We start from the raw sequence: 72089 nt of genomic DNA on the forward strand, positions 1-72089 counted from the left end.
GAGGCCATGCATCATTTATTTATATCTTGCATGGAGATTATATTACCTCAAGAACCAATGACTTTATTAGATGTACATATATATTCTTACATCAATGGTACTACATGAAACCTCTTCTTTCTTTCTTTTTTTTTTTTATGTTTTTTTTTTTTTAAAGAAAAACTATAAAAAGTACTTGAAGGAGAAAGAAAAGTTAGATTTTTTTTATATATATTTTGGAAAATGAATGTTTTGCATGTTAATTTCATTTGTGTAATCTTAAGTACATGAACATGGGTTGATCCTACAGGACTTTTCACAAATTCTACTTAAGATATTTTTTTTTTCAAAACTTTTTGTTGTTTCCAAATTCAATTGTTCTTTATATATATTTACTATACATATCTGATTTCGTACTTAATTTGAATGCAAAATATATAATTTATTTGCTATTTAGATTCGATTTCAAATGCTTATGCTCATGTTGATTTCATGTCTCTTTAGTAATTTTAATTTTGTATGTAGGAATATTTTCAATAAGTATGGTGATGAAGATTGTAGATATTAATTTCATTTTGATGATATATTAAGAGAAAGCGGACCATTATTGCTAAAAAGTTTGAACTTAACCATGATCTAATACTTTGATCAACTAACACAACATTCAATGATTTCTCTCAGACTTGATATTACTACATATTTATTAAGAAAATTATCATGATCTTTTGATTTATTTCTAAAAAACAAAATAAATAACAAATGAACTAGAAATAATAGCATAAGAAATAATTATATTTTTAATCTATAAAACAATAGTATATAATTTTTGCCTCAGCTTTTGATCCAGAGAGACGCTAGAGAGTTTCTGTTTTTGTTTTTTTCACTATAAAAGAGGAAAGTAGCTCAATGCTTTTGTTTTACCTTTTTTTCATTAATTATGGTGTATTCTAATTTTTCAAATTGCAAAAAAGATAAGACAAGAGTAATGAATATTAATAGTTTGTTTGGCTAGATTTTTAAAATTAATTTATTTTGAAATTATGTTTTTTTTTTAAAGTGCTTTTGGTGAGAAGCAGTTTGTGTTTGGTCAAAAAAATTAGAAAACACTGAGCAACAATTATTGCTTGACCAAACTTTTTAAAGTGTTTTTAAGAGTATTTTTAAAAAAAAAATCTTAAATAAATGCTTTTAGGAATAAGTCATTTTTTTAGCTTATGAAAAGCTATTTTTCCTACTCTGCAAAAATATTTATTTTCTTTCAAAAATTTGGCCAAACACTTCATTTTTCTTAAAAAAAAAATACTTTTAGAAAAAATATAAACTTGATCAAATAGGCTATAGATCAAGTGAAATTTAATTAAAAAAAATCATTAGAAACATATAATAATACTAAATTGTGTATAATTTGATATAGCAAAATAAGAAATAAATAAGTAATGTCGAGTCAGGTGAATGTAAGATTGAGCACACAATAATCTTAAAGAATGTGTATTTCACTTTAAAAATATTACAAATAAAAAAAACATGAAAATTTATATTTATCACATTTAATTTGTTACTTGAAATCGTAAAAATGAAAAAGAAATGGATAATTCTACTAATATATTATCAAAATGAAGCAATAGATAATTTTTTTAATCATTTTGTAAGTTTATTTATATATGATAGTTTTTCATATATGTAGACACTAAAACAACTTCTACTGTAACAAATTTTTTTGATTTGTGCATAAATAAGATGAAACATCTTAGAGTCAGTGATATATAAATAAACTTTTTGAATAGTAAGAAAAAATCAATTATAAGATTCTTATGTCTTTACTATTTTTATGCATAGTATTTTCTATTTAATTTTAGTATCATTCTCGCATTGTTCTATTGTGATATTCTATCATGCTCCTGAAATATAAAAAAGGTAGCTTATTTGAATAAATGAACAGTAGTACAACAATACCAACATAGATACAATACTAGATGTTACTCATAAGAATCAAAAAGTTGAAAATAATATCTCAAATATGTCACAAATGGTTAAAATAAATATATTTCTGTTATTTCTCTTCGCTCTTTTGTTTTGAAAGATAATTCGTGCATTGCGCGGGAATAAATACTAGTAAAATAAAAGTAAAAGTACTGTTTTTCATTTTTAAAATTAAAAAAGTATAAAATAAATAAGGATGTTTTACATAAATCCCGACTAATTTATCCATAATTACATCCAATCACAACTTTTTTTAAAATTTCGTAAAATCTAGTTTAGTTTTTCGGATATATAATATAAAAGAGATACATGAATGATGTTACATCTTAAGAAATAATTAATTCGCTGTGATTATGAAAAGTAACGATAATTAACTCATTTAAGGAGTAATTTACTCAGCAAATCTTCTAATTAACATTAAATATTCAAAAAAGGACATTTAGTTAATAATGCAATTTTTTTGAAATATTCTTCTCTATATTATTCTCCATATTCAACTTTTAGATTCATTTTCTTTAGCTTTTCTCTTTTTTTCTTGGTGTTATTTTCTTTTTCAACTCTTTGCAATGAATTTCAAACCCTGAAGAAAGAGATACAAATATTGGTTAAAAACATATCATGGTAAGACATGATGTATCTATATAAAAAATGAGATTTGAAATACGAAGATATAAGAGATACACAATATAAAAAAAATGTATCAGGTGCAGAGATACATATTTTAAAAGAGATACATATAAAAACTTTCTAACTATATACATGTATATGAAAGAGATACATATCAAAAAAATGTATCAGGCATACAGATACAAGTATATGCACCTGAAACATGCATGTAAAACTAAGCTAAATTATTTATCTTCTGCTAATAAAAAATTTATATCAAATTAAAATGTTCAGATACAAAAATTTTTAAACCTTTGATAGGATGTCTCTCGTTATGTCTTCAACATATTTTCTTTTCGAAACAACACCTTTTCGTCTAGAAGTGTCAGATTCTCTAATCTTCGATGGAATAGTTTAACGGAGTTCACAGAGTTTCATTCTCAGCTGCTTATTGAATCGTTGTTTGCTGGTTTAATGATTGACGATGATCGGAGACACCGTATACTGCCGTCATTTCTTGTTTCTCCGATGAATACTCTGTAAAATCATCGTTTCTTGTTTCTTCGATGGATGCGCCGTTGTTGTCTTGATCGGAATGGGTTAATGTATTGTTGTTTGTTGGGATAGGGTGTTAATATTATTAAATTGGTGAAGAGAAGATACTAAGACAAACTTTTAAGGGCAATAAATATATCCTAATTTTTAGGGTAAAAGTTATGTATTGGAGATTTAAAGACAGAAAATATAAATAAGAGATATTTATAACTTTTATTAAGTGAAAGGGGTTTTAGTAATTTAAATATATTAAATTTAATTTTGTGAAATTTTTTCAATAAATAAAGTTATTTTCTAAACCAACCTCCACCCTCAACCTACCCAATCCCTCATTCCCCAAAAATTTCACCGCCATATTCATTACTACTCCTTCATCAACAACCATCACGTCTACTCAGTCTACTTATCGCTCTCTCTCTTTTTTTTTAATTGTAATAAGTTTCACGGGCAGAATTTAAGAACAAAAAACTACAAACTACATTATGCATCAAAAACGCTAATAGTTGTTAACCAAAAAAGTTGCAATGAAAAAAAGATAAATGAATGGGTAAAAATCTGAAAATAGGGACTAAAATAGTGGATGTTTATTTTGCAAATGAAATAGACTATTAGATTAATAAATGGAAAAAGGGTCAATATGTTCTTAAATTTTACAAAAAATCTAGATATACCCTCTATTTCAAGTTTAGCTCACCAATATTCCTGTCTTTCAAGTTTCGGCTCATATATACTCTTGTTGTCAAATTTTGGTCCATATACACCCTTATCGTCGTTAATTGTTTTGCTGAAATTTTTCAATCCTTTTTTTTTTAAGAAATTATATTTATCACATCACTTTTTCATTGTCACATCACATATAATTAAGCTACCCCTTTTTCTACACATTAAACATCCATCAAATGTTTTCATCTACTTCACAATCTCTTTGGATTTTCTCTAATTTGCCGAAACCCCCTTGCTATATTTTCATATTTTTGCATAACCCTAAGAATCATCAAGTAAAAATTTTAAAAAGGTCAAGAACACCCCATAAAAACTTAATGCACAATCACGACAAAAATTAAGAATTGAAATATTTACCAACTGGAAATTATTCTGAGTATCATCAATCGACTCCATCTTTCGCACTACCGTCAATTCCAACAATAAGAATTAGACTACATTTATTTTTATTAAGATTTAGACGTCTAAATCTTAATGTATATCTGAATGATTAAGATGTTGTCTTCAGATTTGAAAATTGAATTATTAGGACTATTTGTTTTTCAATATCTGAATATGCAGATTTATTTATTTGCATATATAATAAAAAATATAATTTAAATAAAAAATAATTATATATTAAAAAAATATTTGATTTAATGCAATAAAATTATTATTTGATTGAAAAATATTTATATTTGTTAGTAAAATGGAGATGGTATGTAATGATGATGATGGTGGTAATGATTGATGTTAGTGATTAGTAATAATGTTGATGGTGATAGTTGTGATGGTAGCGATATTTGGTATTGTAGTGATTGTTATGATGGTGATGATTGGTAGTGGTGGTGATAGTGATGTGAAGTTGGTTGATGTTAGTAGTTGGAGGTGTTGATTGTAATAGCTTAAAAATGAATGCATGATGGTTGACGATGTGTTGGTGGTAGTTGAAGATGTTAGATGTGATGGTGGAGATTATTATTAGTATAGATATAGAATAGCAATGATGGTGGTTGAAGCGGTGGCTACACTAATGACAATGGTGGTTGTGGTGGTGACCGAAGAATGTGTGGATGTTGATGATGTGTTAGAAATAGTTAGCGATGACGCTAATTGTGATAAATGAGTTGGTGGGTAGTTTGGTCGATAGTGGTTGATGCTGGTGGTATTGGAATTGGCGTTGGCGTTGGTGTTGACGGTGGTGATAGCGGCGGATATAATTAAATAATAAATTTGGTAGGTATGATAGCGGGTGAAAATAGTGGTTAGTAGCAATTATGATTGTGAATGATGGTTGTGACGGTGAAGGTGATTGGTGGTGGTGGTGGTTGACAATGGTGGTGGTGACATAGGTGGTTAGTGGTGGTGACTGATGATTATGAATAGAGTGACGGTAAATATTATCCAACACAGAATCTCTCTTAATGATTAAGACTTAGTTCTAGACCTGAATAATTAAACCTATTCAGAATCATTAAGAGCCAAAATTTTAATGAAAAACAAATACACTTAATGGTCTGAAATCTAAATCATTCAGATTATGCAAACAAATGAGGCCTAAGATAGAATAAGGAAAATTCAAGTGAGAAATTGAGATATAAATGTGTAAAAGAGGCAGTCCATATAGAAATAGTAAAAACAAGTTGTCAATTAAGAGGATATCGTTTGTATGCATGTATGTATGTATGAGAGCACAACGATTACGCAAGAATCTAAAAATACAGCAAAGGAATTTTGGTAAATTAGAGAAAATCTAAAGAGATTGTGAGATAGATGAGAGTATTTGACAAATATTTAATATGTAGAAGAAGGGGTGAGTTTAATTATACGTGATGTGGCAATTAAAAAGTGACGTGGAAAATATAATCTATATCTATAATCTATAATATATTAAAAGTGTGAAGAGTGATTTGAACTTTTTACCCTTCATTAAAAACTGTTCTTTAGACAAAACTATCTTTTTACTTTGTTTTAAATTTATTATTTAATTATTTTTTATTATATCAACTAGACTTCCTAAAATATATGAGACTCATAAAATATATGGTAGGAGAATTAATTAATAGTTTCCTTTCTAATAGACTTCCTAAAATATATTGGACTGCTAAAATATATGGTAGGAGAATTAATTAATATTTTTTTCTTTCTACTGTTTAATTAGAAAAATACTTCTAAAATAAGACCCTATTAAGGAAATACTTCTATAAATATTGAGATGTACGTTAAACTAGAGAACAAATCGATCTACATATTGGGAGAATATGATTGATGCTCATCTAACTTGATTCGATTACATGTCTAGATGGTGGATGCTTGATTTTCTAACCCTCAACTTCTTCACTGTTTTTGTTAGCATAATAGAATTTAACATGTGTGTATATATATATATCTTCTTTATTTTCATTCAAAATCATTCTTTAGGGTCAAAATTTTCGTCCAGATAAAAATTAGTTGGATCAAAATCGAAGTTTTATGGTTACTATTATATTTTTTTTTATAATTTACATATCGTAAATGAATGTCGGTTGACTTTGAAAAATTTCTTGTGTAAAGGTTAGGTTTAATTGTATTGTTTTGATATCTTTATTATCTTATTGTTTTATTTTAATTTACAGATGCTAGATGAATGTGGGTCGACTTTGAAAATTTTTTTTAGGTAAAGGTTAGGTTTAATTGTATTATAGTAATATCTCTATTAGTTTGTTATTTTGTGGTAGTTTACAGTTCGTAGATGAATCTCGATCGGCTTTGAGAAATTTTTGCGTGTAAAATTTAAGTTTAATTGTATTATTTTCACTTTTATCGTATTATTTTGTTGCAGTTTACAAGTGATAGATAAATGTTGGTCGGCTTTGAGAAAATTTTTTATGTAAAGGTTAGGTTTAGTTGTATTATTTTGATATCTCTATTATCGTATTATTTTGTTATTATTTACAGGTGTTAGGTGAGTGTCAAACGACTTTGAAAAAATTTGTGTAAAGATTAGATTTAATTATATTATTTTGATATCTCTATCATTGTATTGTTTTGTTGCAATTTACAAATGGTGGATGAATGTCGATAGACTTTTAAAAATATTTTTGGTAAAAATTAAGTTTAATAAATAAATTTTTCATCTTTAAATACTCAAAATATATTAAATTTAATTATTATATTCATCTTTATTATTTAAAGAAATATCCTATTTAGTGTAATGTTTGAACTCATTAAAGTGAGGTATACGCATAAGGTGCGTACATCTAAATTAGTTTCTTAAAAAAAGGGAAAAGCAGGTTGAAAAAATTCAGCAAAACAATTAACGACAACGGGGATATATATGGACCAAAACTTTGTAACAAGGGTATATATGGGGCAAAACTTGAACGACAAGAGCATTGGTGAGCTAAACTTGAAACGAAGGATATATCTATCTATTTTCAAAAAGTTTAAGAGCATATTTGATCCTTTTACGTTAATAAATTCATATAATTGCCTTAAAATGGAGTGTTAGTCGAAAATATTTTGAAATCCAGATCTGATTTCTTTTCTTGTTGAAGTTCTTTTTTTTTTTTTTTTTTTTTTTTTATTCTATCATTTTTTATTAATAGAAGAGATCTACAATTATACTGATATAGTAATATGAGACAATCTTGAATGAAGAACGAAGTTTCACATGAATTTTTTTCAATTGATTTTTGTTAAGAAGTTAAAATTCGTTTTTGACGTTAATTTTATACAAATAGAACATGTTCTTAGATAATTATTGCGGTCTTCGTTTTTTTCCATGAATAAGATAACAATGGTGGAAGATATTAATGGTAGAATATTAAATGGAGAAGAAAGAGAAAAAGAATAAAGAAGGAAATAAAAAAAAAATTAAAAATAAGTTTTTTGGCTCTTCTCGCACCTATCATAAAGTGAAATTCACATAAGTTCCCAATTCAACGAAAAGGATCCAATCTAACTTTATTTTAGGTGTTCAAAATGTACAAGACTTATTTAAGGTGACTAAGTAAAAAATCATGCTAACTTTAAAGATTGGCCTATGTGTTTTGTATTTTTATTTCTAAAAATTACATAAATACACAACTTATATTTTTAATATTATAAAAAATCCTAACTTATACATAAAATGTTATGTATATATCGGTTATGTTATGTATATTAATTGGGAGAGAGAGTAAATTAGTTAAAAAATAGGAGAGAATGTAATTAGATGTTATGTATATTAATAGGGAAAGAGAGTAAAGTAATTATGGGAGAGAGTAATTACTTCTAAACGAATTGATATTTATGTTATTTATACTTTTGTTTTAATTGTGTTTATGTGAATAGACACTGCTAGGAGTGGGCATATTTTGGTTTAAACCGAAAAAATCGAAAAATCAAACCAAAATTTAATTTTGGTTTCGGATTTTTGGATCAAATTCGGTTAGTAATTTTAAAATTTTGATTTTTCGGTTCGCTTTTTGATTTAAAAAAAAATCGGTTAAACTGAAAAACCCAAATTTTATAAATAAATAATATATATATTTTATTAGATAAATATATAATATAATATTATTATATTTATATATATAATATTTAGTAATTCACATTCACAATTAACATTAACAGCAAATTCGCATACGCTGCAGACTGTTTATGGATTGTTTTAGCGACTCAAATATTTTATGGACTATTTTGGTGACTTTGGATTGTTTTATGGACTATTTATGCAAGGTTATATTATATGTAATGATTAATGACGTTATGTATTATGTTAAGCTTATGATTATTTCATTTCGTTTCATCCATGTTAAGTTATTTATAATTATTTATATTTGGGAATGAAAAACAGATTTGAAAAAAATATTTTTTCTAAAAAAAACTATCAATTTTAAATGCTCATTTATGAAAAAAAAAAAAAAAAAAAAGGCTAACTACTTTAATATTTCAAATCGAAATAAAGATCTGAAATAACCGAACCAAATTTATAAAAACCGAACCAAACCGAATTTATTTCGATTTGGTTACGGATGTCACTTTTGTCAATCCGAAAACCAATAAACCAAACTGATATTAAAAAATCAGATCGAACTGACCGAACGCCCACCCCTAGACACTGCCTTGTAGCCTTTTTCGCCAAGCGTTTGTGAATGCCGCGAGCCCACAACCTAGGCAGAGATGGTCCAATTAACCTACAAGGACAAAACAATATGCTTTTCATACTAGATCGATAGATAAGACGTTATCTATTACTTTCTTCGTTTCATTTTATAAGGCATAGTATTTGAGGGGAAAAAATGATCTAAAACAATTTTGTTATAAATATATTACCATATATATAGTCACTGTCTACTTCACCATATATAGTGTATGTCTATTTTACCATATATATTTATGGAAAAGTTAGAAACCCAAGATTAGTTTTTCCCTATAAATAAAGGGTTTTCTTCATTGTATTAACCCTCAAGAATCTCTCAAGAGAAATAAAGAAGTCTCTTTTTTTTCTCTTTCTATTTTCGCTGCTCTTTCTTTTTATTCTTTCTTTTTTTATAACACGTTATCAAAACGACGCTTTAACCAACTGTGTATTGGATAACAATGTATAGTTGCCCAATATTTTATTGATCCAATAACAAGAGTTTTTAATCTAGGTAACATGTTCCATGTACTGTTCTTTTTTCTTTGTTTTGATGGATAGGTCAGAATTATAAAAATTACCAAAAAAAAAGGAAAGAACAATACAAAAACTTTCAACAGCTTTGCTGCCACCTACCAAGTTAATCACATATATAATAAAAAAAAATGTGAATTCCTTTATATAGAGAGTGGATCAATTATTAATGGTCATAGTTATATTATTTCCTTTGATTATTGTACTCCGTGATTCTTTGTGTGTACCTTATTCTTTTATTTATATTTCACTATCATAGTCCATAAGTTGCAGTTGATTGAAATTTAAAAGTATGCATTCGGTTAATTCTATTTGAGGGCTAAAAGTATATTTTTTATTTCTTATCATTGGTGTGGATAATTATGCACATCCTGAATGTTTTCTTTTTGGTCATTGCTCTTTCTAAATGGGATTTGAGTTATTTATGGACTATATTATAATATTTGTAAGGACATGAATTGAAGTCCTATTGTATTTTAAACTATAAGTTGATTAAGGGTAAGACATCAGGTTAGAGTCCCGATGCACCATGATAAAGATGTTGGGTTCAAAGTCTCATAGATTTATGCCTTAGACACATTTATATGGGTAAGACGTTGAGTTTGAATCTCAATGCACCATATTGATGATATATGATGGCTAAGGCAAAATAATGTGTATTTGGTGAAAAGTAATGACACTTGTCCCATTAAATATGCTTCATTCCATGAATTGAATGCGGTAGCAATATGACAAGTCTGAAAGATGAAAATTTGCTCCATTCTTGAAGTGAATTTTGTAGCAATATATGATATACTTTGAAAGAAATGTATGCCTTGATGTACTCCTGAAGTAGCAATATCATGAAAGAGGTTATAAGCTATCATAATTTGATAGGCTTAAGGCATGACTATGTTTCATCTATGAGGAATGAGAATTTCCTCACCTCTGAAAGAGGTAGAATAACTAAGAACAGTTATTTTGAAATCTACTTCTGAAGTAGTGAATTCGAAAATTTATTCATATAATAGTAAATCTGAAATTTACTAAAGTAAAAAGTACATGTCGTGGTAACCTTGGAGTTTATTAGAATGAAAGTTCATAAATTGACATGAACGATTGCGACATCCCAAAGATGTTCATAGTGAGTATTAAACATATATTGAAGAATTAAGAAAATTCTTCATGAACTTTAATGTTGCTTGTTCTCATGATACGTTGGTTGGACCAACTAGTATTGTGATTGTATCCCTTAAAATCAGAAAAGTATAAAAAGTGAATAAGGGCCCGTTCACCTATCATGTGATATGTTGAAAAGATGCATCAATAAGATGATCACATGTACATTCATTGTCAACCTACGTTTGACATTCATAAAGTTGCTTGTTCGATAAAATTGAATTAAGAGCATAACTTTCAGACTGTAATCAAGACAATTCATCTTGATGATGATGGTTTGGCATTGAATGCCTTCGATAAATAGCTAAACCATTACTGATAAGAACAAAGCCTCATGTGTTGGTTTGAAATATGATATGTTGCATACAATATCACTTGTATGCATTAGACCAATAAATTATGATTATTTCTTTCCTCTCAATTGGTTCAAGGTCAGGAACCAACTATTCCATCTAATAGTTTTGATGTGCGGTATATGATTAATGAATATACCATGATGCACAAAGATGATTCATGAAAAAAATGGAGGATGTATATTAGTTTTCCTAAAATAAGGGGGAGATTATAAGAAGATATGAAATGTGTTAGGAATTATCACCAGATCCTCATTCAAAAGATAATTCAAATCAAATATTGAAAGCATGTCATATCTAAGCTGCAAGTGCTCCTATTTTGTGTTCATAAAAGACAAAGTCTATGCATGCACGAAGTGTGGTAGAATAATCGGTTCCAAATGAAATAATCCTTAAAAAAATAAGGATAAAATAATCATAATAAGAAGGCAATGTACTCTTGAATAACCTACGACATAACACTTCATGAAACCTTATGAGAGGTTCAGATACCTGAAAATAATGAAGTGATGAGATCTCAAAATATTATGTCATACTGTGAACCGATACAAAATGATATATCATTAATGATTTCTTTGATACAATATTGACGCAATATTGTAAAAGATTATGAGGATCTGAATTCTACGTTTATTTAAGCATGCTGACGTAGAAACATTTATCAAGTGTCCTAAAAGGATGCATTTTGGTAAGCGTGAAACTTATTTGATTTGCAGTCCACACACTTGAAGATGTCACACTTGACATGTTGGATATTGTCACTTAACAAAAATCCATATGAAAATCTCTAAAGGATTCAAAATTGCTGAAGCATATAAAGTTTTTGAGAAACTTTTTACTATCCTCATAAGAGATAATTTGATGATTTGAGTATCATTGAAACTCTTGGAGAGTTTTCAAAAGCAATAGAATATTTGCTTAAATAAGAAACATGCAAAATTGAATAAGGATCTATTCCAACCTCAAGAAAAGAATGAGGAACTCCTTAGTTATGAAGTATCATATCTTAGTGCAATTGATGCACTAATGTGTCTTGCAAATATTACAAAGTCTGATATAGCCTTTTTCAGTTAATTTGTTAACAAGTTTGCAGTCCCGATCTTATTGGTTATGTTGATGATGAGTACTTATCCGACCCGCATAAATCTCGATCTCAAACACGCAATGTGTTCACATGTGAGGATACTGTTATATCTTGGAGATATACAAAGCAGTCTATCTAGCCACTTCATTGGACCATGCTAAGATAATCGCTATTCATGAAACAAGTCGAGAATATGTATGGTTGAGGTCCACGATACATCTCATTCGAGAATAATGTGGTTTGAAATGTGACAATGTGCCCAAAATTTTATATAGAGATAATGCAACATGCATAACATATCTTAATGGAGGATTCAAAAAAGTAGATAGAACGAAGCACACTTCATCAAAGCTTTTCTACATACATGAGCTACAAAAGAATAGTGATATTAACGTGCAACAAATTCGTTCAAATGACAATGTGGATGATTTATTCACCAAGTTTCTTCCAATTGCAACTTTAAAAAAGATGGTGCACAAGATCGGAATACAAAGGTTCAAGGATGCTCTTATTTGAGGGAGTTAATACGCGTTGTACTCTTTTTTTCTTACGAGGTTTTGTCCCACTGAATTTTTCTTGTAAGTTTTTTAATGAGGCAACCTATATGTGTATTGTTAGAGATGTGTACTTTTTTTCCTTCACTAGATTTTTTTGCCTACTTAGGGGTCGTTTGGTAGAGTGTATAAGAATAATGCAAAATATGATGTATTAGTAATGCTTGTATTAGTAACGCATGTGTTAGTTATACTTGCATTAGTTATGCTTGTATTTTTCTTATGCAGTGTTTGGTGTAATATATTAAAAAAAACATGAATTACATAATTTTTTAAAAATACCTTCAATATATATGTTGGAAAGGATGCAGAAAATTTTTTGAGGGGTAATAAGATCTTTAAGCATGTTAATGGATGCATTAGATTCATTGCATTACTAATGCCATGGATTTTGAGGTATTAATAATACACACCTCAATACACAATAGAGTGTATAACTAATGCTTGCATTAGTTTTACATAGGATAAAAAGGTATACCAAACAAGGTACTACTAATACACATTAAACTAATGCATACATTAATATTTTAATACACTTTACCAAACAACCCCTTAGTTTTTTCTAGTAAGGTTTTAACGAGGCACATTATCTATCAATTAGACATTCAAGGGGAAGTTTTATAAATATATTACCATATATATAGTGAATGCCTACTTTACCATATATAGTGGATGTCTATTTTACCATATATATTTATGAAAAAGTTAGAAACCCTAAAATTAGTTTTCTCCTATAAATAAAGGGTTTTCTTTCATTGTAATTAATCCATCAAGAAATTTCTCAAGAGTAATAACAATTACTCTCTCTATTCTCTCTACTCTTCTTCTTTGTTCTTTATTGTTTTATAACAAATTTACAGATTAATGTGTGACTGTAAATTATTTTATTAGTGGTAAAAGAAAAATTTTAAAGTTAAATTATTTCTAATTATAGTAATATGACATATTTTTTGAAACTTACTAAAAACAAAAGGATATCACATGAATGGAGGGAGTAGTTGATTGTAAGTCATCAATGCAGAGTAAGTAGGACGTAAAACTCAAATATCTTTAAATTAGTTTTTACATATGTGGAAACCATAAGTACCTGCAGTTACATTCATTATAAATTTTTTTAAGCGTATGGGTTCCTGGTCAGGTTATTTCATTTCTTATCAGTTTTCCGGAAAAGTGAAAACCATGTGCGACGGCTCAAGGCACGGTGAAAACTCGCAAAATGGCTGATCATTTGAACTTTGGAATTAATGTACAATTATTTGCCGTCCATGTCGATCTATTTGAGCTCATCTCAATCCAATACTATATAAAGCTGCAAAAATCCTCAAGACACTTGCTAAGGTAGAAACACTTGGCACGATAGATCTTGAAATTTAATCATTAAAAAATTTGTAGCATTACAACTAGTTGACTAAAGGAGCACAAGTTTCCAAAAGCAATGTGAACGCAGTAACAAATCCTAAGAAGAAGAGAGAGAATAAAAAATCTAGACTATGAGAGATCATAACTGAGAGCTTTAGGATCTGAGGAGCTGATATCAACTCCAGATAGATCAATTGTCCTGCCTCGCCAGACAAGGCAAAACTGGAAAGCGAATTCTTATGATCTTGACTGAGATGCTTTAGCAATCTTCGATTCCTGTAATCAAAGTTGGACTTGGAGCTTTGGATCTATTCTAACACTCCCCACATGCACATAAAGCGACAGACCCCAAAATGATAAAGCTGGAAGCATACTGATTATCCTTGGAAATAGCATGGTAGCAATTGGATACTTTGTTACTGTTCCAGAGGTAACAAGCAAAACAGAAGAGTAACTGGTGCTTGCAAAAGGATCCCAACTTAACTGATCAACTTAGACTGCTCAAATCAAAGGAACTTAGAACTTGGACCAATCTCAATGATCTACCATGAGGTATGAATTACTACGGTTGGTAGCTCTTTCTGACTCCCAAAGGCACCTGCATTCAGGCAGAGGATTCGAATAGATAGACCCTTTTCTGGTGGACTTCTTAACTCTAGGTACCATTATGCCCTTCCTATCACTTTCGGCCAGCATTGATCCCATTTGATGCTTGAAATCAATCCAACTGTTTAGCAGTTCCAGGAAAACAAAAAAAAAAAAGACAATTATAAAAAGGGAAAAATAAAAAGAAATTTTGATATTGTGGAATAAGATGATTGAATAATTTCATTCACACTTTTCTATGTCATATACATGGCTTTTATATACATAGGAGATTGTCGAGTAGAATCATCTAAATCCCATGAAATCTGGAATTGTGCAGAATCAGATATTCTACATAAAGAGAGAATCATAGATAGGATATTCTAGATTACAACAATTATCCTAAGATATCTTATGATATCCTAAGATCTTAGAGGATCAAATCTTGATATGACGAGCATCTTCCTTGAAATCCTCTAGCAGTCAACACTCCCCCTCAAGCAGGTGAATGGATATTTTCCATTCCTAGGTTGCTTATTAGATCTTGAAACATATTGTTTGGCAATCCTATTGTCAAAACATCGGCTACCTGATCTTTTGTAGATACAAATGGCGTACAAATGAGTCCACTATCTAATTTCTCCTTAATGAAATGTCTATCCACCTCAATGTGCTTAGTGCGATCATGTGGTACAGGATTATGAGCTATATTTATTGCTGATTTATTGTCACAATATAGTCTCATTGGTCCTTCCCAGCCTATCTTCAAATCATCAAGGATTATCTTTAATCATAACAGTTCACAAACTCCCATAGCCATAGATCTAAATTCAGATTTTGCACTTGATCTGGCTACTACATTTTGTTTTTTACTCCTCCAAGTCACCAGATTTCCTCCTGAGAAAGTGCAATATCCAGAAAATGACCTTCGATCCAGTAATGAACCAGCATAGTCTACATCAATATAAGCCTCTAAAACTATGTCTCCTCCTCATTTGAATAGTATTCCTTTTACTCGAGTTCCCTTTAAGATATTGTAGAATCTTGTTGACAACTTGAAGATGTGTTTCTCTAGGATCATGCATAAATTGGCTTACAACACTCACAGCAAAGGCAATGTCCGACCTTGTATGGGACAAGTAGATCAATTTCCCTACAAGCCTTTGATACAAACTTTTATCTACCATAGAATCTTCTGGAGCATTGCACAATCTATGATTATATTCAATTAGTGTCGCCACTGGTTTACACCTTAATTACACATACTTTTGTAGGGAAATAAAGATTCCCTATTTTGAGTGTGCCACTTCGATTCCCAGAAAATACTTTAATTTCTCAAGCTCTTTGATGTCAAATTCCTGACAAAACACTTCCTTAGATTTTGTACCTCTTCTGAATCAGCACCTATTACTATGATGTCATCTACATAAACTAATAATGTTGTTACCTTTCCTGTTTCTGAGTGTCTTATGAGCAAGGTGTGGTCTCCTTGACTTTGTCGGTACCCTAGCTTGATCATGACCTTTGTAAATCTTCCAAACCATGCACGAGGTGATTGCTTTAATCCATAAAATGCCTTCTTCGGTCTACACACCATTCCTTTCTTGTTTGCAAAACCAAGAGGCACCTCTATATAGATCTCCTCATCTAAATCTCGATGTAGTAATGCATTTTTCACATCAAATTGTGGTAGGTTCCAATTAAAAATCGCAGCCAATGATAATAAGATTCTTACTGTATTCATTTTTTCCACTAGAGCAAAAGTCTCCAAATAATCAACTTTATAGGTCTGTGTATAACTCTTTGCTACTAATCGTTCTTTAAATCTTTCTGTGGACCCATTTGACTTATATTTCATAGCAAAAACCCATCTACACCGCACCGACTTTTTCCTTTTTGGTAATTCTACAATTTCCCAAGTTCTGTTTTTTTCAAACGCTTCCATTTCTACCTTTATAGCTTTCTCCCACTTTTTGTTCCCTAAAGCTTCAGACAAGGGATAGGAATTGTGTGGATGTTCCAGAGAAAAGCTTTACGACTTGGGGATAGGTTTTGATATGTCACATAAAGGCTTAAAGGGTGTTGTATGCAGGTTCTGGTTCCTTTTTTGAGTGCAATGGGAAGGTCAAGGACATTAGCTTGGTTAGACTCTTCTTCATGATCAGTTTGGTTTGGTATTTTTGATGGTTCAACGGGTTCAGGATGGGCAGTAGGAGCAATAACCCGAGTAGATGATTGCCTTTGAGTAGTTTGATCTATTAGCCTCTTTCTTCTGGAATAAACCTGTAATGGTAGAGTATTTTCTAGAATTCCATTATCCATATCCAGATTAGGAGACTTGGTGGGTTCATTTGGATTAGAGACTTGGGTAACCGAAGAAATGGTGACTCGGACAAGAATTTGGCACGACTAGAAATAGACAAATCAAATAGTAATGTCTAGAGGTCCCCCTCTCTTCAGTGAGTCTCTATGATTGTAAGAATGGCTAAAAATGATTCACTCTCATCAAATGTGATATCAGCTGAAACAAAGAATTTTTTTGATGATGGTTGATAACACTTATAACCTTTTTTAGTAGGAGAATATCCTAAGGAAACACACTTAAGATCACGTGGATCTAATTTGCCTCTATTATGAGAATGAATATGAACATAGGCAACACTGCCAAAGATTAGGAACCAATTTATTGAAAATTTCAAAATTCGGGAAGAAATTCCTAAGAGTATCCAGGGGGCTTTTAAAATTCAGAATTCTTGATGATATTCTACTACTAAGGAGTGCAGCAGTTAGGACAACTTCCCCCCAATACTGTTTTGGAACCCTTTTGTGAAACAATAGTGATTTAGTAATGTCTAGTAACAAACCATTTCTTCTCTCTGCTACTCCATTTTGTTAAGGAGTATTGACACATGAAGATTCATGAATAATTCCCTCTTTTTGGAAGAAAACAGAGAGGTTTTGGTTGAAGTAGTCCTTGCCATTATTAGATCAGAATCTTTTAATTGGCAAATCAAATTGGGTTTTGATCAGATTAAAAAAGGTAGGAAGAATTTGGCTAACATCTGATTTTTGCTTTAACAAATAGATCCATGTTACTCTTGTACAATCATCAATGAATAACACAAACCATCTAGCACCAGAAATATTAGGATCAGGAGAAGGTCCTCAAATATCACTATGAATAAGAGAAAAAGGAGTCTTACATCTTTTATTACTAATTGAAAAGGAAACACATTTGTGTTTTGCAATTTCACAATCATCACAATGAAAAGACTCAACACTCAATCTTTAAACAGAGATGGAAACATCTTTTTGATTACATAGAAGAACAGATGGCCTAAGCGAAGATGATAAAGCCATACTTTCTCTTTATTGGACATAATTGATTCAGACAAGAATGAACTAGATAAGGAATTCTTAGTTTTATCTTCACCATTGTGGAAATCCAAACAATAAAGAACACCTTTCTCACTAGCACGCCTAATCATCCCCTTCGTGTCCCGTTCCTGAAATAAACAATATGAAGGTACTGGGCATTTGGAATCTTTGGTGACTTTTTGGACAGAAATGAGATTTACATCTAGCTTTGGGACATGAAGGACATTTTTAAGTATCAAGGACTTTCCCAATGGTATGTCTCCTTTTCCAGCTACGGTAAGAACTAAACCATCAGCAATAGTTATTTTTTCATAGTTAGGACAAGGGGAATATGATATAAAGAGATGAGATAAACAGGTCATATGATCAATTGCCCCGAAATCAACCACTCACTTTGGAGAAAGTTTGTCTGAGACATTAGTAACAAAGGAGAAAGAAATACCTGTGAAGGCCAGTGAAGAACTACCTTCTAAAGCAGAGTGTCGATTTTCATCAGTGTCAGGGTTGCGAGCTATTTGTGCCTGCTTTCCATCACTAATGTTTCTGTTTAGAGGTCTACCATTGAGTTTCCAACACCTATCTCGGGTGTGTCGATATTTTTTACAGTAGGTGCAGTAAAGATTATCCCTATTAATTGGCGGTTTGAATGAACCGGCAGGCTTGACAGTGTTTTCCCATTGTGAAACTCCAATTCTCTTGAATTTGTCCTTTTGCTATAATAGTTGATCCTTCATTAATTTGAGTTTCAAGTATAACACTCCTCCGGCCTTTTGTCCGTATAATGGCCAGTGTTTCATTTAGTGATGGCAAGCCTTCTTTTCCTAAGATCTGCACTCACACGACATCAAATTCTGTCCTGCAATAAAATCATAAATCCTTTCTTTTTCAATAAATCTTTTCAGAATCACAGTATCATCTTTACAACACATTTGAATGCATTGATAATGATCCATTTCTTGCCACAACCCCTGTAAAAAGTTAGAATATTCAGTGACAGGTCGAGCTCCCTGTTTTGTTGCAGAAAGTTTTATTTTTATTTCATAGATCCTGGCAGCATTATGTACTTTAGAGTACGTCTCCTTCACTGCCCAAATTTCCGTAAGTGCTCAACGTTATCGCTGATTTCCAGAAGCATGGAGTTCCATAACCAAGACATCACCATTGCATCTTGTTCATCCCATGCATCAAACGTGCGGTCTTCTTTAGATGGTCCTAAACTAAGAAGATGTCGCAATTTCCCTTTACCCTTTAAAACGGTACGAACTAGTTGAGCCCATTTTAGGTAATTTCTTCCATTCAACCGATAAGAGGCTTGCATGTTTTGCAAATCTCCAGTTGAAACTGTAGAGTTATTCTCTACGGCTGCAGAAACACTTCCAGGGACTAGAATATTTGCATCAGTTGCCTTTTCAGACATGGTTTTGAATGGTTTCAACATTTGGGCAGATAAAGCGGGAAAAAAAGACTTCAAGACTGAATGAATAAAATAAAAATGGTCAGGAATAAGCCTAAAGCTCTGATACCATGTGAAATAAGATGATTGAATAATTTCATTCAATCTTTTCTATGTCATATACATGGGTTTTATATACATAGGAGATTGTTGAGTAGAATCATCTAAATCCCATGAAATCTGGGATTGTACAGAATCATAGAAAGAAAAAAAATCACAGATACGATATTCTAGATCACAAAAATTATCCTAAGGTATCCTAAGATCTTAGAGGATCAAATCTTGATATGATTAGTATCTTCCTTGAAATCCTCCATCAGTCAACAAATATTGTGCTCTTGATGATTAAGACAGAGTTGCATGTACTTCAAGAGAATGTGATATGTGAAAAGATGAAACAAATTCATTCTATTAGGAAAGAGAGTTGAACACTAAGAAAAAATGCTCCCAGGCACGGATACCAAGGATCTTCTCTCTCCTACTTTCTAGGACTGTAGAAGTCTCACTCCGGCACCGATCTCCAACAATCTAACCTTTCTTTTTTTTAACCAATCAATATTCACCCACTGTGATTATTGCTTCAATCCCTCTTATTATTGTTTCAAATCAATGGCAGAAAATCGAATTTATTTCAATGTGGGTTTTAAGTCTTTCGACATTACAAGATGGAACTCCGGCAATACAATTTGGTTGGACTGGGTTGAGAGAAGCAAAAACATAATGCGTAGAATAACACTGAGTAGGAAGACAATGGAGTGGATTTGCCATATCCTCAAAGAAGCATCAAACGACAACAGGAATCTGGTAGGAATCTGGTAAGAAGATGGAGGACTAAGGACCAAGCAGTTGAGTTTTATGGCACCAGAAAGTACAACGAACACAGAAAGTACAACGAACACGAAAAGTACATGAGCTTTTTGTCCCTTAAAGATGGGGTTAGAGAAGTTATTATTGTCCCAGAGTTGGCAATAAATGCAGGATGGAGGGACATAGCTCTCAAGATTGAAAACTTCATAAATGCTAACCATCAATGTATGGTCAACCAACTACCAGAACACACCATCTCATATGTCAGCGCGGTTGAGGGCAGTAAATGGCAACACTAAGATCAAATTGAAAGGTCTGACAACCCTAAGGGGCCTCTGGGGAGAAGCATTAGACGAAAATTTTTAGAGGAGATGAGTCACCCATACTAAGGTGGGCCTCCTTTACATGGAAGAAAGCTTTTGGTGTCCACATATATGAGATGGAAGGCTATACCTTCCTCTTCACATTTCTAAACAAGCACATGGTTGAGCAAATAGTCCAAGGAGAATAGATCTGGAGAAAATCGATGGTTCAACTACAATAGTGGACCCCTCTCACTGGTTGTATACCTGCCCAATGCCAAAGAGAATCAACCTGGATCAAGGCTATGGGCTTACCCCTGCATCGAAATTCCGGCGAAAGCTACGCCGGAAAAAGTGGAAAAGAATGGAACCCTAGCAAAAGGCTTTACACAACAATCGCTCTTTGACAAAAAGATGGGTATTGTCCGGCGGACTAAAGCGCCTTTTGATGTTATCAAGGAAATAGCTGCGTTGACAGTTGTCAACTGGATTACATACGTGGGGTGCGATTTTTTAAAATCTAACCCACATGTGGAGCATGTGAAAAGCTTATTACATGCAGATAACAACATGGGTACCTCTAATTTTGGGCCGGCCCAGTCTAAAAAAAGTTTCAACAAAAGATGCCCTCAGAAGCCCAACCCAACTTAATCTTCACAGATGCTCTATGGGAGGAGACTGTGATGCTTAGAAATTTACCAGAAAACATCAGTAAAGAAGACGAAGGGAGGATTCAAAATTCTGCTGAAGATGGAGAAGCCGGTACCAGCGAAGATAATAAGTTGGAGTTTGCAAAAATTACCAAAAAGTTAGAGGGGGAAATAACTATCAGACAAAACGTTGGGCTCGAGAGCTGCATGGATCAACAAATTATGAATGCCAATTTCAGTATGGGAGGAGAGTTGTGGAACGTGGAGGAGGCAACACCAATAGCCACAGAAACACCCATATATCTTTGAAAAGGAAAAGACCACATCAATATAGGTGCGGCAGAACATAATTAAACTTGGAAAAATCTTTGGGGTTGATTTCAAGGGCCACGAGGAGGAAGATCGGGAGCTTCTTATGCAAATAGATGCCTGCAGATAGATTGCAGATAGATTAGAAAGATGGGACTACCTTCAGAAATCAGAAAAATAGATTCAAAGGTGCCAACGAATTGAAAAACTTGATCTCTTTTGATGTGAAGTTCAAAAACAATGAGGGTGGGAATAAGGAGAAAGAGCATTCACAATCAATATCATAAAGTTCAAACTAATATCTTGGAATGTAAAGGGATTGAATGATAAGAGAAGAATAGTGAAGAATTGTATTGATCAATGGAAGGCAGACATAATCTGTCTTCAGAAAACAAAGTTACAGAGGGACATGCAAGGGATAGTGAAACAACTTTGGGGTGGGAGATGGGCTAAACATGCTTGTTTAGAAGCTAGTGGCACAAGGGGAGGAATCATTAAGCTTTGGGATAGTAGAGTCTGGAAGGGGGAGATACTCCAATCAAGGGTTCATACTCTAACTTGCAGCTTCGAAGCTCTGCTCCAAGACTTCAACTGCCACATTTCAGGTGTTTATGCGCCTAATTGTAAGGTGGAAAGAAGGGAAGTGTGGGATGAGTTAGGAGCTGTGAGAGGTTTAATGAAGGGTCCTTGGGCTGTATGTGGGGATTTCAATGTGCATAGGTTCTTGACCGAGAAGAGGAACTATCAAAGGAGGACCTCTACCGTGGCTGAATTTTTTGATGCAATAGATGATCTGGAGCTTATTGATCTTCCTTTAGAAGAAGGGAGTTATACATGGTTCAAAGGAGACACCAACAACACAGCCTCAAGGATAGACAAAATTTTCTTCTCCGCAGAGTGGAGTGAACAGTTCAGCAAAGTAAAGCAAACTACCCTCCAAAGGCTAACTTCGGACCATGTGCCTATAGCTTTACAATATGGCCCTTGGGAGCATAACAAATCATATTTCAAATTCGAAAATTGGTGGCTTAACACTGAAGGTTTCACGGATAGAGTCAAAGCATGGTGGAGCTCCTTTACTTTCTGGGGAAAACCAGACTACATTTTAGCTTGCAAACTGAAAGCTCTCAAATGCAAGCTAAAAGAGTAGAGCAGGGAAGAGAACGGCGATTTGTCTTTGCAGAAATCCACTCTGGTAAGCAGAATGGCAACCATGGACTCCATAATAGATAGTAAAGCTTTGACTGAGGAAGAGGCTGCTGAGAAGGCAAAAACGATTATGGAATTTGAAACCTTGCTTAAGAATGAAGAATTAGCTTGGAGACAGAGATCAAGAATATTGTGGTTGAAGGAAGGTGACAACAACACCAAATTCTTCCATATCACAGCTAATGCCCACAAAAGAAGTAACTACATCGACCATTTAGAAGTACAGGGAGAGCTAGTAAAGGACCCGGAAAGTGCTAAGGAGGAAATTATACAGTTCTACAAAAAAATGTACATAGAAACAAACAAATAGAGACCTACAGGGAATATGATAGGCTGCCCACAATTTCGGAAACAGAGAAAGACCAGTTACAAGCAAATTTTCAGGAACAGGAAGTTGTAGTTGTTTGAAGAAGTGTGTTGTGGACAAGGCTCCTAGTCCTGATGGATACACTATGGGATTCTTCATAAAATGTTAAGATTTCTTAAAGCATGATATTATGGAAGCCTTCCACAATTTCTATGAAAATGAAATGTTTGAAAAGAGCTTCAATGCCACATACATTGCTTTAATCCCAAAGAAGAAAGGGGCTAAGGAACTTTAAGACTTCAAACCAATTAGCCTGATAGGTAGTTTCTATAAGCTACTGTCTAAAGTTCTTACTGAAAGGTTAAAAGGGGTAATGGAAAAATTGGTAGGGTCACAAAAATTGGCCTTCATTCATGGAAGACAAATCATGGATGCGGTCTTAATTGCAAATGAAGCAGTAGATTCAAGGCTGTCCCAAAAGAAACCTGGAATCTTATGTAAACTGGACATTGAGAAGGCTTTTGACCATGTGAATTGGGACTTCTTGCTCAACACTCTCAGAACACATGGATTAGATGGATCAGTTTCTGCATCTCTATTGTAAAATTTTCTGTATTGATTAATGGTACTCCTAAAGGCTTCTTTGCATCCCAAAGGGGAATAAGACAAGGGGATCCCCTGCCTCCCTTCTTATTCATCCTAGCCATGGAGGGGCTGAACAACATGATCAGCACTGCAAAATATAATGGTTGGATCTCAAGATTTGAGATGGCTAAAAATAATGGAGGTAGTCTAGAGGTGACACACCTCCAATATGCTGATGATACCTTGATTTTTTGCGAGGCCGAGGAAGAACAGATAAGATACATAAGAGTGATCCTTGTACTCTTTGAAGGAATTTCAGGCTTGCATATCAACTGGGGAAAAAGCCACGTATATCCCATTAACCCAATCCCGAACATTGATCTCTTAGCCTCAACCTCAATTCTGGGAGGAGAAGTGGGAAATCTTCCTTCTATCTACTTAGGAATGCCTTTGGGGGCTAAGTCAAAATCTAAAGAGATATGAGATACGGTTATAGAAAAATGTGAAAAGAAGCTGTCAAGGTGGAAAGCTCAATATCTGTCTTTGGAGGACAGACTCACCCTGATAAATGCAATACTAGATGCCCTCCTAACTTATATGCTCACCCTCTTTCTAGTTCCAGCTAGTGTTGTCCAGAGGCTCGACAAGATCAGAAAATTTCTGGCAAGGAAACAAGACTAGGAAGGGCTATCACCTAGTCAAGTGGAAGATATTGATGTCCAACAAAAGCAGGGAGGACTAGGGATAAAAAACTTGAAGAACCAAAGTAAAGCTCTAAAAATAAAGTGGTTATGAAGATATGCGCATGAAACCAGTTCCCTATAAAAAAAAGTGATCAAGCTAAAGTATGGTGAAATGGATAGCTAGGTTACAAAAGAAGCTAACATTCCATATGGTGTAACTGCTTGGAGATCCATCAGAAATTGATGGCATATTCTACTCAAACACACTACCATCACAGTCAATGATGGTAGGAGGACTTCCTTCTGGAAAGACAAGTGGCTAGGGGATAGAAGTCTAGCAACAGAGTTCCCAGATTTGTTTAATATAGCTCAGCATCAGGAGAAGACAATGGAAGATATGTGGTCTGTCCAATGTTGGAACCTAGTCTTTAGAAGAAACTTAAATGACTGGGAAATCCCAAGAATGGGGGAACTTCTTAAAACCCTTGATTGCTTCCAAGGGCTAAAAGCTGGTATTGATAGACTGTGGTGGAGGGGACACAGTAAAGGGTCCTACAAGGTAAACTCAGGATACAAGCTACTAAATTTGGTTGGAGCTCAAAATAACATCTAGCCATGGAAATAAATCTGGAAAGCTACAATTCTTTTGAAAGTGGCATGCTTCTCATGGTTGTTAGCTAAAGAGGTTGTGCTGACACATGAGAATTTAAGGAAGAGGAACATCATCCTTGTTACTCACTGTTGTCTCTGTGGAGAGGCAGCAGAAACAGTTGGACATTTGTTCTTGCACTGCAGAATTACTGACCAACTATGGAAGATTTTTATCAATCTCAGAAGCATACAATGGACAATGCCTAGCAAGATGGTTGACACTCTTCACAGTTCGGAGGAAGCAGGGATTGGAGCCAAAAACAGGAGCATCTGGAGGAGCATTCCAGCATGTATATGGTGGACTGTTTGGAAGGAAAGGAATGCCAGAAGCTTTGAAGATAAAAGTAGGACAGTACAGAGGATTAAAAATGACTGTATTTTGCTTTTGTGTTTTTGGAATACAAAGAAATCTCACATAGCTGCAGATGATATCCTAGATGTTCTAGAGAGATGTTAGGAATAGGAGTGCCTTTGTTTTCTTACTAACTTCCTACTGCATGTAAAGGGTTTTTGCACTACCTAAGTGTTGGTTCATAATAGAAATGTTACTTTCTCAAAAAAAAAAAAAAAAAGAGATGAAACAAACTCAAAGAAGATACTAGACTAGCGAGAGTCAACCTAGAATGCATTACAATTGGCGCATACACGAACTTGTCGTGTTCCAAAATCTAGGAACACTCAGCCTCGGAAACATTCTGAAACGATCAATTTTAGGGTTTACTTTGTTATTATGCACATTTGAGCTCACCATTGATTTGTTTTACAACTATATTCGGTCAAGTAGGACATTCCTTAGGTTTTACTTTTAGAAAACCAGAAGAGGCACAAAATTCTTCCTAATTTCGGTAAATGATCACGTCTATTTCAATTCCTCGAGGCAACAGAATTAGCTGATTTGTTATATTAGAAACTTAATCTTTTTTTTTCTTTTGATATATACTCTTTGCATGCAGGTTAGTTTGAATTCACGACTAGATAATATCATGATTATTGAGCAAATAAATTGACTTGTATGCATAAAAATGCATTTAGTTCTACCTTTGCGATCAAGAAGCGTCAGCAACTGAGGCTTTCATGAAATCACACCAAATTCTACCTATAGGAGTACAATGCTTTCAGGCAAGGAAAGCTGGAGTTTATTTTCAGTTGTATGAGAAGCAAAAAGAGAAGAAAATAGAAGAGAGCTATAGGAGAAGGATCTTACCTTGTACTTGTGTTCTGCAATAAAGTTACAAGCTTGATTTTATCAGGTTTGATAGTCTTGGCATGTCCATTGTAAAGGTACCTTCTATGGCCTATTAAAAAATGAGGGAAGTTTCCCCCTTGAGTGGTTACAAATACCTCACTAAACAAGCATACTAGGTAGTCCACAGCCGCTAGTCTAGATGAATAACCCTGTAAAACAAAAAAATAAAAAAATAAACAAAGAAGGAAACGAAGTTAATTTGTTTATACACTTGCTCAAAGAATAAGATAATTGCTTCCAGTATATACTAAATTAGTGACAGGAAACTCTAATTGATACTCCAATAGACACAACACGGCTATGACATGATTTATGGTGAATGTTCCAGTATCTAGAATCTACTTAGTCAGTTTCTGTTTCATGTCAACCTGAATAAGGGCTCAAATTTTTGAAAAACTCTAATCAGTACTAGTGCTAACTCAAACTTGTTGGGATTTGAAAGTGCTTTCTGGCATTAATGCAAATCCGTGTTAGTTGAATTTGCTAAGCAGAGAGCATTTCTCTTGATTCAGTTCTTTACATTTCTTTTTCACAGTAATTTGGAGAACGGTAGCTGTAAAGAATGTAAGCAACTATGCACATGGTACCTCTCTTAAAAAAAAATTACTTATCCGAGAAACTTAGGTGCAGTTAGAGCAAATATAGACAGAGGACACATCCATTTCTGAGCTGGTCCAATATCTAGTCCATTTGATGGTATTATTGGCCTGCAGTCAATCATGTCCAGATGTGCAGCACGCTATTTCTTGAAGAAATGGCTTTTCATCAACATATACCTCAAATGGAGCAAGCTCATCTTTGGTTGCCAAAGTCTCCTTGGTTTGTAGGAGAGGAAACATCTTCCGCAGAGGTGCTAGATATCTATCTGCCTGGTAAATCTTGCCAGAAGCCAAATAGATTGGAGTGTCTTTGGCAAATCCCATACCCCTGAGCATCATCCCAACCTATCCTGACAAAGAAAAATATATGAAACAAAAGAGTACCTACAACAAAGAACTAAATGGAAGAAAGTAAGATTTGACTCGTAAACCTGCAGTTGACTAATGAATAAAAAAATGACAAAAATAAAATAAAATAAGAAAGTGAAAAAAGAAAACAATCAATGAATTGGTGGTTTGGCACACAGAAAAGAAGAAATAAAAACTGGAAGTTTTTACCTTCATTTTTTATCCTTTTCCCAAAATCATGGTTGATAAAGTATACAACCTTCTTTACTTGTTTCTGTTTTATATCTTTTTCTACATTTAAAAAAGAACAGTTGGTAGCATTCTCATCATTTTACTTTGCTACATGATATTTCTGGCAAGATAGCAGTCAGCATCCTCAGGATGAAAAATGACTTTACTGAATATAGTTGGAAATATACTGTGCAGTATTCATGATCAAACATATCGAGTTAGAATAAACATCTCTCATTTTTATTAGAATGAGTTGAATGACTAAACAAACCTTAGCCTCTTTTGATTGCCAAGTCAAAGTTGGAAAATGAAACTTTTAAAAAGGTAAGTGTAGTTTCTTATTCTTCAATATGTCTTACAATTTGTTGCTTTGAGTGTTTGTGTCTTGCTATTTTGCAGTAATCTTTTTCTTGCAATCCTGCATCGAGTTTCTCTTTTGAGCTGAGGATCTATCGGAAACCATCTCTCTACCCTGCAAAGGTAGGGGTAAGGTATGGGTACATCCTACTCTTTCAAAACCGCACTTGTGGGGGTACACTGGTATCTTGTTTGTTGTTGCTCCTATTTCCAACTTTAACTAGCCCCACACACATCAAACTGTCACCTAGCCTCCCACCTGCTTTAGCCTCTAAAGCTTCTCTTGAACAAGTACCACTCATGGTAACCCACACAAGATAGCCATGAAACTCTTCTTTCTTTTACTTTTTTGACTCCCAATCTCTCACCACCTGATGTCCATCCTTCAACCATAAGATCACACACTTTTTCATCGTTCCAGTCACACATTCAGCTCTAAAATTCTTCTTTTTTCTGCTACAATTAATAGGCTAGTGGACATACTTTTCCTACATCAAGATCCTTTCTCTATAAACAAATTCCAAAGATTCCTATCTGATATTTTGGTTATCAGCATTAAAGATATCCTACTATAAAACAAGACAGACCAATCAATAATGTGCCACATCCTACTATATAACACATTAAGATGACCATGTTTTTGCTTTCTTAACATGCAGTTGTGCTGTTACATTATATGGTAATTCATAAATGATTAGCCACATCCTATGACAAAACAAGAAGACCAACCCACTATAGAAGATTCTTATACATAATGTCCAGTTTCATAGTGATAGCTCAAGATAAATGTTAAAGGAATTTCAGAGGCTGGTGGATTTTTCACAAAAGTGATACAGTATTTCTTCATATGATCCATGGACACTAACGTATAAGTGATTAAAAAGTATTACAACAACAACAACATACCTAGTGTATTCCCACAAAGTGGGGATTAACAAGTTTTACATAACAAATCAATTCTTCCATGTCTGCTATGCAAGCATTTCAATGGTACAATTTATTTTCAAACAAGATTGGCTGGCGTTCGAGCCTGAAATACTGCTTATAGGTGCAATATTTTCACGTTTAGAACTTACAATATAAGAGCTGTATTCAGCCTTTAAGAATTTCCTTTCCCCGGAGAAGAAATAAAGCAGATAGATCAGGATGTCACTTAGGTAGTACAATAACGCTGATATATTCAGTCTCTTCTCCAGATGAAAAGGCAAGTTTTATTTGAAAGGAAAACAGCTAATAAAGTCTAACCTCTACAGGGGTCATAGGGCATTTTCCATTTTTACGGTTGAGACCAGGTGCAATAACACGATATTTTTGTTTGAACTTCTTTCCCCATCCCTTCTCACGTACTACATCCATTTCTGACTTTTCAGCCTGCCCTCCGTCATAAATACAACACGAAAAGGCTACCATGTCCTTCACATGTAAGATGGATGTTTCATCATTATATTGAAGATCAACAGATTTAGTGGACCTCAAAAAATCCTGTGCAAGTAGAACTAGGAAGAGAGAGTGTACCTCCTCAAAGCGAAGGTGGACAGAAATATACTTCCCAACAGAGTTAGAGCTCCTCTCAATCATGCGCTTGACCAACTTCTTTGCAAGTGCCGATATGGCTAAGGAGAATCTCAAAGCTTCATAGTTGGAAAAGCATCTCAGGAACTGAAGATGAGATGGAAGATGCATTGACAATCTATTAGCAAAGGGGGAAATACGAACAACCCTGCATGAGAAAGTGACCAAGTGAATACAAAAAATGTAGGTCTGCAAAAGAAACAAAATATTGAGATATTAATGTCAACGCCAGCTCTTAACTTTCTCTCATTACTAGGAAAGTAATGTTATCCACTAGAATTTGAAAAAAAAAAATCAAAATGAAGTACCGTCCGCTAGAAATTGAAAAGAAATCCATGCTTTGAGACAACACTCTGGGGAAGTGGTATCTACGCAAAGAACAATTTTTCTATTTATTTATTAGACATACCTTCTGTGCCTTTTTTTGAAAAAACTGGAAAGGACTTCTCCTCTATCAATAATGACTTCGAAGACATTAATATCATGGTTGCGCTACAGATTGTTATTGTACCTCTATTTGACCTATGATCTTCTAAAGATGTTCGCTGTCATGCTTTAAGTTAAGACTACACAAGCTAATCAGATTTCATTAATCTTATCCCATATTAATGAGCCTTCATAAGCATATGTAATCTTACAAATTTGAGAATGAGACACAAGATGATGCATCTTTTCACTCTGGCTGCCATGACAGCAAAATAGACATGTAAAGATGTACTGATAGTAATAAGCTGGCATACTGGACTCAAAAAACAAGAGCTAACTATTTTTCTTCCAAATGGAAAAGGGGAAGACAGCAGAAACACAAGCTGCCATTTGGTGGTCATTTGATAGAAAGTTTTTTAGGAGTGTCTTCCACTACTGACACAAGTGATTAATTAGATAAACAGAAACCAAAAACTGCATACCGCCACTTAAATAAGACAGGATAAACCTCTTCCAGGTAATATCTTGGAGGTGCCCAAGCTTGAACTCGCAAATTCTGAATATTGCTGATATTAGAATCATATCTCTCCATCAGTTCCGCTGGTAGTTTTTTGACCACAGTAATATAATCTTTAAGGGTGGAAATGAAATGATCCTCATCATAAATATCACCAAACTTGCTGTTATGTGACACAAACGGAAACACCAAACATAACCTTTGTGAATACATAAGATCAAGGGTATGTGGTTACTGGTGTTATTCAAAAGTGAAATACTGATTTAACATGAGAAAACGTGCACAAGCAATGAAGCACATAGAGACTGAACCTACACTATTTATTCAGGTGGCAGATGAAGTGTTACTCTAAATTTACATTTCACAAGATAAATAGAAGTCAGTGAAGAGAAATATTCTTCAATCACCCTATGCCTATTTCATTGTAGCAGTTAGGTGTGCTTGATTAGAAATACAGAAGGCAAAGAATGTGAAAGAAGAGTTCAATAAGAAACCAATATAGGAAACCTTTCTAAATCCAACACAACGTTGCATTTCTCCCGTCTGGAACATCCTTTCATCTGTAAAGGATGTCCTTGAGATCATAAAATGTGTAATTTCAGAGAGTATATAACATTGAGATCAGATAGGAAAGGCAATAAAGATGTGTAAATTTTCAACCATTATTTGGTAATATTACAAACTACTAAGTACTAATTTGTAAACTTGCCTCGAATCCCTCCAGACATTGTGAAATTCCAAATGAGGAATAAGTAATGTGGCATTCAATAGTGCAGCAATGACTACTGCATTGCATATCTACAGTAAAAGCAGTGAGGGTGGTTAAGCTACATGATCATTTCACATTAATGAATAAAGAAATACCAAGAAAATGTCTTGTCACCAGCTAAGCAACTTATATCAGCTATAACTAACAAGCCTGTACTGCCCCTGATCTACCCAAACAAATAACTGCAATCACCAAAACTTCTCTGTCTTCTTACTGCTTCTCTATGCCAAAAACAATTACTTGGTGTTTATTTAAAAAGAGAGAATAAGTTGAAATAGGAACGCAGCAGCATTGTTCTTTAGCAATAACTAAAAATTGAAAAAGAATAGACAAATATAGTAAAATCAGGACTCAAGTACAATTTTTTTTGATAAATGGAGAAATTCCCCAAGGGTAGTTGTCGTGTGGCACATGTCCCAATAAATACTAGACTTTCGTGGCAGGGTTCAAACTTGTGACACGAGCCTAATCCAAACATCACAGACTGCTCTTACTATTAGACCATAACCCTGGGGATCTCAAGTACAAATTAACTATAACCAATTTGCAGTTTTAAATTACTTGGGAAATAGAGTGGCATTTTGACTCAGCATGACATTACATACCGATGATCGCTGCTGATTGAGGCCACCATTGGCATCAACAATTAAGTAAAGATTGGCTCCAGGAGAATCTGAAATAATACATTCTGTTAGGTTTCTGATTTAATGTAACTATATGTACTCCTATAGTATCCACCAACTCAACAATTTCGACTAGATGAAAACTAGTAAATGTGCAATTGATCTCAATGCATCAATTTGGACTTGGTCAAGTTCAGATTTGATATCCAGCAGGCTAATATTCAGTACAAAATTTATAAGGTGATTTAAAAATCCAAACCCGCCAATTATAGTGCAAACTGAAGCATTATATGACTTATAATAATTTTGTCATTTCATCTTGAAAATGCAATTCTGACCAAACTTTACAACAAAAACTAGCACAAGGCAACAAGACATGTTATTTTGATACCTTTAGTTATGGCAGTAGTCCCAATGGAACAGGTTTTTTGCTCTTTTAGCTTCCTTTTGTATATCCAGACAGAAGACAGCTACAATAGGATTGGCGGACCAATTCAGCTAATTATCATAACATAACAAAAAGTTTAACAAATACAAGGTTTAACACAATCACTAGACCGATTCAACATTTGCAAAAACTCAATACTTAAAACAAGATTCTTCCTGTTTTCCTGAAAAATGCTGCAAGAGAGGAGGGGATGGAATGCAATGAGAGAAACATCAGTTGCATGTGAGTTGGGCCGAATACCATTATAACTTTTTTTAAAAAATAAGAATAAGTGTTCTGTATATAGCATATGTACGTACTTTCATCCAAAACAAATATTCTACTGGTTCAAAATTATTTTCGAAATTTAATTTGACTTCTCAAAGTGACACTGACATCGGATGTGGACAAATTAGTCACTATAACATTATTTACATTTTTCTTCTAAAATTTAATTTGTATTTGTTTATTACTCCTTGCCTTGAGCCGGGGTCTATCGAAAACAGCCTTTCTACTTCTCCTGAAGTAGTGGTATGGATTGCGTACATCTTACCCCCAGGGTTTGGGTGGAAATACACTAGGTTTGTTGTTGTCTTTTAAAACGTCCCCAAAAAAGGTCTAATAGATTGTGTTAAAGTTGAAAGAGAAATGAGCATCAGAGAAGCGCAAAATGGACAACAATTTTGGACCGTCGCAGAAAGTAATCAAAAAGAGATTTTTTTAACTCTTCATAAATCACAATATACCACTCAACCAAAACTTTCTCATTACTTTGTTAGCAAACGAGGTAAAGATTAGAGGCATTTGAACATTGAAAATTTTTCATTTTCCGGTGTTGAAGTCCCAACTCCGGAGAACATATTTGGCCATAAAGTTATGCAAGTTGAATTTCAAGAATTTGAAAAGCAACAAAAAAATTCACTTTCTTACTCCAAAATATTCAAAAAACATTAAAAACAACTGAATATTTATATACATGGCCAAACATAATCTAAACTTTACATATTATTATTCACTTTAAAAACAAAAAAAAAATATTTTTTTAAAAAAAATTCACAATGAAATATGGCCCAACGCCCACTAGAAAACACTAAATTTTCCTATTGCTTTTACTTTTCAAAAGCAAAGTTCAATAGGGTTTTCACGAATTCCAAGAAATACAAAAATTCTTCACTAAAAAAGGGCAGTTTAGATCCGCCAACAAATGAAACCAGAGGCTTAAAAGTACCTCAATTGTAGAAGAATTATCAGCTTCAATGTCATTCCAAAACTTCTGAAAAATCTCATGGCTACGATAAACAGCACCAGTTGCTAAACCAGAATATTGCAAAAGGGAAAACAGGGGACCCACGCAACTGATCAGTCCCGTAAAGTAGAGAACAGTGACAATCAGCAGAACGTTCCGCCTGTGCAACATTGCAAAGCTTCCTCGCCGGCGTAGTCTCCTCCGGCAATTTTTCCGGTTACTTGGAGATGTCGGCGGAGAGCTTAATATGTTGTTGTTGTTGTTGCTAGTGGCGTAACCATTTGCATTTTTCGGGGACATTGTAAAAAAGGGAGAAAGAGAAAAATGTATCTGAAACATATTTGGCAAATTATATACGTGATGGGTGTTTAGTGGGACACGGCGCGAGAGTAGTGCAATTATAGCAGTAATAAGTAGAGCGGGCGGCATAGAGTATGGAGCCAACAATGTAGGAGAGGAGTGAAGATGTTGACAATAACTTTTCAAATCTATTGCTCTGTCGTTTGAAAGAGAACACCTACATTCCTTTTTAATTTATTTAAAAAACGATTGATACTTCCCTTTTTTAATAATATTTCAATTTTGACGTTTTACATGACATATTTAAAAGCATAAAATTAAAATTTTTTTGATATATTTAATACAACTTTAATTTAAGGCTAGAAAATTCAAAATTCTTCTTTCTCTTCTCTTAAACTTTATTTCAAATCAAAATAGATTATTCTTTTAAAATTAAGTAAATAGCAAGAAAATTTTACTTGGATAGTGACAGTCTATGATGATGCCATATGTTTAATTTTAGGACAAATTAGTTAAAGTTAGGTTTAATTAGTTATTAGTTATTATATTCTATTTAAAATTTGAAATAATTAAATATTAATATTCTTATTACAATTTTTTATTTAAATCTGCTGGTAGAAATGCTCCATTAAATAATTTTTTTTATTACTTAATTCATATAATTGTTTTGGTAATTTAAAAATCCAACAGCTCGTGTTTTGAAAGTTACTCCTTTTAATGATAAATAATTTTACTGACAGTAATTTTAAACTAGCCCCATTAATTCTACAAACTAATATACATCCTCAGTTAACGGTTACAAATTAGGAAGAAAATCATTTAAACATTTTAGAATTTATCATATTTTAAATTAGTGAATTATTTAAATTATTAGAGTCATTAATTCATTAATAATTTACTAATAACAAACCCTTCTTACTAATTATTAAAGTTAGAATTATAGGTTACATAATTATATTTATGTAAATATTATTAGATTTTATTTTTAATTTTTAAATTTTACTGTAAATTGATATAATAATTCAAACGTATGCAAGGGGAGTGGAAAGTTCTGCAAACATTGGGCGAGGGAAGTTAGAATAAAGACTTGATTAGTATATTTATTTCATTTTATTTTGTTGATTTTTTAAATTCTTTTTAATTAGACTTTTGAATTCAAATTAGCTACAACTTCTAAACGGTTATTATTAGATTTTATTTTTAATTTTTTAATTTTACTATAAATTGATATAATAATTCAAACATGTGTAAGGGGAGTGGAAAGCAAACATTGGGCGAGGGTAGTTAGAAAAAAAAGACTTGATTAGTATACTTATTTTATTTTATTTTTTTGATCTTTTTAAATTCTTTTTAATTAGACCTTTGAATTCAAATTGGTTACAACTTCTAAACGGTTACAACTTCTCAGCATTTTATTAGGAATAATTTGCCATGTGAATTGTTGTTCATCTTCTTCTCTCTACTTATCATCATTTTTACATAAAAGGTTGGTTGTTTAATGCTTCAATTCATCTTTTTTTTTTTTTTAATTTTTTTCTTTTTTTTTTTTTTTTAAAAAAAAAATATTCTAAAAATAGCATAATTATATAAGTCATTTTTTAAAAATTGGTATTTGGGCCAATTATTCATCATAGTTACATTTTGTTCTCAAAATATTTATGAAGTTTCACATAAAGATTTACCAACCGGATGCCAAAAGCTTGCTTAGTCTATGACGAAGAGAAACTCAGAGCATATTTTTTTAAAAATGACTATTTGCAAATTCTAAACTATCTACTGCTACTAAGAACTTGGATGCAATTTCTTCTTTTATGGGTAGTTTAAGTTAATATTTGTGAGAAATTTTTTTACCTACTAATGGCTTAGTTATTAATCCTAAATATTTGAGATTTTGTTAATTTCTTCTTTAATGTTATTAAAACATTGAACGTTATAATATATTCTTGAGAAAAATTACCTAAGCACACATATATATATGTTCATTTAGTGTTATGGGTGTCAGATTTTTCCTTTCTCATACCTCGTCATTTAAAGAACATAAGAAACAAACATAAGAGATGAAGTCAATCATCAATAAGGAAGACCCGCACATATAGAAGAATCTCATATATTGTTAAGTTTCATGTCTCTCTATTTAATTTGTTCTTTTTCTCTATCTAAAGGATTATATTCATTTTCTCTCATTTAATTTATGTTATAGTCTTTGCATATAGCTCACTAGACCAAGCAACTTGATGATTTGGTCTTATCATAATAAATTGAGATGCAAGCAATCAAATTTTTCAGAGATAAATGCACTTGAAAAGATATAACATTAGAAAGCAATCGGTCATGACTAAGTGCATTATATTTGAGGCGTTTGTTTTTAGGTCCCTTCATCACAACACCTACAAGATCAGTTTTTGTTTCCTGATTTATCTCAGTGTTTCGGCGTGAAGATTTCTGTCTTTGCCAAATATCTTCAAAATTAAAAGCTAAAAATATCTAAAAATATGTCAATCTAAAGTCTAAACACCCTACAAGAAATTATGATGTCGACATACTTATATGCACATACACGTACAATATGACAGTACACGAACACTTAATGGCCAAAGATCCTGGGATTAAAATTTCGAAAAAAGGCATCGTTTCCACCCAAACTATACAATAAAAGTTGAAGTCACACCTAAACTATACTAGCGACCTATTACACACCTAAACTATAAAAAAGTGAAACTTTTTACCCCCTAGATCTGACGTGAAAAAAATATAATTAATTAAATTAAAAAAGGCCGCGTCTACATTAAAAATTAATGCAAAAAAAAAAAATACTCACTCTACCCAAGCCCCAGCATCCATCTCCCTTCCCCTACCCCCAAACCATTATCTTCTTCGTCACCCCCATCCCCGAACTCCAAAACCACCCTAACCAACATATCTTCTTCATCACTCTCACCCCTAAACTCCAACCCCACCAAATCAATGTCAATTTCACTAATTTTGAAATCTTGAAATAAAATTCAAATTACTAATTTCGAACTAAGCTTAAACGAGTTTATCGAAATTCAAATTAAATTTGTTGTTTTCACTTCGCCGGTGTTTCGTCGAACTTAAACGGTGACGAATATCCCCATATCCACTAATCCTAAAGATGAAGCACCAAATTATCCCCACATAATCACCATTGAATCTTCTCTTTCCAACCCCAATAAGGGTGCTGGTACCACTACCACTACTACTCCTTCTTTCTTATCGTTCCTAACAAACACATCACCGCAAACTCAGAAATCCAATTCCAAATATCCAATCAAAAATCACAAAACTTAGATAGATTTTCTCTAATTACTCAACAAATTGATCACAATTTCAAGTAAAACTAATAAAATTCAGATGAATTTTTCTTAATTACCCAATAATTTGATTACAATTTCATTCAAAAATCACAAAATCTAGATGAATTTTCTTTAATTTGGTAATTCGGAGGTAAAATTGAGAAGAAAATGATAACAAAGGGCTTGACTTTGAAAACTTTCAGTTCCAACTTTCAACATCTGATCGATCCCGAAGCTGTACACAAACTCTACTCTCTACCACATACAAAAAAGATAACGAATAGAGAAGAAAGATGGGAGAGAAGACTAGTATAGTACTAGTCCAAAGAAGAGAAGAAAGAGGAAAACAAATATAAGGGGACATCACTGAATAAAAATGGCAGTGAATGATGAAGAAGAAGAAGAAAGAATAACGACAAATGACAAAAATAAAAATAATAAGGGGATTTTGATATTTTTATTATTTTTTCGTATTATGCTGATGTGGCAGCGCGTGTAAAACACTGCACCATATGCAAGTGGTATAATGCTTTACAGGGTGTAGAAAGTTCCACTCTTTTATAGTTTAGGTGTGTAACAGGTCACTAGTATAATTTCAGTGTGATTTCGACTTTTCTTGTATAGTTTGAAGTGAAAACGATACCTTTTTCCTAAAATATATGGCATGATTTTTTTTTTCATGCATTATGATAAATTATCAAAGGGAAGATATGTAAATTTGACTTTGTCGTACATAAAAGCAAGCTTTTATCCCCAACATCAATTTAAATTTGTGTAATTATTTTCTGCTTTTGTGTCTAATTATTTTAAACCTATTTTATTCAAATTAAGAAATAATCTATTTAAGAAATCCTTCAAATAACTTTAAAAAATACTAAACCGGCAAGTAGTAGTAGTTTTGATTGAAAGTGGTTACTTTTTTGAATTTGAACAAAATGGTTATATTAATTTATTTAACCTTAAATTATCTTTAGTTTTATTTACAATGGTTGTTTTTTAACTAAATGTTATTGTTTCTCTTTAATTTTTACACATTTATAATCTCAAGTACAGATGACCAATAAAAATTATAATATTCAAATTCATCAAAATAAAAAAAAATTAACCTAAACTAAACCACCCCACATCTGACTAATTTTTCATTCCCATTCTCAACCATCACATACACGCAACTACACACAACACAAATATATATATTACACTCTCAAAAAAAAAATATGAGCACATAAGCACAAATTCTATGCCGGGAAGAAAACATGAAGTGGAGATGGTTTGTTTCATATTTAAATAAAAATATGATAATACTATTGTAAGTAATAATTTAATTGTTCATCTTTTAATTCATATAATGTATCTCATAATGTCATTAAAATTACACTGTTCTTAATATCAACTTATTTTATTTGCATTATTGCAGGTATTAGGAAATCAATTATATTTGATTAAGAAAATAAAAAATTAAGTTAGATGCAAGGATAAAACACGCATTGAAATTTATTTGATATAAAAATGTTTTTAATAAGTTCAAAAAAAGGGAATTTTTATTTTTGAAGTGTACAATGAATCAGTAATTAGTGATTAAAAAGCTTTTTAAGTTGTTTACTTTCAAACAGAGAAGTAACTAATCTTATTCTTTATAAAATACCTGATTCCATAATCCAGTACGTCTTTGAAACAAAAAATACTACCCTCTATTCCATCAACTCATTTTTTTCTTGAACACCTATTTATTCATAGAATTTTTGTCTAGACTAATCCCATCCAAACACCCACTAAATCATGTATTATTCGAAGCAGATATGGAAAAAGCTCCATGCTTTGAGATGTGGTTACCCTGTTTATATTGCTTCTTCAATAGCAGATTTTTCATTAGTAGGAGTGCTGAAGGTAAGACGAAAATATTTGAGTTCTTGATGTTTGATAAATTTCAACTTTTCATTTCTCTGTGTTCAATGGATTACATTCTTACAAACATTGACAATTGGTATAAATAGTATACGAATGAAATTGTGCACAATACCATAATTTCTTCAATACCAAGTGTTCTCAAAAAATACATGTATCAAAACAGGTAATTTTTCAGCCTATAAATTTTATTACTGATCTGTATGTTTTCATATGGTTACTCCAACGTTTATCAGTACGTTGACAATTTTATCTAAAAATTTTAAACTATATATTTCATGATGAGGACAAAAAGGTGTACATTTGCTGAATAACTGGCAAATTGTGTTAACTTTTATGTTCAATATATCTATCAAAATTAGAATTATTCATTATTTTCATATGAATCTATTTAATGCACCTACAATGCCTTTAATACTTTCAGTAAGAAACAATCCTAGATCACTTGGGAGTAAAACTTAAATCTTTCCCTATCAAGAAAAATTTTAGTTCGCTTTCACGAATTACTTGATACTTCTATAGCAAAGGGTTAATGTGAATCTATAATTTATTTTTAAATTATTGTTTTTTAATTTTAGATGCTAAAGATAAACTTTTGAATTTGGACTAATTTTTATAACAAATTTATTTGAATTCAGATAAATTTAATTTTATAAGATATTTGAAGCAGAAGAGAATTAATCACCAAAAAACTGACATAATACTTACAACCTTGCTTTTACTTTTATTCATCATGCTTTATATCATCTTATGTTACATCAACTGTCTTCATATATATGACACTTTTAACATGGTGTTCATCTATCAAAACGTAAGAGTAACTACCTCAGTTATTACATTTAAGAACTAACATTTCATATTTGCGTCAACTACCTTTACATCAAATTATTTATGCCAAGTTGGTAGCAGTACCACAAAGTAGTCATAACCAAAAATATAATGGAGTTATTCACTTTAATTAAGATTTGAAAAAGCATCCTAAAATTAATTTCAAAATATCTATGCTATCTACATTTATATCTCTATATACATGATTATATTGAAAAAGAGTTCACATTTTTTCATCACTTCTAAATGAATGAAAGGTTGCACAGTCACATAGCTCGATACTTCCATTTAGATGAAATGCTAAGAATTACTTGCACATATAAAATTGTGCTATAATGTAATAAGGTTAACGTTCATATCCTCTTTTAGATTCATTAGTTTAGTCATCATATCTTTGGTGCTTTTCCTACACCAATAAGAAAGTTGAAGTATTTTACTTTCATGTTTCAAGTGGGAGAAACACATTATAAACATATAGCTTCAATAGTTATGTATGATTAGGTTACTGCTCAGTTCTTCTTTTTAAGCAATGGCTCAAGCCTAAATGAGGGTTAATAATTAATTTTAAAATTGTTATGCATGCTTAATCGGAGATTATGATTTTGCTCAAGTAAATGTATTGTGACTTAGGTGTTTGGTGGTAAAGATAAAGATTGATGACGTGAATTGATTAAGATAATAGTATATCTATGATGAAAATTTTTGCATCGACATTAAAAATTTTGAAAAATCAATTTGAACGTTCTGTATGTTCCTGGATTACTAATGATTTTTTTACGAACCCAAGCTTTTCAAATCCACCTATATTACTACTGATAATATCTAAAGTTTTGAACCTTACTTTTAGATATTATCAATTATTTATCTTAAATATGGTTGATCCTATTTGATTCGAAAGAGAATTTTGATCTATAAATGCAGAGAAAAAAAATTTAATATTAGTTGTCATCACGTGGGACTAAATCATAAAATACTGTAGTTTTTAAACGTGAGCTATGTACAGTGATGTTTACTTTTTAGATAAAAATTATTCATAAATTTGAAAATTTACTAAATCATGGATAATATGATCATGACATATACTTTTAAAAACTATTTTTTTCTTTAAACTAGCTCACCCGTCATAGGTGGCTTGATTTTCAATCGCAATTTAAGTTAATTGATTAGATGGCACCTAACAGCTTATTTGGATGGTGGTTTGCCATGGTTTCATAATGTATGGTACAGTATGGTATGGTATAGTAAAATGCAACATGGTACAATATCATGTTTGGATTACTGTATCGTTCACAGTGGTTTAATAATAATTTTTTTGTTTGGTTTGATGGTATGATATTGTATGGTAACAGGTAAATTTACTAAAATACCCTTATTTGATTATTGCTAAAATTGACTATTCCTTTCTTGTTCTTGTAAAATTCTCCATCGGTACCCTTCCAAGTTTGAACTTTTGAACTGAAATTTGAAGCCTCTCAGATCACTTTTTAGTAGAATTATCGGAAGGACCAAAGTTTTTCTTTTCTTGGGGTTACTGCAAAGAAAAGCCTCGCCATTGTTTTTCTTTTCTTGGGTTTTTAGCAAAAGCCTCGCCTTTGTTGTTATTGAAGTTGCTGGGAGATTACTGCAAAGAGTAGAAAAGAGAATAAGAAAATAGGGTAGAGGGTAAAATAGTATTAAACAAAATTATACAAGGGCATAATTGGAAGAAAAAGAGGGAAACCATGGCATACCACTAAATTGGTGGTTCAGAAAAATGGGAGATTCCATGGTTCCCAAGCCATGGAATAGTACCAAACCATACCATTATTTTTAGGATACCATGAAAACAAACATGGTTCCCATGATAACCATATCATATCAAACCACCATCCAAACAAGCTGTAAATTGAAAGACATGAATGCCTGTGATTTCGGCTTCTTCGATTAGTGTCCTTAAGAAAAATAGTTAGTACCTCTTGAATACAAGATACTTAAAAAAAATATTTAGAAATATTCAAAGGTTGGCACCTAATAGGTTATTATGTGTGTCACTACATTCTGTGGTGCAACTAAACAAAATAAAGAAAAATAAAGAATTATTGAATGAAAAAATAATATTTAAATTTTTGTTAAGATATTTATGATTTAAGGACTAAGGTATGTCGAGATTTAATTAAATTTTAATAAAAATTTATTGTCCAGTAATATTTTATGGTGATTGAAGAAATTTCAACATCATGAATAACCAGATGTGGCTTTTAAGATAGTCTTTGATGATAAAATTTTATTCACACATTGTTTACACTAATAAAGTAATAAATTAAGAAAAGAATGTGTAATTAGTTATTTAATATTAAGTGGCATGAATCTTTTTGTTCAATAATTTAGATGAACTTTCTCTCTTCTAGGTGAGAATTATATGGATCAACAAATTTTAAATATTATTGAACATAATACAAAATCTTACAAGATAAAGGAATCAATTATTTTCATATTGTTCTCCTAATAAATGAGTCATGGATAATCTGATTTAAATTTTACAACTGATAAAATAATATATTTTTTTAAATTTAGAACTTTCCGTTTATCGCACGAGGTCGAATACTAGTGTAAATTTAAAAAAGAAAAAATAAAGGCTTAATACAATATCATTAAATCATTTAGGGGTCATATGGTACAAACACAAATAATGCAGGGATAACTAATGCAAGAATTAATAATGCAGAAATTGAAATTGTGTTATAAAATCAATAAGTATGGATGTCCACTACTTTAGAAATTACTCCCACTAGCCACCTACACCTCAAACCCTACCCAATCATCGGCCATTATGGCCAATGTGGCCGGTGGGACTATCCCACTGGATGAAAGTAACAAACAGATTAATGAGGAGAACAGTAACGACAATCTGTAGGGGAGTTGTAGTACAAAGTTTGTAGATCTCTTGAAGCCTAAAGCAGTGGATAACAATAATATTAGCATTCCACCTTAACCCGTAATAATGCTGCATGGGGAGCCTACGATAACGTGGAAGTATCCGAAGTACGTAGACTAATCATGCAGGAGAAACTACAATATGCTATTATAAGAAAATTCTCCTATGGCAAAACCACATGTTGATGTATTGAGAAAAAACATTCCAGCTCAATGCGGGATCAAGGGTAATTGTACAATTGGAGTATTGGATGCAAGACATGTGTTAACAAGGCTAGACGTTTTAGAAGACTACGTTCAATTATTATCTACAATAATATTTTACATTAAATCAACGGATATGTATTGTCACATAAGGATATTAAAGTGAGATTCATAGTTTGAGCCTAATATCGAAACAATAATTGGAGTAGCTTAGATCTCTAAGCCTGGCTTACCACCAAATTTCTTTGCTAGAGATGCAATATTTTCTATTGCTTCTGCAGTAGGAAAACCTTTGACAGTAGACATGGCTACTAAAAATCAAACTAGACCCAGTTGTGCAAGAGTTAAGGTGGAGGTAGATCTAGTTACAAAATTACCTCAACAGATATGAATCAATGAAGAGAATGATAGTACAGGGGAAATCAAATCTAAGTGGGTACAAATCAGTATGATGACATGCCAAAGTACTGTAAAGACTGTTGTTTACAAGGGCATGATAAAACTTGTTGTTAGAACATTCACCCAAAATTATATGACAAAGAGAAGAAAGATAGTAATGAGACAATAACAAAGGCAGATAAAAAAGATCAGAATAAACAAAGGAAGTAACAATATGATCAGGATAAGGCAAGAAGAGAAAACACAAATAGCCAATAATGGCTAATAAGGAGGAATATGTGTAACGCATCGAGAGTATACCCTGGGCTCCATATGGTACTTACAGTCCCGAGGGACCATAAGCTAACCCATGAGTTGGTACCTGCTATGAACACTGAATAAAACTGATAACAAAAGATCATATGTGAAACTTAACTGAGGAATGCCGTAAGGTTTTAAATCATAATTCTGATAAAGTTTGTAAAACAAAACTGATAAGACTGATAAAATATCTGACAATAACAACTAAAACCTGAAGACTGACTCACTATCTGTACTATTCTGAAAATCCGGTACTGACTGACTCTGAAGCTGATGGGACAAACCCCCAACTAACTCCGACTGAATGAAAAAAATACTAAAACTGAAGAAATTACTGAGATAAATAAACCATGTCCTCGAAATATGAGGACTCACTACTGCTACGTCTTATAATTTGAAAAGTCTATACGTGATCCGAAAATTGAGCTTTTGAACCTATGATATGTTACATCATAGCACAAGAAATAAGTATATGATCAGTACTTTGAAGGTACTGGTATGCTAAATGAGGTAGGCTGATATGCATGGTTTCATGTACAAGAGTAATAACTGACTGAATAAATAACATGAAGTACTAAATAGATTGCATGAGATCTGTACATAATGAGAATGCATAACCAAGCATAAAATATGTTCTGAATATAATCTGTAAATTGAAATACTAAATACTGATAAATGAATAACTGATATCTATATGCTATGGTCAAGAAAAACTAAAATTGAATATTGAGCTAATTATTGGACCGAGACTGTGGGAGCTATCATCAAACCGATATTCCTCAATGAGTAATTTGGGGTCCAATCTGTGACCCCATTTGAAAGAGTGTCAGTACCGTGCCATGAGTACTAACACTGGTTGTGTGGATCCACTAAAATGCTATCCCAGAGGACTAAAAGTATCAATCCTAAACTGACGGGTGACCCCTGAGAGGTAGTCAAGCCTGAACTGATGGATAACTCCCCAAATCCTATGTTGGATACGTAGTTCTGGAGTACATGGACTGCTGTTAATGACTTTACCTAACTGATAAGAAATCTTCCATTCCTGCACTCGTTCGGTGCTAAATCTTACTCCCAATTGAACTGACCTAGAATACTGAACTGTCATAAGTTTAACTGATTATGATAACTAACTGAACTGATAATGCTCATAACATATTTAAAACTATTCTGAAGATACTGAGACTAAGTAAACAACTATGTTTTTGGGTATTCATAACCCCCAGGACTCAATAGTAATAATAACAAATTAGTACTAAAACTTTGGGGAATAACATGAAAGCATTCATTCAAAGTTCATTCTTGTAGGCATTTCATCAAACACTTGATATTCATAGTTTAAGCTAAGCATGGGAATAGTTTAAAACTTGTAGTAATAGCATAATTTCAACATCAACATCACTAATTATGATTTACATCAGTGAATAACATTATTCAAACGTGTGGGGTTTGATAACAATAACAATTTCGTGTAAACATAGTATAGAATCAAGATTCATGTAGATTCGTGGTTAAAATCACAATAACTTGTAAAAATCACAACTTTGAATTTGAAATTTGATACTTGGACTCCATGTGTGGAAGGGACCCATGGATGAACATTAAATATACCTCAATTTAAGAATTCTTGAAAGTTCTTGAATTGGAAACCTTGAATTTAAATTATCTTAGAAAAGGAATAGTGAATTTTGGAGTTTCTTGAAGTTGAATGTTGAAGCTTGGGGTTTTCTTGGAGATTAAATAGATGAAAAATCAATATAATATGCTAAGTATAGGTTAAATCCTTTGTTTAATGCGATTTGGGGCTTGTGAAAAAGACTAAACTACCCTTGGAAATTAAAACTCAGAATTGGAATAAGAAATCTCAATTTTGACTTTTGGCGTGATGCGGTGCAATTGCGTTGTGCCACTGGAAAAAGGACAATCCCCATTTTTCCCAATGACGTGACATGGTGCTATCGCGTTGCGCCACTGGAAATGGACAATTCTAATTTTACACCATGGTGCGGCGCGGTGCAATCGCAGTGACACATTGGGAAAGGAAGAACGTGATTTTGGTCATCACCGTGACGCGGCCTAATCGCGATGGCCTACTGCCTTTCACTAAAAGTGCCATAACTTCTCAGTCGTCAGAAGTCATATGCGGATGTTAGAAAGAGAGACCTTGAGTTTGAAGTTGGTGAGCTAGTGTATCTAAAAATTTCACCCTTGAGGGGGGTGAAGAGATTCGAAAAGAAGGGGAAGCTTAGTCCCCGTTATGTTGGTCCTTACAAAATTCTTAGCCATGTTGGTAAGGTAGCTTATGAAGTCGAGTTGCCTTCCGAGTTGTCCTCTGTTCATCCAATATTCTATGTATCCATGCTTAGAAAGCATATTAGAGATGCTGTGGTAGTGGATTCCTCTGTGAGTGCTGACATTCTAGAAAATCTTTCTTTTGATGAGATTCCTGTTGAGATTCTTGATTTCAGTGTTCAAAGAATATGGAACAAAGAAGTTCCCTTGGTCAAGGTGTTGTGGCGAAACCAATCTGTTAAGGGTGCAACTTGGGAAGCTGAGGCGGATATGCGATCCAAGTACCCGCACCTATTTTTCACGAACTCCGATCAAGCTGAATGTACCGTTCTTTCCTAAATCATGCACTTTTGATAAAAGTTGCAGTAGTTCAGCTGTCATTTATTATATGTTCAGCTGTAGTTTCTTGAATTTATGCATTCTATTTGCATTCGGAGTGAGAAACGATGTGGTGATAAGTCTAACGAATGGTTTCAGTTGTATGCTCTATTCCCTATCTAATATTGGCATGCCTAGCGTTATTCGAGAATGAATGTTTCCAGGGGGGATGATGTAATACCCAGGAAATTTTTTGTTAAAATTTTGTGCGTAAATATGTTGGGTTCTATCTTCTAGAATGAATTATAAAATTTCCATGTGAAAGGTCTTAGATTATGACCCACCATTGCGTAGCGTATCTTATAAGCTTTCCAATGATATGTGGATCATCCAAAACGGACACCCGAGCGACGAGTTATGAACATTCCGATTGAATCGTGAATAGTAGTGAACAGTAAAACATATAGGAAAAAGTATTGAGGCCTGGCGTATTTTTCTCCAACTTTAGAGGATCATTACTCCTTTTACATAATGATCTACGTGACCTACTATATATCAACGAAAATCTCTGCGAGTCCTCTTTCCAATGAAATTGGTTTCATCTAATTTGTCTATCTTAGAAAAAAGTTATGGTCGATCTACTTCAGCCTATCAAAAGCGAATTTTTGGGTCAACGTCAAATGATCATAACTCCTCGTACACAATAATATGGGAGAGATACTACATATCAACGAAAATATATGAGAGTCCTCTTTATAATGAAATTGGTTTCATCCAATATGGATACCGGAGTAAAACGTTATGGTTGATCTACTTCAGACTATCAAAACAGTCCATTAAAGGATAAATTCGGGAATTATTTGATTTTTAGGGGCGTTTTGGTCATTCCCCCTTACCCAAAATCCATCCAAACCCTATATTAAAGCCTATTAGAAGCATTATATGTTATATTTCATCAAATTCCCTCAAAAAGAAAACCCTAAGCTCCTACATCCAACTTCAAGAACCTCCAAAGTTCACCATTATTTCTGCAAATTTATTCAAGATTCCAAGTTCCTAGTTCAAGAACTCCAAGAACCATCATTCAAAGGCGCGATTAACATTTCAAAAATGAGTATCGATCTAAAGTTCATCATTCAAGGTATGTGGGTTTTTTTAACAAGAACTCTCTTTCGTTCTTGTGCCCAAAAGTACTTTTCTTTACAAAGGCATGATTTTTATTTGATTTTTTTATGAATTTGAAGCATGAACCCATATCTTATGATGATTATTATGAAATCTTGATCTTTATGATTTTGAAAGATGAATTTACATGTGTGGAGATATAAAGCATGAATCTTGAACGATATTTATCATGATTTTGATATTTTGGTCGTGAATCTCCATTGGAAATTGTGTTTTTTTGAGAAAGTGTGTGTTATAAGCACGTTGATGTGGAATATTTGAGATATTTTGAATGATTTTACCTTTTGGTCTTAATGGAGTTGTTTTGAACTCGAGAGTTAAAGAAATTCACAACGTGGTTGATTTTGATAGATGGGAAGCATGATGACTCCCGATGTATATTTATATATTACTGAAATTGTTTTGTTGTGGATTGTCTTTGAAATGATCTGAGCTAAGTCTGGGAGAAATCTTTAGCACTGAGTGGGAGGTATAAAGTGGCCTTACTTCCCTAGAACTACGTGCCCCCGTAGGAGTGAGCTTGAGGCTGATTTATATAGTAATCACTAGTTTGTGTGGATTTGATATCGATAGTCCTACTCCTATGGAAAGGATAGGACGGATCTCCCCAACGTGGATTGTACGTTGGACTCCATGTAGCTCACATGGTTTATGTCGGTTATCGGATCTCCCAGTGTGTGTGTGTTTCCTTGTGTCTATGGTGGATGGTGAAGTGATTTGAAAGTTGAATTGTAAAAGTTATTCTTTCGAAAGATTTAAATGATATTTACATTATGACAATTGATATTCTTGATAAACTGAAAGTGATTGACAAATTATATGATGAATCACATATGTTATTGTACTTATTTCATCCTCTCATGATTATGATGATTTTCTTCGGGCTATGTGAGTCTTTCATACATCGTGCATATTTCTTATAAATATTTATGATGGTGATGTTTATACAACTGCATACACCCCCATATACTCAGTTCCTTTCCATGGTACTGACCCACAGCTTTGGATGTGGGCTACATTTTCTCAGAATTTAGGTTCAGGTGCTCAGTTCAAGGTTCGACAGTGATTCTTCGGGCACGCTATTCTATATCCTCTGTTGTGGAGAGTCTTCATGTTCTGAGGACGTGATGTCTGATGTTGGTTTCACGGAATTGTTTACATTTGATAATTGAGTATGAGTCAGTTGGGGCATGTCTCAATGGCTCGCTGGTTTTATTAATTTTCTTAGAGGCTTGTCAGACTAGTATAGATGTTGGGAGTTGACTAATAAGTCGTATTTTATTATCTTTCTGAAATTTTTTTATTCTTGGATGATGATTACTATGTAGATATTTGAAGGTTATTTATGTAAACCCCGTTGATTTATGTTGAACTGAATGAAAATGGCTCAAAGGGTTAGCTTGGGGCTACTCATAGCCTCAAGCACCGTGTGACGCTTCGGGACCATTTTTTGGGGCGTTACAGATGTGCCATCATGAAAATTCTTGATAGCATGATGTAAATAATTATATAGTGTATACTTTTGTATATTTTTCTTCAAAGCTCTATTATTTATTCTTAAAAATATAGTTTTTATTTCCCCACTTAAAATTATTTGAGGATAAAAATTTCCATCTTAATAGATTGATCCACTCACAAAATGCCAAATTTCAATTAAAAATAATAGTCGATAGAGTTATTAGATAGAGTTTCATGGTGTGATTTCTTCGAGTTTAAGTAGGCTTTGTTAACCTTACTGCTTTGTAATTTTTACTTTTAGTGATGAAATAAAAGTTGATTATAACCCCTCCCCCCCTTCCTCGAAAAAAAAACTAAACAACTCATATTTCAAATATTGTATCGATCGATATTGAATTTTATTTAGCAACAGACAACTCTCTCTAAATAATAAATTTTGTAAGTTAGTTTATTTGAATAAATTTATTAGTACAAATATAAAAAATAAAATTAAGAAAATAAAAAAATATTCAAAAATTTTGAGAGATATTTTTGTCTTTACATATATTAGTCCTATGATATTAAATCTTATGCATTACTAATACCACCAAATGTAAGGTATTAGTTATACACCCTATAATACCAAGTAGTGTGTATAACTAATACATGTATTAGTTATACATAGATCCAAAATCCTACTAAACATAATACTGAATAATACCACACATAATACATGAATTATTTCTCCTAATACACCCTACCAAACTACCCCTTAGGATTTTTTGGTACAAATACAAATAATGAAACAACTTCGCAATGTTTGGATTAGTAATGCAAGGAAAACTTTACTATGGCAGTGTGCACAACCAACAAAAGTGTATGATCCTCTATTAGAGTTTTGGAACATGAATTGTGAGCCTTGTTTATTCAATTTTATAATTAAAAGCAATGAAACTCGAGGTTTTTAGTTAAAAGTGGCAAAAGAGTTTGAAAATGAGGTGTAGGTGACTCAAGTTATAATAACTGAGTGTAGATGACAATTACTTTATTATGGATTAAGAAAGTTGGGAAAGTTTGAGGATAACCCACAAGTTTTTAAATTTACACTTTTATCTAAATGTAAAATCTAATATAACTAGAAACGGAGGGAATAAAAACGTGGCGTTTCTCTCTCTTTTCATTTATTATTTTTCTCTCTCTCTTCATGATTTTTATTGTTCATTGTTATTGCTGCTGCTTTATTCATCATCTTCGCCTTCATTATCACTATCATCTTCTTGTTGTTGACCATTATTGTTGTTGTTACCTCTACTGCAGCTACTTGACCATTTTTTTTGGTCAAATTTTATTTCGTACATCATTTTGGCATTACTTCATAGGTCGTCTTGGTATGTAAAATTATGATTTTTAATTAATATTTTCATTTGGGTACACTACTATTGCTATTTTTTCAACAATGGAAAGAAGAACCCAAACATGAATCCAATATATGAGTCATCTTTTGCAACATATGACTCATCTATTGTGATAGATGAGTCATCTGTTGCAATGGAAGACTCATATATTGGGTTCATGTTTATGGTTCTATAGTGCTACAATATGAATGGAACTGAAGGGTCATCTGCTGCAACAAATCAATCATCTAATGCAATAGATTAATCATCTGTTGTAATAGATGAATCATCGGTGCAATAGATAAATCATCTGTTGCCACAGATGACTCACATATGTCAACAGAACCTAAAATTGATTCCAACAGGTGAGTCATCTATTGGAACATAACCTTATTATTATTATTGTTATTATTATTATTATTATTATTATTATTATTATTATTATTATTACTATTATTATTATTATTATTATTATTATTATTATTGTCAACCGACTAATCATCAACTGGTCAATTGTCAACCGACTGCAATAGGGCCCTCCTCAGTCTTCGAATCTCACGAAGTAGTCTAGCTTTCATAGCGCACAACTCCCACTTGATTTTATGAATATGCCTTTTAAGTTTCCGCACGGTGTCATGTAGAATCACCATGTCCCAATCCGAATCAGTTATATCTAGAACAGGCATGCATTAATAAAAAAACTAAAGAAAAAAAGAGTCCGATAGTTTTATAGAAATAAAAAAAGCATACCTCAATGGACGAAAAAAGAATATTCTCTTTGAAGAGAAGTGGTTGAAGATGTAATGGTATTTTTATGAAAGACAAGATGCAAAAAATAAATAAAGTGGAGTAGACTGAATGAGTAAGGAGGAACCTATTTATAAAAGATTGAATTTGAATGTGTTAGTCAAAAAGCCACGACTGTTCACCTCTTTTTTTAATAATTACATCTCTTAATTAAATAAAATTAGTTACTTTTCGACTATTTAAATTTAAAAAATGGATTTAAATACAAAAAGGTGAACAATCATGACTTTTCACCTTTTCAATAACTATTTATTTATATTAAATTAATAACCATTTTCATTGAGCTCTTCCAACATATGATCCATGTATTGCTATAGATTAGTGATCTATTGGATTAAATCAAACAACTAGCAAGTCTTATTTTGATTTTTTCCAACAGATTTGTAACCTGTTGCAACAACTTACCTATCTTTTTGATAAATTTCCTCAAATGAGTCATCTGTTGCAATAGGTAGCTAATTTATTGATTCAATCAAACTACTTTCAATGTTTTGTACACTACTTCATGATGGGAACTAAAGATACTGAAGATAAAACACTGTTTTATTTCTGTCATTGATGGGAAAAGATGGGATAGAAAGAATAATGTGCGTGAAAATGGATGGATCCACTTTCTTGTGCGTGAGGTATGTATTACTGATCAAGTTATTGTGACAAACACACATAAAATACAATAATTTTGTGAATGTTATTTTTACCGATTAGGCATTGATCATTAAAATAAGATCTTGCCTTTTACAATTAAGTTTGGTAGGTCCGAACTGATAAGGCTGAGGGACTTAGAAGGTGGTGTGGCTACCCTGCTACAGTCTAATGATGGTTTTCCTAATTTTTATATTTATGCATGTAGTTTGGAGATGGTATTTAGATATGATGGCGGTGTAGATGTTTAATAGTGATAGGACTGATTTTAGGGGTTCAATAGATTGTTAAAAGATCTCCAAATCCTCTCACTGCAACAAATAAGAATGGAAATCCCATAGAAATTACCCATGTTCAAATTTATACGGATGAGTTATTCGGAAAGATGATTATAGAGCAGAAGGTGTTGCAGGAGAATATCTGTAAGAAAAGAGGGAGAGAGCTGTTAAAGACTATATCATCTCACCTTATTACAGAAGGAACACAAGGTTTAAAAGGAACTTATAGTAAATCTGACAGATGAAACTGACATGAATAATGAAAAATCTAAATGAGCTACAAAAATTCAATTTTATTCACAAATGAAAATTCATCCCTCGTTGTTAAAAAGAAAATCGGTAAAGTGGAATGGAGTTGGTGCACTTTGTCAGGAACTGCAACTAGTGAGTGTGGTATGAATGATCACCTATAAGTGAACAGTTGGTAAGAGACACGATCAATATGAACATGCAATACTGATAAGGGTTGGTAAAAAATAATTGGTGAAAGTGAACGGACAATAACAGAAAGATGGTCATTGGAATTAGCTTGTAGAGGAGTATGATTTGCAGTTGGGAGATATGTAATAACAGGTGTGGATGCTTTTAGTCTGTACTTTAGATGAGTGTGCATTTTACATTCTAAGATCTAATTTCTCAAAAAAAATCATCCCTTGAAGCACATGCTCTCCCGAGGTTCGATGAAACATAAACAAACTATACAATATAGTTTTACTTGAATCACCAAAAAATAAACACACCTAAAGCAAGCATGTGCTTCGATGAATATTTTTTTCCTTCGAAATTAGATCTCAAACTATAAAATGTACACTCATCTAAAGTACAGACTGAAAGTATCCACACTTGTTGTTGCATATCTCCTAACTGCAAATCATGATCCTCTATTGGCTCATTCCAATGACCATCTTCTAAACATCGTCCGTTCACTTTCAGCAATCATTTTTTACCAACCCTTCTCAGTATTGCATGTTCATGTTGATCGTGTCTCTTACCAATCATTCACTTGGAGGTGATCATTTAGACCACGCTTATAAGTCACAGTTCTTGGCAAAGTGCGCAACTCCAGTCCACTTTACCATTTTTCTTTTCAATAATGAGGGTTGAATTTTCTTTTGATTACAATTGAATTTTTGCAGCAAATTCATATTTTTCATTATTCATGTCAATTTTATCATCCAGATTAGCTACAAGTTCCTTTCAAACCTTGTGTTTCTTCTGTAATAAGGTTTGAGATGATATAGTCTTCAACAACTCCCTCCCCCTTCTCTCGCAAATATTCTCCTACAACATATTCTGCTCAATAATCATCTCCCCAAGCAATCCATCCATATAAATTTAAACCTGAGCAATTTATATGGGGTTTCCATTCTTATTTGCTGCAGTGAGAGGATTTGGAGGCCTTTCAACAATCCATTGGACTCTTAAAACCTATCCTATCACTATTAAACATCTACACTACCATCAAACATTTATCCATTCTCCAAACTACACATATAAATATAAACATTAGCAAAACCAACATTAGACTGTAGCAGGATATCCATACCACCTTCTAGATCCATCTACCTTACCAGTTCAGACCTCCCAAACTTAATTGTAAAAGGCAAGATCTTGTTTTAATGATCAATGAATAACCGTTAAAAAACAACATTCATAAAATCATTCTACTTTGTGTATTTTCACGATAAACTGATCAGTAACACATACCTCACACATATGAAGTACCGCTGCAAACAACTTATTCCTCTTAGAACCCATCTTTACTCTAGCCTTTTAAGTTGGTCGATCAAAAGTTGATACCACTTTCACTTTTCTTTATTTTGGGAGACATATTTAATTTACAAACAAGAGAAAAACAAAAAAAATTACAATTGATCTCATGATAATTTTTTAAAAAAGTAACACAAAATTCAATAAATACAACACAATTTAATAATAATTCTATCAGACGACCCATATGATGCAACATATGTTTTATTCACAATAATGGTAAGAATACCTTTGAAAAATTTGATCCACGAAGTGACGAAGGTATTTTTCTTAGGTACTCTCCCTTTAGTCGTGCTTATAAGGCTTTTAATAAAAGAACTCTGTGTGTTGAGGAATCTATGCACATTGTTTTTGATGAATCTAACCACCTCCCTATGAGTTTGAGTGTTGATGAAGAACAAGTAATATACAGATTGGAGAAAATCACAGCATAACCTTAGAACCTTCGCCGGACAAGTCGACTACACCCCCTACAGAGTTTACTCCCACAACAGAAACAGTGAAATCAAATGTTCCAAAAGAATGGAAGCATGATGCTAGCCATCCAAATGAACTCATAATCGGAACAGAAGATAGAGTACAAACCAGAGCGTCATTGAGAAGAAAAGCATCAATTTCCCTTGTGTCCTAAATCGAACCTATGAAAAATAATGAAGAACAATGAATTATGGGTTGAATCTATGAAGGAAGAACATGACCAATTTGAACGAAAGCAAATTTGGACTCAAGTTAAAAGGCCAAGAAACTGCTCAGTAATTTAAACAAAATGGGTCTACAGAAATAAATTAGATGAAGAAGGTAAAGTCATCAGAAATAAAACCAGACTCGTAGATCAAGTCTACTCTCAATAAGATGGTATTTATTATGATGAGACCTTTGCCCCTGTGGCAAGGTTAGATTCAATACAAATTTTATTAGCTTTTGTCACATTCAAATATTTTAAGATGTATCAAATGGCCGTAAAAAGTGCTTTCTTAAATGGCATTATTCATGAAGTTTTTGTAAAACAACCCCAAGGATTTGAAGATCCTTCATTTTTGAATCGTGTTTTCAAATTATCAAAAGCACTCTACAGCCTTAAACAAGCTCTAAAAGCTTGGTATGAGAGATTAAGTACTTTTCTACTAAATAATAATTTTAAAAGGGGTAAAATTGACTCAACTCTATTCATTCAAAATCTTGATTCAAATCTTCTCATTGGGAAAATTTACATTGATGATATTATTTTTGGTAGTTCTAACATCTCTTTGTGCGAGAATTTTGCTAATTTGATGAAAGGAGAATTCGAAATGAGTCTTATGGGTGAGCTCACATTCTTTCTCGGATTACAAATCAAACAAACTCCATAAGGCACCTTCATCAGTTAAGCAAAATACATAAAAGAACTCATCAAAAAGTTTGATATGGAGAAATAAAAGGCCTATAGAACTGTAACACCCCACATTTCGAACAAGGATGAAAATCTATTATTCATATGCGTAGATGTTCCAAAAACCTCGAATCCTATGTAAATTTAGTACGTTAATCAATTATGTAGTGTGGGAATCTATTTGAGCATGAATTAAGATCATAGAGGTCCCTAACTCAAGGACAAGTTGAAAACTTTCCTATCGTTCAAGTTTTAGTGAGCGTCAAAACTTGGGTCAACTTCAATCGATCACAACTCCTTGTGTATATTGCATTAGAGGACCTACTATATTTCAAATAAAATCTCTTTGAATTATCTTATCAATGATACTAATTTTTCCCAAATCCAATAGCGGAGCAAAATGTTATACCCATTTTACTCCAGCATGTCAGCCTGAAAAACTGAGTGACGACATTCGTGATAACTTATCACAAGTGTGACGACTTATCACAAACGTCATTAGCCTTAGGAAAAATTCAGCCCCCAGTGATGATATTTCTGATAAGTTATCACAAGTGTGATGACTTATCCGAATGTCGTTAGCCTTAGGCAAAAATTCATCAATTCCAGCCCCCCAGTGATGACATTTGTGATGACTTATCATAAGTCTGACGGCCTATCACAAATGTTGTCAGCCTTAGATTTTCAGCAACTGGGAAGCGGTTTAGTAAGGGTATTTTGGTCTTTTTCCTTCACCTCCCGTGACTTAAAACCCTCAATGGACGTAAATTTCTCCTATTTTTTCTTTAGTTAAGCATATAAAAAACCCTCTCTTACACTTTCAACCGTAAGATTAAGGTTTTTATGAAAATCATCTCCCAAAAGTAAGATTCAAGCCCTTTTTCAAAGATAATCAAGAATTAAGTTTCCCAATCCAAGAACTCTCTAGTAACTCATCAAAGTTTACTTTCTAAGGTATGCGTAGTGTTCATCCATGGATCTCTTTCATCCATGGAGCTCAAGAATCATGTTTTAAATTATAAATTATCATTTTTTTATTGTGTTATGACTATATTCATCTTGATGATTGTTGTTTGGATTCAAGGTTGTATCTTGATGTGTTTTTCATGAAGCATGTGAGTAGGTTAGTTGAAACCCATGAATTTTAGATGGATTAGGATTGTCAAATTGATAAGTACACCTATGCCCAAAGTTATGCATGTAAGGTGTTTGATAAAATGCCAAGAATGATAGAATCCATTTTTGTATGACTTAATAGTTCTTAAATGACAAGTCCATGTTCTATTCCTTATGTTTCTACATGAATTCCATGTTATTGATATGTGTTGTTGTTATGAGTTGTTGTTGTGATATGGAATGTCCATGATATTAGGGTATGCAAGTATACCATGTTATATGTATTCCCTTTTATGTATAAGGTGTTGAGAACCATGTGTAGTATGAAATCCCCTACTTATGGTATTATGAATTGTGGATGTTATTCCTATGATCAAGAAGTATTATGTGTCAGTTTCCTTCCATCGAGTCCTGGGAGTACTTGTACCTGAAAAATATAACTGTGTGCCTAGAGACGAGTCAGTCTCAAAATAATCTCAGTCGTGCTATGATCAGTAGAACTCAGTCAGTTACAGAATTCATAACTTAGTATCATTCAGTCAGATAATAGATTCAGTAGTATTCCATCAGATAATGGAACCAAGTAAACTCAGTCAGCTTAGTCAAGTAAGAAACTCAGTAACAGCTTCAGTTCAGTTCAAATACAAGTTCTAAGAATTAGTTCAGAGTCTTTTAGTTGGGAGAAGGAGCTAGCACCGAGCGAGTGCAGGGATGGCGGCTCCCCGTCAGGGAGGCAAAGTCGTTAGGAGCAATACCTGAACTCCATAACTATGTAGAATGCTCAGGATGTCGAAGTCACCCGTCAGAAAAAGGTTTGTCATCTGTCAGAGAGGCTTGACTATTATACTGCCTTAGGTTTAACTTCCTATGAAGGTCACCCGTCAGATAGGCTTGACCAGAGAGGTCTTTACCCACTTTTCAGTTGGGGTTATAGGTTGGACCTCACTAGTTTAGACTCGGGGCATGTCGGTTAAGTGAGAACTCCCACAATTACAGTTTCAGTATCAGTCTTCAGAGTAGAACTCAGAAATCAGGATTGTCCGATATAGTCATCAATCTTAGTAAGGAACTCAGATAGTTCCACAGATTCATAAACCACCTGCTAGATAGGCTTGGTATAACATATAGTTATTCAGTATCAGTATTTATAGAGGTCTCCCATTAGATAGGCTTGATCTTAGTCTCAGATTCAATTGAGTATTCTCAATATCAGTTCTAGAGATCACCCGTTAGTTAGGCCTGATCTCAAGCTTAGTCACTCTTAATCATTATTAGAGGATTTAGACTTTCAGATACAGTCGCTCAATATCAGTTACATCGGTTAGGCCGATCATCAAAGTTATATCAGTTGGATCAGTCATCATAGCTTACGTTATCAGTATTCAGTTTCAAGACTGTTAGACACAGTCAATCAGACCAGTTCTTCATAATTTGAACTGTCAGAAATGGTGTTTTATCTATTAAGTATCTCAGTATCAGTAAACTCATATTGTCAGCATTCAGACTTAGTAGTCAGTATCACCACGAGTTCAGTTATAGTTACTTATGCATGTATGTATTGTCACGTTCATATCAGTCAGCATTGTTCATGCATATAAACCCTTTGTATTTATCCTACCTTACTCGTATAGTCAGTACATTCAGACGTACTGATGCATTCGCACTATGGTGTTTTATTTTATGCCATAGGTTCAGAGGCACGAGTTTCAAAGTAGCAGTAGCATTACAGATTTCAGCAGTCAGAGTTAAAAAAGAGTCCTTATTCTTTGAGGACATGACTATTTCTCTATCTTCTCATTGATTAGTTCATAAGTCAGAGTTAGTTGGGGACATGTCCCATCAGCTCCTTATTCAGATTATTCAAATAGTAGAGGCTTTCAGACTAGATGCAGACTAGATTACAACTAGATTCAGACTTTAATATTTTAGTTTTATTTTGGTATTGTGATACCACTTTATTCAGACATCGTTATTATTCATATTATGCTCAGTATTAAACCTTATGGCCTTTTAGTTTATTTTTCCATATTATATTCATATATTATGCAGTGTACTGGTACAGATATCAGTCATGGGTTAGCTTATGGTCTCTCGGGGTCATTGGCACTGTGTAGCATTCTGGTTCAGAAAAATTAGGGCGTTACAAAACTTTATATCAGAGCCTAAGGTTCAATAGCATCCTAGGAAGTCTGAAAGCTGCATCTAGTAGAGTCTTGTGTATTGTATGCCACATTTATGTGCAGGAGGCTATAAGATGTGTTGTTGATGGAGGCATAGTGGTAATTCCTATGTTGTGGAGTAAATATAAATTTTAGAGAGGTAAAATTTGAAGACTAGGATGAGAGTAGCATGTTTATTAAATAATTATGGATATTCATATTATGCTTTAGAGACTAAGCTTGAATATTTTGAAGTATTTAAGTTGGTGGATTTTAGACTAAGTATGAAGGTGTGGATGTAAGTTAAAAGATGTGATATTAGCAGCCCATGACGGTAGCGGGTGTTATGTTTATGTATAAGTGGCTAGACACGTTCTAGAGATTTCAGTAGGCTTGAACATGCAAGAATTTGAGTTTGATGATTGCGGAGACTAAAGAAAGTTAAGAGTTGTACCCCAAGGGATAGTATTAGCAGTGACCTTTATACTTTAAGGTGCAGTCTTGTAGGATGAGTTATCATTTAGGTACATTATTGTATCGCAGACCCTAGAGTAGATTGATTGTAGTTTAGTTTAGAGTTTAGTGAAGTGTTCCTAGACTTATGATGATAACTTGAGGCTAAGGTGGAAGGTTTAGTTGAAAGAATGTAGAAGCAGTGCTTCAGTTAAGCTTACGTTTTCAGCATGAGTTAGTCAGCAAAGCCAGCAGTTCAGTTTAGCAGTCAGACAATCAGATTCGTATAGTTTGTTTTCATATTTTTCCATCTAGTCATACTATCAGAAATCTCAGTAAGGTAACTATTCCAAGACAAAGTACCTTAGTAGTTGCGAGTATAACTCAGTTCATGCATCATGAATTATCTTTCGCTCTCAGATATTTAGATATGATCCAATTCATAGATGCCTTATGCACTGCCTTAGTAGTCCTCAAGTATTCTAGTGATGTAAGTGTTTTTAGAGGGACATATTGTCCCAAGGGGGAGATGCTTTATAACTCCCTGAAGTTATCAATTCAGTAAACCCATTCAGTTTCATGCATAGATTCCTATTACGAGTTAGCATCAGTTATCATTGCACAGTCAGTCATGCTTTCAAGAGTAAGTTCAGTCAGACCTCCATGCATTAGATATGCATGTTCAGTAGAGAAAGTTCAGCTTATCAGTGTATTCAGTCATACGTTCATGAGAGAAACTCATTCAAGTATCCATGCATCATATATGCATTTCCTTCATGAGGATTCAGCTTATAAATAGTCTCATCCAGGTATTTTATGCATCAGCTATGCATGCATACTCTAGTGGAAAATTTAGTGTGTCAGTAATTTCTGTCATATAGTCATGTTTTAGATATTCATGTCCCTTAAGTAAGTTTAGTTGATCAGTACTTATAACTTATCAATCGTTATTCGAGGATGAATGATTCCAAGAGGGAGATAATATAACACCCCACATTTTGAACTAGAATGAAAATCCATTATTCATATGCGTAGATATTTCAAAAGACTCGAATCCTATGTAAATTTAGTGCGTTAACCAATTATGTAGTGTGGGAATCTATTTGACCATGAATTAAGATCATAGAGGTCCCCTAACTTAAGGACAAATTGAAAGCTTCCCTATCGTTTAAGTTTTAGTGAGCGTCAAAACTTGGGTCAAATTCAATTGACCACAACTCCTTGGGTATATCGAATTAGAGGACCTAATATATTTCAAATGAAATCTCTTTGAATTATATTTCCAACGATACCAATTTTTCCCAAATCCGATAGCGGAGAAAAAAGTTATACCCATTTTACTCCAGCATGTCAACCTGGAAAACTGAGTGACGACATTCGTGATAACTTATCACGAGTATGACGACTTATCACAAACGTCGTCAGCCTTAGGCAAAATCAATCCCCCAGTGATGATATTTCTGATAAGTTATCACAAGTGTGATGACTTATCACGAATATTGTCAGCCTTAGGCAGAAATCCATCAATTCCAGGCCCTCAGTGATGACATTTGTGACGACTTATCATAAGTCTGACGGCCTATTACAAATGTCGTCAGCCTTAGATTTTCAGCAAATGGGAAGCGGTTTAGTAAAGGTATTTTGGTCCTTTTCCTTCACCTCCTATGACTTAAAACCCTCAAGGGACGTAAATTTCTCCTATTTTTCTTTAGTTAAATATCTCAAAAACCCTCTTTTACACTTTTAACCACAAGATTAGGATTTTTATTAAAATTATCTCCCAAAAGCAATATTCAAACCCTTTTTCCAAGATAATCAAGAATTAAGTTTCCCAATCCAAGAACTCTCCGACAACTCATCAAAGTTTCCTTTTTAAGGTATGCATAATGTTCATGCATGGATCTCTTTCGTCCATGGAGCTTAAGAATTATATTTTAAATTATAAATTGTGATTTTCTTGTTGTGTTATAACTATATTCATGTTGATGATTTTTGTTTGGATTCAAGGTTGTATATTGATGTTTTTTTCGTGAAGCATGTGAGTAGGTTAGTTGAAACCCATGAATTTTGGATAGATTAAGATTGTTAAATTGATAAGTACACCTATGCCCAAAGTTGAGTATGTAAGTTGTTTGATAAAATGCCAAGAATAATAGAATCCATTTTTGTATGACTTAATAGTGGTTAAATGACAAGTCCATATTCCTTATGTTTCCACATGAATTTCATGTTATTGATATGTGTTGTTGTTGTGATATGTAATTTCCATGATATTGAGGTATGCAAGTATACCCATGTTATATGTATTCCCTTTCTTGTATAAGGTGTTGAGAACCATGTGTAGTATGAAATACCCTACTTATGGTATTATGAATTGTGGATTTTTTCCTATGATCAAGAAGTATCATGTGTGTTAGTTCCTTCCATCGAGTCCTGGGGGTACTTGTACCCAAAAAATATAACTGTGTGCCTAGAGCCAAGTCAGTCTCAAGATCATCTCAGTCGTGCTATGATCAGTAGAACTCAGTCAGATACAAAATTCATAACTTAGTATCATTCAGTCAGATAATAGATTCAGTAGTATTCCATCAGATAATGGAACCAAGTGAACTCAGTCAACTTAGTTAAGTAAGAAACTCATAACTTCAGTTTAGTTCAAATACACGTTCTAAGAATCAGTTCAGAGTCTTTCAGTTGGGAGTAGAAGCTAGCACCGAGCGAGTGCAGGGATGATGGCTCCCCGTCAAAAAGGCAGAGTCGTTAGGATCAATCCCTGAACTCTAAAACTGCGTAGCCAGCACAGGATGTAGGAGTCACCCGTCAGAAAAAGGCTTGTCATCTGTCAGAGATGCTTGACTATTATACTGCCTTAGGCTTGACTTTCTACGAGGGTCACCCGTCAGATACACTTGACCAGAGAGGTCTTTACCCACCCTTCCAGCTGGGGTTACAGGTAGGACCCCACTAGTTCAGACTCGTAGCATATTGATTAAGTGAGAACTCCCACAGTTACAGTTTCATTATCAGTCTTCAGAGTAGAACTCAACAATCAAGACTGTCAAATACAATTATCAATTTTAGTAAGGAACTAAGATAGGTCCATAGATTCATAGACCACTAGTTAGATAGGCTTGGTCTAATATAAAGTTATTCAGTATCAGTACTTACAGAGGTCACCCATCAGATAGGCTTGATCTCAGTCTCAGATTCAGTTGAGTATTCTCAATATCAGTTCTAGAGATCACCCGTTAGTTAGGCCTGATCTCAAGCTTAGTCACTCTTAATCATTATTAGAGGATTTAGACTGTCAGATACAGTCGCTCAATATCAGTTACATCGGTTAGGCCAACATCAAAGTTATATCAGTTGGATCAGTCATCATAGCTTACGTTATCAGTATTCGGTTTCAAGATTGTTAGACACAGTCAATCAGACCAGTTCTTCATAATTTGAACTATCAGAAATGGTCTTTTATCTATTAAGTATCTCAGTATCAGTAAACTCATGTTGTCAGCATTCAGACTTAGTAGTCAGTATCACCACGAGTTCAGTTATAGTTACTTATGCATGATGTATTGTCACGTTCATATCAGTCAGCATTGTTCATACATATAAACTCTTTATATTTATCCTACCTTACTCGTATAGTCAGTACATTTAGACGTACTGATGCATTCGCACTATGGTGTTTTATTTTATGCCATAGGTTCAGAGGCACAAGTTTTAGAGCAGCAGTAGCATTACAGATTTCAGCAGCCAGAGTTAAAAAAGAGTCCTTATTCTTTGAGGACATAATTATTTCTCTATCTTCTCATTGATTAGTTCATAAGTCAGAGTTAGTTGGGGACATGTCCCATCAGCTCCTTATTCAGATTATTCAAATAGTAGAGGCTTTCAGACTAGACGCAGACTAGATTACAGACTAGATTCAGACTTCGGTATTTTAGTTTTGTTTTGGTATTGTGATACCACTTTATTTAGACATCATTATTATTCAGATTATGTTCAGTATTGAACCTTATGGCCTTTCAGTTCAGGTTTCCGCATTTATATTCTTATATTATGCAGTGTATAAGTACAAATATCAGTTATGGGTTAGCTTATAGTCCCTTGAGGTCATGAGCACCATGTAGCATTCCGGTTTAGAAAATTGGGGCATTACAAGAACACCCATTAGCCCATCCACAAGCATTGATTTAGAATTGTTTGGAAAAGACATTGATAAAAAGATATATCGAGGGATGATTGGATCTCTACTCTACTTAACTGTAAGTCAGCCAGATATTATGTTTTGTATGTATAAATATGCCAGATTCCAGTCGAATCCAAAGGAGTCTTATCTCACTAACATCAAACAAGTCATCTGATATCTTACAGGAACTCAATACTTTGCTCTATGGTATCTCTTCTCCTCACACTTTGATTTAATTGGTTACTCAGATTCTTATTTTACAGGAGACAAAAGTGATAGGAAGAGCACTAGTAGAACATGTCAAATTCTTGGTGATGCTCTTATCTCATGGGATAGGAAGAAACAAACTTCTGTTGCTCTTTCAACCACTGAAGCTGAATACATAGCTGTAAAATGCCGTGGTACTCAAATCTTATGGATTATGCATCAGCTTCTTGAGTTTGACTTATCATTTGAATCTATTCGTATTATGTGTGATAACACTAGTTCTATTATCTTATCTAAGTATACTGTGCATCACTCTAGGGTTAAATATATTGATATAAAGCATCATGTTATTCGAGATCATGTTGAAAACAGTGATTTTTCTCTAAAATTTGTTAACTTTGAGAACCAACTAGCAGATATTTTTACAAAACCTCTGCTAGAAGAAATATTTTTTTTCTTCAAAAAAGGTTTGGTATTCTTAGTATTAATGATCTTTAATCCTTATTTAGAATTTGACATAATTTTTCCTATATAAAAATCATGCATTCGTCTAAACACACATCTTATGTCATTACTTCATTTCTCTTTCTCTCTATTGGTGAATTTTTTATTTACATATTGTCTGTGTATTATTTCTCTTTGATTATGTCAAAGGGGGAGAAGACAGGAACATCAGAGTAGCCTACCAGTTAGGGGGAGCAAAGAACAAGTTTACATGTCAGCTAATACTTATACAAGTTAAGGGGAGCAAGCTGATAGACAGGGAAGTCAACTGATGTTTACTCTTGTTGTCATTATAAAAAAGGGGGAGATTGTTAGCCTTCTAAGTCTACATTTTAATAATGATAAACTAGCAAGTGTATCTTTACAGGACACTAAAGACTGCTAATATTGGAAGGACAAAGAAAGTTGGCTCCAGGAATAGAAGGACATCAGGAATGAAAAAACATCCATGTTATCCAAGTCTCATCAATCACAATAAGAACAAATAGAAGGAAAATCTCAGCCCGAAATGTTACAAAAATTGAATCAAGATTTTGGAAAATAGAAAGTATCTTGCCAAAGATATGGAGGATCATGGAATTCACATAGTATAACAAGCAGATCAATCAATTATCATGGAAATAGAATAAGGATCACAATACTAAAATCATGACAGACTAAATCAATTAAGAAGAGAAGATAACAATCACATTTAGAAAGACATCAATCTTTACAAAACCAAAAATAAAAGTAGATCATAGACATATCTGATGTGGACATGATCCAAAGTCATATATGGATATATCTAATATGGACATATCATACGACTATATTCCTCAATCAAGGAAGCAATTTACGTCCTTGATTGAGAAGAAATATCTTGGGTTTCCTTATGAAGAGTACCATCCAAAGTCTATAAAAGATGAAGAATGAAGACAAACACTTTCTCATGCATCTTTAAGGAGAAATTTCAAAGTGTCTCCTTCTTAGTCTTACAAAACTCTATAACTTTTAGTTTACAATTGTTATATAAATAGTAGGATAGAGTCAATTTTGTAACATCAACTAAAGTTGTGTCACAAGATTTGAAGTGCAAAATAATTCTTCAGAACTTATTTTCTATCATTGTACTCGAGCCCAACATTCAACGATCTAAGGAAACTTTGAAAACCAAGGGGACTGGAAGTAGGCACCACATTGGTGTTCCAAATCAGGATAAATTTATGTTATTACTTTTTGTTCTATTATTTACGTGCTTAATTGTTTAAATCTAATCTTTTGTGAAGTGCACTAATCTGCATGCGAGTCGACTGTGAGAAGTCAGTAGCTGACTCCTAGAAGAAAATTTTAATTCATCTCCCTCTTGAATTTTATTTGTAATATTATTTATTTTACATCATGATTTATTTTCTACAAGTTGGTCCTTTCCCCTCTCCCCTTATGTTTTTTGTATATCTCTCCATGTCTATCATTTTTTTTATTCCTATTATTTAGCCATATATTGTCTCTTTTGTAGTTTTTTACTTTTATGCTTTTGAATATGTTATTTTATTTTTGTTATGTGCTATGTGTTACCGCTTTTCATAAACTATCATTTCGCTTATACTTTCCTCCTCTTAGAAACTCCTTTATTTTCTTTTTATGAACGGTTACGTAGGTACACAGACATTCTTTCCTAAAACACCCTTTAGGAAATGCCTTCCGGATCAGTCGATCAGTGGTGCATCGAGAGTCATAAGCTTTCCCACTCTTAAGTTGATCACTTGGGAGAACCATGTCATGAAACCACTCTTGTTCTTTAGATCGTGGATATGTATTCTTTTACTGAGAAATATGCATCTCATTCAATCTACGATGCCTTGGAAGCCTTAATGTGTTGAGTGTTAATCTCATTCAAAGTCCAAAGGAGTTCATGACCCCAAAAAGACACATGATATTATTTGCTATGTGTTTTATTTCTATATACATATTACTTATCTTGTTGTTTTCATTTTTATCTTAGAACTCCTTACTCTTAGTGTTCCTCTCTTTAGAGCTCTTTACTCATAAAATTATCTTCATGTTAGAATCCTATAATACACTCTTAGGGTCTATTCAAAACTTTTCCCTAACTTCTCCCGCTGACCCAACTTTGTCTTTTAAAATATCCGTTAGCATACTAATCATCTCCTATTCAACTTTTGCTTGGATATGGGGGTTCTAGTCCTATTTATAATCTCTTAGTACAACTCATCATTTTAGAACATTCTCTTCTTAATACTTTCAGTGCTTACACGATCCTCTTGATGTTGTCATATTCATGTTGTACTCTAACTTTCACAACCTCTAAGTTACATAGAGCTCTCATAACTTCTATGCACTTTGAATGAGCGTAACTCATTATTTTTAAATGAGTAAAATATTCATTCCAGACTCCCGTGCGTACTCTTTGTTTCTAATTATAAGTCTTTTCTTCTAAGGTTGACTAAAGTTGAACATCAAAATGGCTAGTGAAGCAATGTTTATCAATTTTGTCAATAGCGAAGCTGAGCATGAGAGTTTGTGGTTGCATCAAAATAAAGTTATTTCGAGCATTAGAATGATGGAAAGAAGAATAGAGGGAATTAGGGGAGTAATGAATGATCTTTGAGGTTCAACTGAGATGTCACCAGGTTTTCCAGAGCCATTGTCCAAATCAGAATTTAGCACTTCCATCTACACCATAGAGTCCCGTATATTGACAATTTCACCTATGCCTCATTGTGATACACACTTGTCTCCAAGTCTGTGTTCAATTGGATTGCTAAAAATACTTAGTGGCTTGACAAATATGAATAAGGAAAAGGAGATAAAAGGACAGGTTTCTAACCATGAGGCAGGACCATCTCAATAACCCGAGGTAAATAAGTCATCCAAATCAGGGGAAGAAGACAAGAATAGAATTAAGGACTTGAACTTTCCATTATATGATGGGTCAAGAAATCCTCATTCACTTTTGCTAGAGCACCTTGACAGGCTATCGGTTATAGGGCAAAGTGATGGTCTTAAGAGGAATATTTTTGTCAGTTCACTTACTGGTCTTGCATTGATGTGGTATGTAAAAAAGAATGCTAGCTAGTAGGTCTCTTGGGAGAATTTGGCAAGTGACTTTTTAGGCGGTTTGACAATAAGCTAAAGAGGAATCTCATAGTCGAGATTGATTTAGTCAAGCCATAATTCAAGGGTAAGGGAAATACGATCATCGATGAGACATCAAAACCTCCAAAGCCTGAAGTAAGCAAAACCCAAGCTACGAATCTCTTCAATGAATCACCATCAATTACCTTTGAAATGCTGAAGTCACATGGTATTTTGTAGCCAAAGCTTCTTGCTTTCTATTGCCCTTTAAGTCCTTTCTTTAATTCAGAAAAGCATTGTGCCTTTCACTTTGGTATGCCTGGTCATGATACTGATGAATGTCGTGAATTGAAGATAGAGATAGAGAACTTGATAAGGAATGGGAGAATAATAAATAAATCCCATCCTCAATTGATATGGTACCCAATTCCAGAAATTATTTCAAACTTTAATTTTGTCCAAGCCTATTATCCCCAATCTTACAAAAACTCATTATCAAACTGTTTAGCATCCACTTTCATCTATTGCTACAACATTAAACTATATCCCAATGTCTCACCAAAATCAATTAATAAATCAATCTGCCAGTCCTCAACACAATCTTCAGAAAAATTCACCAAAATATTACACTTCTTTAGTTGAATCCATAAAATAATTGTATGAATGACTCAAAAGAGGCGAGCAAGGTGGTATTGCCCCGATCAAATTTACGCCTATCATTCTGGTATAATAGGGCATCCTACTAAGGTATGTTTTGCCTTGAAGAATATGATTTATAAGTTTATTGCTACTAAGGTGATAAATATGATAAGGTCAAATTCAAATGCTGATTGATTTCTTAAGTTTGACTTGCACTTGTTGACATTGGTAAAGGGGATATCATGTTCATTCTCTGCTCTAGACTCCCAAATATCTGAAATTCCTTCAACTTTTACAATTTGTAGTTTTCTTTTATGTTTACCTTTCTTATGTAATTTGAACTATGTTTGAAATGATTCCCCTATATGAGGGTGTAATACCCCGTACCTTTTCCTAGCGTGAAATCATCTAAAAAATATTAGGAGCTTTCTTTGAAAGATGAATCCACTTTTGTACATGTGCTATTTTTAATATTTTCACCTTTTTTCATGTGGGAAAGTCAATAAGATTTTTATCAATATAAAATTTGCCTAAATCTAATAACCGAATAAGAAGTTATGACTATTTCAAGTTTCCGTTGTAAAACAGCGCCATATTGGTCAGTGGCGTGCCGCGCCACAAGCTAAAATGGCAATTGTCCTTTTCCAGTGTCTCAGCATGATTTTCTCTGCGTCGCACCAAAGTTCCAGCTGAAAAAAGAAGGAGCAATGTGATGGCTCTGCGTCGCGCCTCCCTCAGTTTCCTAATTGTCAAATTCCAGTGACACGACGCGGTAGTGCTGCGTCGCGCCAGGGGTCGAATTCGGGAAATTTTTACTAAAATTACAAGATTCATCCAGGGTTAAAAGGATCAATTTTCCACCACTATTTAAGCCCTTTAACACGTGATTCAACCACTTTTCAACCAAAATACACTCTCTTCTCTCAAAAACCTCTCAAGAACAACCTAGGGTTTTTCATAGAAGATTCAGAATCAAGAATTTTCTCCGTCAATCTTCGTGTATTTACAAACAAAGGTATGCGTTTTGTTCATTCAAGGATTTCTTCCATCCATGAAGCTCAAGAACCTTGTTTTATCTATAAATCATTGTATTTATGTGTGGGTTAATTGTAATCATGTTGTTGACGTTGATTGATTTCAAAGTTGGATCTTTGTGTGTTTTTCATTATATTATGTTAGTATGAAAGATAAAATACATAAATTTAGTTGCTTATGATGTGTAATTTAATGATTTCACCTATGCTCTAAATTATGCATGCAAGATGTTTGATAAAATGCTTGAAGGAGTAGAAATCATGTCTTATAGCTCAAAACATAAACTAAATGTGACATGCTTGTCATCCTCCTATGTTTAAATGGTCTCTATGCTGTCATTGTGAAATGTATATGTTTTCGGAATACCCATTATATTAGAACATAAGGTTATGATACGATTATCAGCATTCTTGTCCATGTTAGATAGTATGATAACCATGTACTTCATGAAATCCGCAACTTATTAGATTATGTATTGGTGATGTGGATCTTGTACGCAAGAAAGTCATGCTTTGTTAGTTTCCTTCTATCGAGTCCTGGGGGTACTTGTACCCAAAAAATATAGCTGTTTGCCTAGAATCAACGTCATGTTTCCAAGATATCCTTAGTCAAGCCATGTTCAGTAGAATTCAGTCAATCTCATGACTCAGGAAATCTCGGTAATCTCAATAAATTTTAGTCAGATTCAGATATCAGTAGCATTTCATTAGTCAACGAAACTTGTTTAACTCAACCCAATTTAGTTAATTTAATCATGTTTAGAGTCTATTTAGATGGGAGTAGGAATTAACACTGAGTGAACCCAAGGATGTGAGCACACACTATTAGATGAGGGTGTGATTCTTAGAAGTCATCCTTGCATTCCAGATCTACGTAGCCAGCATAGGTTGAGACATCTACACTGTTTGATGAGGGTTGATGAGGTGGATAAACACTGTCAGATGAGGTTCCCACCATTCTAATTTAGGGGACACTATCAGACGAGGGTCACCCACAGCTTGTCCTTACCAGTGGCACGGTATTGACACCCTTCTAATTGGGGTTACAGATTGGACCCCAACACAGGGGGCATGTCGATTAGATAAATATCTCCCACAATTTCAGTATCAGTCTCAGTAAAAGAACTTAGATAGTTCTTCAAATTTCAAGACTGTCAGATACAGTCAACTCACATACAGTAAGAGACTCAACTAGTTCCATTAGATTCAGGACTGTCAGATATAGTCACTCATGTTATCAGTTATATTAATTATTAGTATGTCAGATTATCAGTATTCAGATTGATCAATCATGTTATAACGATATCAGTGTCAGTCATTATGTCTCATGCATGTATTCTCAAGCTTATGATAGTCAGTCTGCTATTGTTATTGTTCATGCATATGAACCCTATGAATTCAAACTACCTCACATGCATACCAGTACATTCAAAGTACTGACGTATTTGCGCTACGGTGTCTTATACCATAGGTTCAGAGACACGAGCTTTAAAGCATCAGTAGATTCCAGTATCAGCTGTTAAAGTTAGCACTGAGTCCTCATCTTTCGAGGACATGATCATTATCTTATTATCTCAGTAATTATTTTATTAGTTGGAGTTAGTTGGGGACATATACCATCAACTTCTTATTCAAACAATCACATTTTAGAGGCTTTCTAGACTATAGTATTCTCAGATAGCTTATTTCAGTTATTTTGGGTATTTCATACCCCTCCCGCATTTTTATCAGATACTATGTCTCAATTTTGAACATTATGGACTTTTAATTTATGTTTTCATATTATAAAATATTTTATGTAGTATACAGGTACAGATATCAGTCATGGGTCAGCTTGTGGTCCGTCGAGGTCATGAGCACCGTGTAGCATTCCAGGTACCATATTTGGCGTGTTATAAACTTGGTATCAGAGCCTAAGGTTCAATAGAGTCCTAGAAAGTATGAAAACCACATCTAGTAAAGACTTGTACATGGGTATGTTGCACACCATATTTTGGTACAAGAGGCTATAAAATATTTTAGGAATAGTTTCCCCTCTTTCAGTATTCATGTCGTGCCAGTAAGCATAGTCTCAAGTCAATCTCTCAGTCTAATCTATTTCTCCCTTTCTTTTATCAAACATGCCTTCTAAAAGAAGAAATGGGAATCATCCATCCCCTCAGCTCGAAGAACCTTTGGGCGAACATGTTTCTCATGCAGATTTTTGAGCTGCATTCATTACTCTTGCTAACTCAGTTGCTGCTTAGAATGAATGGCCAATTTTTTTTGACCAATCCAGTGGCCAATTTAGCTACAGCTAGGATTTGGGATTTCACCTGAATGAATCCTCCATCCTTTCTCGAGTCTAAGTCAGATGAGAACCCTCAAGAATTTCTAGATAAGGTACAAAATGTTACAAACATCATGAGGGTTACTCCTATTGAGAGTGGTGAGCTAGCTGTATATCAGTTGCAGAATGTTGCTCACACTTGGTTTAAATAGTGAAAGTCAGAGAGGGCAGTTGATGCACGATCAATTAAGTGGGAGGAGTTTGCTCTACATTCTTAGATAGATTCTTTCCCCTAGAGATTAGAGAATCTAAGGTATTAGAATTCATTAACCTCAGGCAGGGCAGCATAATGGTGAAAGAGTATTCTTTTAAGTTTACTCAGTTAGCCAGATATGCCCTTCATGTGGTTGCAGATAGCAAGGCCAAGATGAGTAAGTTCATTTCAGGGGTGAATGATAGCGTGGTTAATGAGTGCAGATCTGCCATGTTGAATAGTGATATGACTTTAGCCAAGCTTATGACTCATGCTCAGCAGATAGAGGAGCAAAAGATTAAGATAAGGGAGAGGCAGAATAAGAGAGCAAGGACAGGTAGTTTTAACTTTGCTCAGCCCAAATCAAAAGGAGAAAACCGTTCTCAGATTCGTCCTATGTCATCAGTTCCAGCTCCTTTGTTATCCAGTGCTCCAGTTCCTAAGTTTATAGAGGGTAACAAAGATAGAGCGCTAGGCTCTATGTCTCAGGGAAATGTTAGCAGTGCTCGAACTAATCCCTTTTGTTAGACTTGTGGTAAGAACCACAAGGGTGTGTGTAGAGCTGGTAGCAATGTCTGTTTTGGTTGTGGAAAGCCAGGACACAGAGTCAGAGATGACCCTCAGTCAGGTTATCAGAGTCATCTCCGCTTCTCAGTTTAATCCGATTGCCCAAATCAGAAGGTTTCCACCTCCAGTGCTACTAGTAGGCAACGCCTAAATAGACTCTATGCTCTCCAGTCCCGGAAAGATTAGGAAAATTCTCCTGATATGGTTACTAGTACATTACAGATCTTTTATGTGCATGTTTATGCTTTGCTAGATCCAGATGCTTCCTTGTCTTTTATTACTCCCTATATAGTAGTTGATTTTGGAATCAGTCCCAAAATTCTAGCAGAGCCTTTTTCAGTCTCTACCCCAGTGGGTAAAACTATCATAGCCCAGTGGGTATACAGGAACTTCCCGATTATGATATTTCAAAAAATCACTTCAGTAGATCTAGTCGAATTAGAGATGACTAATTTTGATGTCATTCTCAGCATGGATTGTCGTTATTCCTGCTATGCCACAGTCGACTGCAGAAACAGGATAGTCCAATTATAGTTCCTAAATAAACTTATCCTAGAGTGGAAGGGTAGTGTATCCTCTTTCAGGGGTCAACTTATTTCCTACCTTCGGGCAAGGAAAATGATATCTAGGGGATGTGTCTATCATCTTGTTCATGTTAAGGATTCCAATTCTGAAACTCTCAGTCTTGAATCCATTCTAGTTATGAATAAATATTTAG

General features: G+C 33.4%; 1 protein-coding gene and 1 long non-coding RNA gene across 6 annotated transcripts; one reads left to right on the forward strand and one right to left on the reverse strand.

Moving 5' to 3' along the window:
* Window positions 1-13957: 13957 nt before the first annotated feature.
* Window positions 13958-33759, reverse strand: LOC107867873 (O-fucosyltransferase 10). Of its 5 annotated transcripts, none has more exons than XM_016714339.2 (10): window positions 33231-33759; window positions 31967-32045; window positions 31558-31625; window positions 30893-30981; window positions 30149-30346; window positions 29184-29388; window positions 28914-29081; window positions 26910-27077; window positions 26092-26282; window positions 13958-14695 (listed from the first exon to the last, which is right to left on the reverse strand). In XM_016714339.2, the coding sequence occupies exons 1-10, from the start codon at window positions 33675-33677 to the stop codon at window positions 14503-14505; spliced, it is 1806 nt and encodes a 601-aa protein (XP_016569825.1). In that variant the 5' UTR covers window positions 33678-33759; the 3' UTR covers window positions 13958-14502. The 5 variants fall into 5 exon arrangements, 4 of the variants coding, with proteins under 4 accessions (XP_016569825.1, XP_047267838.1, XP_016569823.1 ...); XR_001673401.2 differs by adding an exon at window positions 18374-18787 and having other exon boundaries at window positions 14567-14695; window positions 28914-29388; XM_047411882.1 differs by lacking the exon at window positions 28914-29081.
* Window positions 14491-26225, forward strand: LOC124898165. The gene is made up of 2 exons (XR_007055004.1): window positions 14491-14627; window positions 25841-26225. It is a non-coding gene; the product is annotated as an uncharacterized LOC124898165 (long non-coding RNA).
* Window positions 33760-72089: the final 38330 nt, after the last annotated feature.

The sequence above is a fragment of the Capsicum annuum genome, chromosome 4 (assembly GCF_002878395.1).
Source record: "Capsicum annuum cultivar UCD-10X-F1 chromosome 4, UCD10Xv1.1, whole genome shotgun sequence".
NCBI lineage: Eukaryota > Viridiplantae > Streptophyta > Magnoliopsida > Solanales > Solanaceae > Capsicum > Capsicum annuum.

What these genes read in the sequence shown, in the direction of transcription:
- LOC107867873 (XM_016714337.2), bottom strand. Translation starts at nt 33,677, where the DNA reads ATGCCGCCCGCTCTACTTATTACTGCTATAATTGCACTACTCTCGCGC. An exon ending in CCTGTCTTATTTAAGTGGCG is followed by an intron (nt 29,389 to 30,148) that starts GTATGCAGTTTT and finishes TTTCTCATGCAG; the next exon opens with GGTTGTTCGTATTTCCCCCT. An exon ending in GCCCTATGACCCCTGTAGAG is followed by an intron (nt 27,078 to 28,913) that starts GTTAGACTTTAT and finishes TTGTCAGGATAG; the next exon opens with GTTGGGATGATGCTCAGGGG.